Raw genomic sequence first — 72089 nt, 5'->3', positions numbered from 1 at the left:
AGTGAACTTTTCACAAAATTGAATTCATGAATTTTTTGTTGAGCGGAGAAAATTACGGCGATCTGTTTTCAATTACTTTCTTAAATTTTGGTTTGTTTCTTCATATAACAAAACAAATGTTGACTGTGTCTTCGCGTCGGGCTATATTTCGTCCCTCGGGAGCTAATATAATCAATGTTGCCCTCAACCCCAGTCAATATTTGTATAATATAAAACGTTTCATAAACTATAAAATTCTTCTTCCGTTAACGAGTTATTCCCCTTAAAAAATATTTTAGGGCGTTTGATTTCCAGTCAAAGGCTCTGAAACTATAATGACAAGGAATAGGAATCCAAAAATGTTTTTTAAAAAACCCAGAAGCATTGATACTGTGCATATCGGTTTTTGTTTTTGGATTATGTTTCATTATTTAGGAAAGGGTAGAAGTCAAAACAGGATTCAAAAAGTGCGCATATATAAATATATATATATATATATGCGTACATTAATAATTAAATCTGGTTGTAACGCGCTTTCTGATTGGCTGAAAAATTATTTTATATCGTGTGATGAATGTTGCCTACGTCATAGTAAGACTAACGTCAAAAACGTATCAATCCGTCGGACATAACGTTTGAATTTTGTTGATTTCATTTTAAAAGTGAAATGACCGTTTTTATCTAGAATAAAAAAAAAATTAAAAAAAAAAAATTATAAGCGATAAATTCAGTATTCATTAGTTTTATACGATAAAAATGGTTTATAACAGTTTATGCATTTATATAACCCGCTTCGCGGTTTATAAAGCGTAAACTGCCGCAAACCATTTTATATCGTATAAAACTTATAACTATTGAATTCATTCCTTAATTATAATAATCCGATTTTTTAATGGGATTCTGTGATATAATAAATGGGGGTTTTCGGTAATTTAGTGGGGTTTCTCAAAAAAAAAAATTAAAGATTTTTTAATTCTTGTAAATAAATCATCTTTACAATATACATTTACGCGGTTTAAATGGGTTGTTTTTTTTTTCCAGAAGAATCGTTATTATATTCTGCTTTGTTTGTGTGGTGTGTATAGTATCAAGTACCCACGGCGAACAGATTAAAACTAAGGTATTGGTTTTAAAATTGATCGATTAAACTTGCAGTTATAAAATATATATTTTAAGATATAAAAACTATCAAATCCGAAATAAAATACATCAATTATATTTATAGATTGTACAAAGAAAATCCCAGGATGATACATATCATATTTTACATATGATTGCAAATCTTCAAAGAGAAATGAAAGATGTCCAAAGAACGATGAAAGAGCGACAAAGTAAGATATCTTCACTACTTTGTTTATTGGGTTCTTTCTTTCTTGTTTCTTTTTCTTTTCTTTTTTCCTTTTTTCCCCTTTTTTCTTTTTTAATTGAATAGAGTTAATAAATTGTATCAAAGCTGTAATCTTATTCCAAAGTGTTGTTTTAAAGAAGACACTTAATTATAACAAGTAAGATGATTTTGATTCATTTGATATACAAATGATTACAAGTACTTATTTTTTGTGATTTTTTGCGAAAGAAGATAGTGGGTAAGACGTATGAAATGCCTATACAAGGACAGATATGATACTGAAAAATATAAATGTCAACAAATATAATAATTTTTTTAAAAATCATTCAAAACAATATATTTAACATATCATCGATTTGGAACCAATATATATGTACAATACTTGGATTGTGTTGATTTTAACTGGCTTATACGTATCAAAACCTCAAAAAAGTAATTTTTTTACTTCAATGCCTTTTTTCATAGAGCGGTTCTGTGCTCCATATTTTTCCCCATATTCTAATAAAGTCTAATAGAAAACAACCCGATTTCAATCAACAAAAAAGTGGAGAGATGACCCACTATACATTAAAAATATGTTGTATATCAACAATTGAACGTTTTAAAAAAAAGTCCGTAAATTTGTTGCCAAAGTCATAGATAGCATTTAAATAGCGAACTTTCTTGTGACTGAAATGACTCAATGGTTAGAGCACCAGACAAAAGATAACCTTATATAACTAGGATTTTTATGTTGTGAGTTCGACATCACCAAAACTATAGTCAATATTACATTATTATTGTTAAAACAATCCGATTTCTATCAACAAAAAAGTGGAGAGATGACCCACTATACATTAAAAATATGTTGTTTATCAACAATTGAACGTTTTAATATTTTTTCTTTACCGTTTGTTAAAATATTAAAAACTGAATATAAAAAGAAATTGTACTTTTGCAAACTAATATTATAACATTATGATATAGATTAAATTGGGGAAAAAAAATTAAAATTGTTTTATACGAAAAAACCAAATGGGCATTTGCGCTACCTTACCCCCCTCCCTCCCCTATTTTCTTCATTGTTGAATTGAATGGAACATTATACAATTATAACCTTTTGATGAGGTCAAAACATGGTTTTATCGACCTGATGAAAGTATATCCAAGGAGAAGGCCGAAGTTGATATACTCTCATCATTATCAGGTCTATCAAACTCTGTATTGACCGATGTCAGAAGGCTAAAATTGTTCTTTTATAATAAATCAAAAAATAATTCTCTTCAAATGTATAACAGTAACAGTAAGATATTTGCATCAAAATGTAAAGGCGTTGATTTCGCTATTGTAACGTCACAATGTTGCACATGTCAAAACAATTATTGTGTCATGAAAATCTATTTCTAATATTCTGAGGTTTATAAGTTTTCTATTTTTAATTTAGTTAGATGTGACAGAATTTTATAGCACGGTCATGTGACAGCAATCGACCAATCATATGCTTCGAAAAATACGTTATTATAATTCATTCAATTATTGAGAATGAATATGTCAAAAGGATTGGACGAAAGTTTTAATCACTTATATTGTCCTCTCACTATTACATTCATCATTAAATTCTAGTTTTATACTAACTGCCATAAAATTACAATTTTGCTGACAGTATATATATACAATGTGCTTGGTAATCATGTATTTCAGGAGACAGGCTATTTTAATCTAAATTTGCAAACCGCTTTTTTCTGCTTTCACAGAACATATAGCGTTCACTGCCTTACAAGATGAAACTGGTCAACGAATAACACATCCGTCACAGGTCGTGAAATACAACCAGGTCCTGTTAAACATTGGCGGTGGGTACCAAAAGCACAGCGGTCACTTTGTTGCTCCCGTCGATGGAACATACGTGTTCTTTCTTTCTTTGCTACCAACTCCAGGAACGTCGGCCTCGTTTTTTATCTTTGTTAACAGCCGGTCGACGGTAGAAGCGTTAAACGTGAGCAGTAACATGGCCATTGTATCCCTCAGCAAAGGAGACCACGTGTGGGTCATGTCTCATCCAGGCGGGAGAGTTGATCCACGACAACGTTTACAGTACGCGGGAAACACCTTCTCTGGATTTCTTGTTTATCAGAAATAATTTCGTTGTTTGAGAATGTGCATAATAAACAATTTTTGCATTTAACAATTATTGGTTGGCTTTTATTTTTTATTGATATTTAGACTCAACATAAATTAAGGACAACACGACTAAATGTAGAGATGAAGTACTAAAGATGCAGCTATTTTGATGTGTAACTGTGCACAGTGTGAAGTAATAAGACTCTCTCTCCTTCTTTCTCTCTCTCCTTCTCTCTCTCTACTCTCTCTCTCTTTCTCTCTGGGTTTATTTAAGTTGACAGCATTTCAAAAAAATTTCTAATGAATGATATACAATAAATTGTAATACATCAATTGTCGGGGTTGTTGAGGTGTACATTGGAAGTCGGCAAAACGCCAGAGAGCGACTGAATTTTTTGAGCGTCTCTGTATGAGTGTTTGAAACTCGGTCTCGGGGAAGATCGATTCTTAGTAAGATTATTAAGATTATTAAGGCTTACTAATACAATATTTCAAATGGGTGATGAAATTTAAGATAAATATATATATATATATATATATATATATATATATATATATATATATATATATATATATATATATATATATATATATATATATACACGATAATTACCGTGTTACCGTGTTACCGGTCTTCATCAGTCGGTGTTAATTGTCTATAGACAGTGTTTTATAAGTTTTTTTATTATTCATTGAAAAAGAGACTTTGGATATATATATATATATATATATATATATATATATATATATATATATATATATATATATATATATATATTAAGGCATGCATATTACTGAATGTATAAACATGTAATCGGTAATACGAAAATGAATAAAGATCTTTGATGAATCAAAGAAGACATTAGTATGAATATACATGTAACAGACATTCACAATACAACTTGCACATTATATTTGTTAATATTTTTATTTTTTAGAAAGGAAATTAAGTCAATATGTGATTTATTTTAATATATGATATGTCCAAGATACCTTCGGTTTACATATCTGAAGAAATGTCTTAGAGTGGTCATAAGATACAGTAACGATCAGACGCAACCTAACGCCAGAGTAAACCCGAAGTAAACCATGGGTTTACTTTCTGGGATTACTTGGGGTTTATTGTGGGATTTTTTTCTGAGAATTTGCGTCCACTGGGGGTTTACTTTGGGTTTACTCGGGGTTTACTTTGGGTTTACTCGGGGATTAGTTTTTGGGTCCACTCTGCGCGCTGAAGCGTGAAGCTGGCCCGTCTTTTATCTTACCGCCTGTAAGCTCCGCCCCTGTATGTTCGAAATACACATGTTCTTTGTAATTCTGTCATCAACCGGGTTTTCCGCAGGAAAAATCCGGTTATTAAAATGGTGAAAATGGCTGGCGGGCGGGTGGTCGGGCCGCTGCCAAAAGGGTACCCTCATTGTACGGATAACTCCTCCTACAGTTTTCAAGATAGGAAGTTGTTCTTTTGCAGATCAATTGTACATATATCAGAGGTGTGCATATTGCTAGGATTTTGGTTTCCGATAATTTATGAAAAAAAATACCAGCTTTTGAACTTAGTCATTTTTTGGCAAAATATTGCATATAGGGTACCCTCATTGTACGGATAATTCCTCTTACAGATTTCAAGAAAGGAAGTTGTTCTTTTGCAGATCAATTGTGCATAGGGTATATCAGAGGTGTGCATATTGCTAGGATTTTGATTTCCGATAATTTATGAAAAAAATACCAGCTTTTGAACTTAGTCATTTTTAGCTCACCTGAGCCAAAGGCTCAAGAGAGCTTTTCTGATTACAATTTGTCCGTTGTCTGTCGTTGTCGTTGTCGTTGTCGTCGTCGTTGTCGTTAACTTTTCACATTTTCATCTTCTTCTCAAGAACCACTGGGCAGATTTCAACCAAATTTGGCACAAAGCACCACTAGGTCAAGGGGATTCAAGTTTATTCAAATGAAGGGCCACGCCCTCTTTAAAGGGGAGATAATTGAGAATTATTAAAAATTTGTTGGTATTTTTCAAAAATCTTCTTCTCAAAAAGTATTCGGCCTGAAAAGCTTAAACTTGTGTGGAAGCATCCTCAGGTAGTGTAGATTTAAGTTTGTTCAAATCATGGTCCCCGGGGGTAGGGTGGGGCCACAATAGGGGGATCAAGTTTTACATAGGAATATATAGAGAAAATCTTTAAAAATCTTCTTCTCAAAAACTATTAGGCCAGAAAAGCTCAAATTAAAATGGAAGCATCCTCAGATAGTGTAGATTGAAGTTTGTTCAAATTATGGTCCCCGGGGGTAGGGTGTGGCCACAATAGGGGGATCTAGTTTTACATAGGAATATATAGGGAAAATCTTTAAAAATCTTCTTCTAAAAAACTATTAGGCCAGAAAAGCTCAAATTAAAATGGAAGCATCCTCAGGTAGTGTAGATTTAAGTTTGTTCAAATCATGGTCCCCGGGGGTAGGGTGGGGCCACAATAGGGGGATCAAGTTTTACATAGGAATATATGGAGAAAATCTTTAAAAAATTTTCTTCTCAAAAACTATTAGGCCAGAAAAGCTCAAATTGAAATGGAAGCATCCTCAGATAGTGTAGATTCAAGTTTGTTCAAATCAGTCCCTGGGGGTAGGGTGGGGCCACAATAGGGGGATCGAGTTTTACATAGGAATATATAGAGAAAATCTTTAAAAATCCTCTTCTCAAAAACTGTTAGGCCAGGAAAGCTCAAATTTGAGTGGAAGCATCCTCAGATAGTGTAGATTCAAGTTTGCTCAAATCATGGTCCCCGGGGGGTTGGGTGGGGCCACAATTGGGGGATAAATTTTTATACAGGAATATATTAAGAAAATCTATAAAAAAAATTCTTTTAAAAATTATTTGGCGAAGAAAGCTCAAATTGGCATGTAACTATCCTCAGATAATTTAGATTCAAGTTTGTTCAAATCATGGTTACTGGGGGTAGGGCGGGGCCACAATGAGGGATAAATTTTTATATATAGAGAAAATCTTTAAAAGTCTTCTTCTCAAAACTATAAGGCCAGGAAAGCCCAAATTTGAGTGGAAGCATCCCCAGATCGTATAGATTCAAGTTTGTTCAAATAATGGTCCAGGGGTAGGATGAGGCCACAATGGGGGATGAATTTTTACATAAGAATATATAGAGAAAAATCTTTAAAGATCTTCTTTTTAAAGACTATTTGGCCAGAAAAGCTTAAACTTGTGTAGAGGCATCCTCGGGTAGTGTAAATTCAAGTTTGAAAAATCACAGTCCCTAGTGGTTGGGCAGGGCTGTGATGGCGGTTTGAATTTTTACATAGAAATATATAGAAAAAATCTTTAAAAATATTCTGGGAAAGTTTTTGGTCCAAAACTCAGTACTTAGTGTGAAAGCACAGGTTATGCAGATTTAAGTTTGATGAAACCATGATTCCCTAGAGAAAAGTGGGACCTTGAAATGGAGAGGGGGGGGGGGGTATATAGGAATAGAGAAAAATCTTCTTACAGGTACAACAACAAAAGGGGCTTTGTATTTACCCCAAAAAAAGAGGAGTAATAAATTGGCAGATTTTCAATTTTTTTGCAAGATCTACTGTACTCAGTTGTCAAGATATTTAGATACTGTAATGCTAATTTGATCAGAATTAATGCAATTGTTGCTCAGGTGAGCGATGTGGCCCCTGGGCCTCTTGTTTGTCATAATATTGCATATTGGGTACCCTTATTGTACGGATAACTCCTCTTACAGATTTCAAGAAAGGAAGTTGTTCTTTTGCAGATCAATTGTACATAGGGTATATCAGAGGTGTGTATGTTGCTAGGATTTTGATTTCCGATAATTTATGAAAAAAAATACCAGCTTTTGAACTTAGTCATTTTTTGGCAAAATATTGCATATAGGGTACCCTCATTGTACGGATAACTCCTCTTACAGATTTCAAGAAAGGAAGTTGTTCTTTTGCGGATCAATTGTACATAGGGTATATCAGAGGTGTGCATATTGCTAGGATTTTGATTTCCGATAATTTATGAAAAAAATACCAGCTTTTGAACTTAGTCATTTTTTGGCAAAATATTGCATATTGGGTACCCTCATTGTATGGATAACTCCTCTTACAGATTTCAAGAAAGGAAGTTGTTCTTTTGCAGATCAGTTGTACATAGGGTATATCAGAGGTGTGCATATTGCTAGGATTTTGATTTCCGATAATTTATGAAAAAAATACCAGCTTTTGAACTTAGTCATTTTTTGGCAAAATATTGCATATTGGGTACCCTCATTGTACGGATTATTCCTCTTACAGATTTCAAGAAAGGAAGTTGTTCTTTTGCAGATCAGTTGTACATAGGGTATATCAGAGGTGTGCATATTGCTAGGATTTTAATTTCCGATAATTTATGAAAAAAAACTAGCTTTTGAAATTAGTCATTTTTTGGCAAAATATTGCATATAGGGTACCCTTTCACCTTATCCATTTCACTGGATACGGGTTGACATGGATTATGGATACAGTTCACATAAAAGAAAACCCGGTTTGCTATCGCATTGAAGCTTTTCACTTGTTTAAGTTTATTGAATAAACGAGGAAAGTATGTAGTCAGTAATAGTATCGTGCATTACTTGGACCATTCCTTTTATTGTTTCTAACAAACAAACAAGTTCTGTAAAATAGTGTCAAGCATTGTGTTGTAAATTTAATCGACAGGGTGTTTTGTATTTTTACAATCGGGTTCGTTATCGGGTTGGTCTGTTGATTCGGCGTGTATTGTTTTCACAAATTTTTACAAACCGGTAGGGGACGTGTATTGCTTAAGCAATACTCTCAGAATGCTTGTTGAGTTATAGACAGCTTGTCTTACACACGGTTATCCCCCCGGTACAACACTATAAACTCTTCTTTCTTAAAAATCAGTTGTAAATTTTAGTAAATTTATCATAATAACGAGACAAGTATCTGATTTATGATTGGTTTCTTTTCACTTTTGTGATGAAAAATATGACCAACCAATTTATTGTGTCAATAAAAAAACGCTCAACGAATATCAACAATGTTGGTTTTCTAATCTTCACACAAAAACTTTCTGTTCTTATTGTTAAGTGGGGTATTAAATTACTAATGAACACATTTTTATCCTATGTCTGTAAACGAATGCAGCACTGTTCGTATATTTCTGACGATGCTTAAAGTAATAATGTATTATTAATTAAAAAATGAACGTAGAGAAACATTTTGTATGGTTTGAACATGTTTTATTTGAAATCGACTTGGCACACGCAAAACTATCGCCTCTTTCCTACATATATTGATAATGAACAAATGTCGCATGTAAAATGGCGTGCCATAGAAATAATATTACAATATATGTTCATGTAATATAATATATAGTTTTCGAGTAAAATTAAATGAGCTATCAAAATCTATAATAATTTGAAACACTACAGGAAATGGTTCAAAGTCATTTGAACGATTGGGCTTCACATCAATATTCTATAGTATTCAAACGTGCCAGGTGTTTTATTTTGTCAATTATAGCTTTTATATAATTTTTTCAACATTTGGCATCCACATATGCAGGGATGGGAGAAGTATCCATGTGCAATGGTATATAAGTTATCGTCCTTTGCTGAACTGGAACACTGAAATTGTTAGACTTTACTGCATAACAATGATGGAAACGCATGGGTAAGTATGGCTGTTTAGTCATCACTGCTTTATAATGATAAAATGATACTGAGTAAATATAAATGTTGAGAACTCATTGTTATTAAGGTCTTTCGTTTCACGGAGGACCTACTTCTTATTCTGCAGGTTAAGATTATTTTTTTTTCCTAGAGGCGAACTTTGAGGCTTCATATCTTGCTCATTTTTAAACGGTTTTTGCTCAAATTTCTAGGTGTAATAGACTTTACAAAACACTCTTAAACGTTTAATAAACTATAAAATTGTTCTTCTGTTAACAAATTATTCCCCTTCGAAAATATTCTAGGGCCTTTGATTTCCAGTCGAAGGCTCCGAAACTATAATAGCAGAGACTGGGAATCCAAATAATTTTAAAAAAACAGAAGCATTGATGTTGTGCATATCGGTTTTTGTTTTTGGATTACGTTTTTTTTTATTAAGGAAAGGGTAGAGGTCAACACACGATTAAAAAAAGTGCGACAATTTATACATATTTGCCTTTTAAACAAAAAAAAATGTTAAAACATGTAGAATAAACATTGTGCAGAATATAATGGGCTTTCATTTGATACCATTAAAAAGGACTGACCATCTTAAATTAGGGGTCAAGAGCCCTTGAAAGCGTTTGCTTTATAACTAAAAAATGGTTAGGATTTCGATATGGCTGTCGCGGGGAAAGTTGGTTATAAGGATCTTATCAATATCGTTATAATATTATTTTTTTTTGGGGGGGGGGGGTTGCGTAAAAAAGCTTCATTTGTAAACATGTGCCTGTTTTGATTTGGAAAGTAAACGAAAGTGTTTGTGATTACAACTGACAAAAAGGTTTATACGGGATGCTTTAATTCATTCATTAAAGTATAAATGCTTTTATGTGAGGACTATACATAAGTCATTTTTCTTAAGTTCTTGTAGTGAACAATCTTTAGTCATTATACTACATGCATTTGAAATCTCTCTTTCTCTCTCTCTCTCTCACTCTCTCTCTCTCTCTCTCTCTGTGTGCCATGTTACCCATCCCTCGCCCGCGGCAGAGGAGATTGATCGGGGCTGAACTACCTAGCGGTCAGCGGTAATCTACTACACAAGATTCGCGTCTTACATAAATGGGTTTTTTTAGCCGCAAACACAAACAACTTGTTTTAATTTTTATTGCATATAAAAGTTTAGTCATTTTAGATTGGTTTATATGAATGATAGAGTGTTAGTTAAGATTTTTTGTTGAAACTTATTAAATAAAATCAATATTACATTCCCAATCTAAACTATTGTCAGACACATATATCAAAAGTGGATTTTGAAGTCTTAAATGTTCTAAAATCTGTACACATAATGTTTGAGATTAAAACAAAAGAAGATTAAATCTTTAAATAGTGAAATAATATGTTTTAGGTTCATATTAATAAAACGGTAGATATTTCAGTAGGGCTGTCATTGAAAAAAGTGTTCTTTGTGCTCTTGTCAATGTCAGTTAATAGTTAACTATTGTTTAAATAAAAATTTAGCTATTAAAGTGCAAACATTTTAAGCCAAACACGGCCACTTAGCTTTGTGTAGACATTAACGTAACTCATCTCCTGCACGTGGCCGAAATCCCGCGCGAGTGGACATGCAATAATACACATGCTTCGTATCTTTCTACCTTATCACACATGCGCATTGATCCTTTTTACGAACATAACATAACTACAGTATTAATTTTATTTTCATATATTGGCTTAATAAAGGACACATTCATCTTACATGACAGATATACCGTTGATTTAGCATTGATTTAAACGATAGTGCGTTAAATGATAAAGAAACCTGATCATCAATGAAATTAAAATAACCTATTACTCCGAAGCTAAAATCATCGTAAGATATGCAAGGCCAGTTGTAGATTTAAAAGATTAAATACAACGCTTGAGGCCGAATTTTTAATCAGTCTATGTACTGATGTTAAAAAAAAGATAACTAGCGCTTCAGCTTAAGATCAATTTTCTGTTAACAACTACTGTTACTTTAAAGTATTTACAGGAAAGACTTTAACACATTTAAATAATGTTCACACCTTGCCAGATCAACCCGTCTTATGAAAATTAATTCGGCTAGCAAAATATAAGTGAAGAGAGTATTTGGAGTCTTCAATGTTACAATGTTACACCTATGTGGTAGGTGCTAGCACGATAAAGAAATCCCTCGCTGTCTGGAATTGAAGAATCCAGTGAAATTTTGAAGAAGATTCAGAACGTAGAACAGTAACGGTCATAGGATCGCTTTTGTAGTTTTTATGGAAACCAACCTCGTCTATATGGTCGTTTGATTCATTGTAAAAGCAAACTCGTTGCTGCTTTTTATTTCTTTTATTAGGTCTTTCCACCTTTCAGGTGAAAGACCTCTTGTTTTCTTTATGTTTTTTATTCTTCTTCTTTTTTTCTATTTAGCTCGGGGTGACTTTTTTATTATTAGAGTTACCCAAACAATTTAAACTTTATGTAATTGCTCATTAAAAGATATGGTACCAATTGACCCTGTGTCAAAGAACTCCCAGAACTTACAGAGTAATTGCCCTTTGAGAAGGAAATGCTTGTTATCGCTACTCCTCTGAAACCATAAGAGATAGAGATTTGGAACATTTACCAATGTCTTCATTACACTTAGAGGGTTCTTCAATCTATTCATACCAAAAGGATCTGAGGCCCCCTTGTAGTAGTTATTGCCCCTGAAAGTATTTAAATTTCCATAAAATCACATCCAACTTTTTTATTATTTATCATAGAGACTTTGGACCACTTGGGATGGAAGCGTCTACCTTGGCCAAACAAAATGACATGAAGGTCAAAGGTCAAGGTCATTTGAGAAGCTGTTAATTAATGAGTTTTTATATCTCTTTTGTTTAGGGTGGTAGAGAAAAACTTTTTTATGGATATAGTAGGACATCTTAAGCCATTTTCAAATATAGCCCCTTGGCTCATACTTTTGAACAATTACAGAGTTATAGCCCCTTTTGTACGAAATGCTTGTTATCGCTACTTCTCTTAAACCATAAGAGATAGAAATATGGAACTTTTACCATTGTCTTCAGTACACTTAGAGGGTTCTTCAATCTATTCATACCGAAAGGATCTGAGGCCCCCTTATAGCAGTTATTGCCCCTGAAAGTATTGAAACTTCCATAAAATCATTTCCAACTTTTTTACTATCTATCATAGAGAGTTTGGACCACTTGGAATAGAAGCGTCTACCTTGGCCCAACAAAATGACATAAAGGTCAAAGGTCAATGTCATTTGGAAGTCGGTTAATTAATTATTTTTCATATCATTTGAAGTACAGAATTATAGTAAGGGTTTCAATAGCTTGCTGGATTGCGCAATAAGGTATTCAATTGGGTCAGCCAGGTATCACATCAAGTCCTGTGGTTACTCAAGTGGAACTTGTTTCTACAGTCAACCTATTCATTTTGTACAGACAGCTGGCCTCCAGAACACTCTCTTCTATTGTTAGGTTGACTGTTTATATTCAAAACAAAAGAGGCCATGCTTATGTGAATGCGGTGCAGAACCCAACTATTCACCTACAGGAATGGGTATGATAATTATTTTTTATCATTTAAATATGAATGTTTTTTATATAATATCTTAATACAATTTCCAATTATAGCGTGCATGCTCAATGATCTATGTTGATATAAATTAGCATGACGACACATGAAGTTTGCTTATGGTATATGTTACTGTGAGGACAATGTTTCTAATTAAAAAGAATTTTTTAATCTTACACATAAACATAAAGAGGTTATAAAGATGAAATCGATTTATGTATAAAAATATTATTTGCGGAGTAAAATCTATCCATGTCGCAACAAGGTTTGGGATTTGCTTAAAGATAGGTAGGATCACAGTTATATGATATATTAATGAAGATCTCCTTTAAAAAAATACGCATATTAAGCAAACAATGTGATTTTTTTAGCAGTATTTTGAAAGGTAATATCGATTGCATGATTGCTCCAACAACGGAATATGGATCAAACGTTGCGCACTCAACCGTTAAATATGAAGAAAACAGAAGAACATTTCATGTTTTTGACAGTTGGCCGGAAATGACCATTTACATAACGTTATAGACGAACAAAGAAAGAATGATGTTGTAAAAATTTCTAAATTTCTTTAACTTACATGTTTCTTTCAATTTTTGTTGAAAGTTTTGTATTGATTTTGTCATTTGTAAAAATAGAAAGCAGAATTAGGCTAATATCAAATAAAGTCCAATGGTGACAACACATAGTCACCAATTTCCTTTATCCTGTATAATTTGAGGTTTCTAGGTAGAACGTATTTTGAAAATGAAATGCCAGTTTTCGAAGTAAAGAGAGAAAATTCTGAATACTGAGTAAATATGTTCTAGCTGTGTTTATGGAAACTAACAACAAAACTTCAACTTTATATGTACTTCTTCACGATAAAGCAACACAGCAAGTAAAAAATCAATGCAGAAAGCCATAGAATAAAAGGCCTGGAAAAGAATTTTGGAGAAATATTGATATTGAGATTTAGAATAACGAAATATATCTTTAACTTAAGCTCAGCTTTGAAAAAAATAATGTTTTTACATTAACACAAAGAAAATAAGGGGAAAAAATGTGAGTTGAAAATCGTATAGAAAATGTATTGTGCACATTTGATGTTGTCAAAGTTAAGATTTAGTGCAAATTATAACAGAGAAAAAGAATAAACTTTGACATTTTTTTTATAACCAATTGCCATTCTTTTCTTTTTATTCTAATATAAGCTCAGCTAAGCTAAAAATGTTATCTACAGTGAGTTAGACTTTTATTTATAAGTTAACGATATTAATTAATAAATGTAAGCCTAGGGTGATCAACGTTAAAATCCTCTTTCGTAACAATATGTTGTGTCCATGATATATTTAAAAACTGCTTTATAACTGAGTGTTTATAATTTAATGTAGTACACTAGAAGAATGCACGATTTTTCTTTCATTCAATTTTTTTCTAAATTTAATGTATGTTCTATTGCATTGTTTCATTTGAAATAATCTGACCACAATTTATTGTCTCAAATCAATAATTTCAATCTCTATTTCGCTGAGTAGAAAAACGATACATTTTTAACTGGAATTTGCAACACCAAAAATTATTTTCCAAGAGTTTACAAATGTTTGTGTTGCTATTAATACCAAAAACAATCTTTGCTACTTTTTCACACCGAACTCTTAATACCTAACCCGAGATTTTGAGATAATGTATGATGAACAATTGTGAATCATCTTTTGGACTACAATTTTTGATACTTAACAGTCTATGAAACAAAAAGAAATTCAAAATAAAATAAAAATAGATGTAATAATATTTGGTTGTTATGACCTTGTTTTTCTAATAGATGTAGATGCAATAAAAATTGACAGTTAAGGTTTAAAATTTGATAAATAACTTAACGAGGCCGAGTGTACAGAACGAGTACGCACGCTTTCGCGCAGCGTTTCATTTGTATTGTGACGTCTTTTTGCTTTGTTGACGCCATGGTGTGATAGTTTCAACTGCAGATATTCAGCGAAATTTGTTGAAAATAGCTCGATTGATGCGTAAAAGTTTCGAAAACGTGAAGAGGGTTCAGCAAGCCTAGCCCCCTGTCACGTTTTCTTAACCCGCCTAAATATAGCTTAATTTGTATATTTCAAGACAGTAACCATGCATTTTATATTAATAACCCTTAATATGCGATGTTATATATTTATTTATTACTTAAATGTGTCTGAATGTTTTAATAATACTATACAGATCACCATTTCCGTCTTTGTCAAATAAAAGATAGCCATTATCTGGCAAACTGGGAAATTGGGCATACAGAAAGCAACTTTGATAAGACCCCTGGATCAAACCAGGAGGTAAAAGGTTTTTTTTTATTTGACCATTTGATGCCTTTAAGCAATAACTTTAATATGTAGAACGGAAAAAGAAATCCCTAGGGCAGAAGTTTAAAACAAATGTAAAAAATGTGCAAAATTGATACATTTCAAGCAAAATCCCACAGGGTCCTATGTTAAAGATAAACAAACTTTGAGATGACCCCTTAAACAAACGGTGTGGTAAATGTCTGATTTTTTCCCCCTTAAAATAATAATTATATCAGTAGAAATTCAAGTAAAACATTTCATCAAAAAAAATCTAGGGCAGAAAAAAATAGACCCGGCCTCGTTAAGAGACGTCATAATATCTGATATTTGATATTTTGATAACATAGGTGAAAGATGTTGTGTATAATGTAGGTTTAAAATTTATCAAAGTACGCCTTTACCTCATTATATTTTTTTCTACTTAAAGTAGATAAAGTGTATGCTTTCTTTTTTTTGAAGTTAATGAATGAAAATTGACTCTAAATATGTCTATAATACAAATCTGCAAAATTTACCTGGATGATTGCTAAGGGTCATACACCTCTAGGTGTTAACTTTCAAATTTTTATCCAGGGAATAGTTCGGTATGGTATGGATTCATTGATATCATATTCACGTCACCTTATCCAATAGATGAAACGCAAGAACAAACGGCTACATCAACCGTTGAAGATATACCAGCAATAGCAACAGCTGGGGAAGTGATAGAGGAAGAGAAAATTATTGATTATTCAGATGAAGAGAATGGTTGAAAGAAATGATTGATTTCTTTCAGTGTTGAACCTATATTTTATGTCTTTAGTCTATTCAGCACAAACAGCGTTGCGGTTATTACGAATATGCTTTGTAGCGAGACTTATACTTCAATTAATTAAAACAATACTAGACGATATCCCGTGCAAGCCCGGAAATTTACACATTATTATCATATTTTGTTCATTTTAGTAAATATACTTTGTCCGATTTTTTCCTAATCTTATTCTTTAAAAGACCAAACCAAACTGCATTCTTGGATATTTAGAGGAGCGGGCAGTGATGAAGAATTTAAACTTAAAATTTTTCCTAATCCGGGCTTGTTTATCGACAAACATTTTTCCTATGTATTTCTATCTTAAATTTTGAACCCCGCATGGGGCCTTAGATTTGGTTTGAGGGTCACGATTTTTACAATTTAGAATATACACTAAAATAAACAATATTTGGTATAAATATTGGTATTTCTGGTGCAGTGATTCTTGAGAAAAAGATTTTAAAACATTTCTTCTACGTTTTTCTATGTTAAAATTTAAACCCTGCCCATGGCCCCAGTTTTGGTCTGAGAGTCACGAGTTTTACAATTAAGAATGTTCACTGTAAAAACAAGCTTTTATATAAATATTGGCATTTCTGATGCAGTGGTTCTCGAGAAAAAGATTTTGAAACATTTTTTGTACGTATTTCAATGTTAAAACTTTAAACCTTGCCTGGGGCCCCAGTTTTGGTCAGAGGGTCATTAACTTTACAATTTGTAATCTTCCCTGTAAAACAAGATTTGGTGTAAATATTGACATTTCTGTTGCAGTGGTTCTCGGGAAGAATATTTTTAAACAATTTTCTTATGTTTTTCTATGTTAAACTTTGAGCCCCGTCTTGAGACCCAGTTTAGGTCCGAGAGTCACAATTTTTACAATTTAAAATTTTCACTTTAGAAACTAGCTTTGGTGTAAATATTGGCTTTTCTGGTGCAGTGGTTCTCGAAATGAAGATTTTTTAATATTTCCTTCCTATTTCTATGTTTAACTTTGAACCCCACTTTTGGCCCCAGGTCTAGTCCAAGGGTCACGATTTTTACAATTTAGAAATTTCACTATATAAGCAAGCTTGTGTGTGAATATTGTCGTTTCTGGTGCAGTTGTTCTTGAGAAGAACATTTTTAAAGAGACACATCCTATACTCACTATTTCGCGATTATCTTCGTTTTAAAGAAGATTTTGAATCCCCTTTCCATAAGGATGCTTTGTACCTGGTTTGGTTATAATTGGCTTAGTGGTTTTAGAGGAAAAATAAAAAAATGTGAAAAATTTACAGACGGACGGACAAACGCCTGATACATATAGCAGATGCTCAGAAAAGCTCACTTGAATCTTCGGTTTAGGTGAGCTACAAAGCTCTGCATCTTCAGAAAAATTTTCATCTATGCTTGGCTTTGGTTGGGGAAGTTAAGGGGAGTTGATGCATGTGTTTGCTGTTGGAAAAAAACGAATGAATCAACTATCATTCGTTCTTTTATCAAACTCTATTAATGAAATAAAAAAAAAGAAATCTATTGATGACACGAAATCCTTTATCAATTGTAGTTACAAGCTTTTAATCTCCTTGGACCCACTAAGCCAAGTATTTAGTATATGGTATCATTTAAATAATATACTTTATATTTTTCACCTTTTAGAGTCAAATTATGTAAAGTTAAGGTCCTATAATTTTACGTCCTGTTAGCACCAAGCGATACACAATATGCAATATGTGCAGTTCTATTTGACCGATTTATAATGGAATTGCAACAAGTTAGCTATTATCGGGTATTCATTGTATGATAATTCGCAGTGAGTACATGGAAAGCTCAACATTTAAATCTAAGCGTTGAATTGTGCAAACTAACAGAAATACAATTGAATTCAGTACATATACTTCATAATATAAACTTTATACCAAATGATTTGCCTAATGCACTCTTCGCAATGGACCAATAACAAAACGGTGTAGTGTATTGACTAATTACTGTATCTTCTTCACCTTTTTAAATAAAAACTGATTCATTTGATTTATCGTAATCTCCATTTATGTTTTTTCCAAACAAAATGAAATTAGCTGCACACCAACCGATATTAAACATATCTTTTGGATCGTGTAACCAACCATTTATTAAATAACCTTTACTCACTAAGAAGAAGTGGCAACCATTTAACATACTGTACTGACCAACTGATATAGGTAAACACCATACGGATCAAAGAGTGACCAAAAAGTTGTACAATTAGACTTTTTTTTAACGTTTAATATAAGTTGAGCACCAATTATGTCATTATTTTCACCATTTAACGGGCTTCTGCAATCATGTGAAAATAGCTGTTAACAGGTAAATATATCTGAGACACTTTTAAATATGTACTACCCACCATACCTTATAGGAGTATCGCCCTATAACATAGAGTAATGACCTACAGAAACGAACCTTACTATGTATAATGACCAACCATACCTTAAGGCAGCCATGACGTTCAACATTTTGTAGATTTGGTTTTCCACCAGTAGATAATTTGGCAGGAATCTATTTATAAGGCGAATGTAAATTGCAGAAATAAAAGGCCAGTTTGTATTTTATAAAAATGGTTTTTAAAAATCTTCTTATCAAGAATTATTGAGTCAATTTAAGGTAATTTTAATATAAATCATCCATATTGAAACAAAAAATTTCATTGCAAAAAAATGATTTCAAATTTGAGTTAAAACGAAAATAATAATAAGGGAAATAAATGGTTCAATCAGTTTAAAACTTCGGATAAGGTATTTGTATTTCAAAAACAAAGTTTGTTATTTAAAGCAGCCATGTTGGAGTATGATAAACGGGTCGGTCTGACAAAGATGAATTTATTGTTGTACAAAAATTCGCGTGCGAATGGAATCTTTGAAACATGCAAGATACATTGGTGCCCATTTTGTGAAGTAAATTGATGTTATATATTTCAATGCGTTGACATTTTAAATTTTTGACGGTGATGTTAGCTTGTTGTGATTTTCGTTTCATTTTCATAAATTATGCTTTGTAACTTGGGTAACTATTGCCTGTATTTAGTGATTTTTACTTATCAAATCAAACATAGACTTCGGTAAATCAGACAGTTGACTGTTTATCTGTGCAAAATAAGCTAAATCTGATCCATAACCAACATACCAAATATACAATTCATTCTGTAATTTGGTGTAATTTAATTCTGCTTGTAACGCTTCCTTCAATTGGCTGATACAGATGGATATTGTAGAGCATACCTTGCTATTGAGACACACCACTCTTGACAACATTTATCCGGATATACTTTTTTTTTTACATGTAAACCATACATGTACATTTGCATGCATGTTTATACCAAAATAAACTGTAGATATTTATTTTAAATTGAAAAACGGTTCTGTTTCAATTTTTGCTAATAATATTTCCAAAAAAATGTCTCAGAGATGGAACTGAAATCGATCTTTAAAACTGCCATGCCATTGTATCACTTGACAGTTTAAAAAAAATCACTTTTTTACCTTTACAAAAAATCAAAAAGTGTAACACTACCCCGAAGTTCATTTGTATGTTTGATAAAATAATTTAATTTGGAATAAGATCATGTTTATTACTATTACTGCTAAAATCCTATTGTTTATCGCATTAAATGGATATTGTCATTATTTATCAGAAACCCCTTAACGTCATAAATTTTATTGAAAATACTACGTATTTTTTTAATTACAACAACAAATCAAAGGATTCTATAGTAGCACTTTTCAAGTATTTTAGATGATATGCTTGTGATATTTGCCAGATTCGTCTTTCATAATATTTAGGGTACACTTTTGCTTTTTTATACACACTGACACAGGAAAGGCAGGTCATACTATATCAATGTCTATCTGCTTACCTTATAACACTCGCTGATAAAACAAAGTATACATGCCTGTATTATCCTGACTATATCCTAACTAACAATCACCTAAATCTTGGGTTTCTGTATTAAATAAGTCTTTTTTCGGCATTGTTTACACTTCATTTGGTTAATTTGTCTCCCGACATTGATCCTTTGAACATGTATACATGTATAAAGTCATTGTTGCTCAGATGAGCGATGCAGCTCAATGGGTCTCTTTGGATTAAAAATTACTTGCTTTCTGCAGTCTTTTTTCAAGGAAGTATACACATCATTGGTGCGTTGTTTTGTATCATTTTATTCTGCAAGTTATCCAGCGTCTGTTTGTAACAAAAAAACAGTCTCATGCACCGTTATTGTCATGGAAACGGCCGAGTAAATCAACGCGACTTTTACTACATGTACCTATTATATTTCAGGTAATTTAAAAGCTTTCTCAGTCAAGCGCGAATTCTTTTCGTATATAAAACACTTATGGACGAGGTTTTATGAAATAAAATGCATGTATTTCATTTTTTAAAGTAAAACACTTACATTTATATTTGTTCTATGATTATCTATTACTACTGAATTCAAAATCCACTGATATTCCCAAAAATTGACTGACATTGTCTGTCATCTACTGTATAACAAATGTACCCTTCTGTAAATCCACTGTACACCCACTGTACAGAGCTACTGTACCACACTGTATCCCACTGTACAGAGCCACTGTACTCCACTGTACTCCACTGGACAGCACAGTACCTACCCACTGACCAGCACTGTACCTCACTATACACCACTATACGGGGCACTGACCAGCACTGTACACCACTGTACAAGTTACTGACAAATACTGTACACCACTGTAACCCACTGTACCTAGTATGTTTTTATAAGTTATTATGTTTAAACAATGAATTGAATATTTACTTTATTTGAGACCAAAATCTGGATTTGTTTTTATTCTTTCCTATTGCTTACAAGAGAGAAAATTGGCTTCTATTTCTTTAAGTTCATATATAATTACATGCGCGGTCAGAATTCTTTCCAGGGAAAAGGCAGGGATACTTGTTTTCTGGGGGAGCTTAGACATATTTTGGATAGTTGTACTATGTACGTTTTAAAAAAATTAAATCCTCGGATCCACGCATGTATTTATCTAAAAACTCGGAATCCAATTATCATACAAAATATAGCAACTTATTCAATAAAAAGGGGAATATATTTTTATATATTTCAAAATTAATGTTTTAGTAACTAAATATCTAGTTGATTTTTTTTTACAATGAATTTCATTTAATCAATATTGTCAAATAAATATTGGTATAAATGTTACCTTAAAGTTTTAAAATTAAGAAATTTAAACTATGAATTACAATTTATAGATAGTTTTAAATTATCTGAATTTTAAAACTTTAATGTAACATATATGTGGAGGAGGGACAACTTTTTTAACGATAAAAAAAATTCCACCATATTGCTCAACATACTGACTTTTTTTTTCAAAAGAGAGAAGATAACTGCTCTGGACTTTAAAATGTCTTTGAAGTTTTACTTCACAGGAAGATCAGCGAGTCAGTATCTGTATATAGTATACATAATTTCAGTAGATCAAAAGGTGTGAATGTCCCAATATTCAACCTTGTAAATTGTCAGTCTGACACCTTGTTTAAGATATTATGTAATTCCCTTATAAGGGTATTTGTGGTCTTTAGATTATTAAATCCATTTGAATTTTTTTTAAAAACATAACATGTATGAATAAACGTAATACTCTTTATAATAATCATTTTATATGCGGTTTTTTTATTATTTAAATCAAGTCAGATATTAAACATGTTAAACATTTATAAATCCTCACCCCCCCCCCCCCCCAACAGTCGCTGATATCAAAATAAGTATTGTGTTAAATTAAAAATGAAATATGGTGATAACGAACAGTGTTCAAATAATATTTAACCCTATTACGGTACTTTTAATTATATACTTCTGAATTTGAACACTGTTCATAATCAACACATGTAATACATCCACATGTATCTTTTCTTGCACAGCTAAGAATGTTGCTATGATATACATGTAGTAACAGTTTTAATTAGAAAAAATATACCCCGTCCTTTCCTCCCTCCTCTCTCTCTCTCTCTCTCATGTTGTAACTATTCTCCAATGTCAGGAAGGCATACATTACCCCCCCCCCCCCTCCCCGCACGCGCAATATATTTTCTGCATCACAATTTAATTTTAGCATCTCTTCAATTATAAGCGACACCTTAATTAATAGGCAAACATGTTTATTTTCTCTTTCCGTAATAAGTGAATTGTGTGAGGGTCGGATAAATGAGAAAAATAGTTTTATTATTCAGCGATTGAAAATACGCAATTTATTTTTGAATCATGTTGAATGTATATGACCTAATAAATTTCACGACGATGAATGAGCATGCAGCCCAAAACATGCATACAAAATTTTCTTTTTTGAAACAAACTTAAGAGCTATTAAAGCTGTATTTACTGATTATACACTCAATTGGAACTTGTTGCACGAAAACGTCACTCCATGGAAAACGAACTCCATTAGTTGTCATCGTATAATGGCTGCCTTTACATTCAAATGAATATTTTTACTGATCGTATGGTTTTCCTATACAATTATATTTGTTAAAATTAACGTCTTAAACAATGTCAAATGCAAAACACATTGAACTGAGTCAAATCTTTAAAGCAGAATTAGTTTACTGAATTTTTTTAATTGTGCTTTACACATGTGCTTGGACGACATTTCCGTATAAAATCGCTTCGTATACTACTATATTGAAATAATAGACTCGATTTTATAAGCTTTAATATCGAGAAATCGGATGATTACTGTCTTTTGTTTTATATATTTTAAACATCATTGGTGCTTGGAGATTACCAATTTGTTTTTATTTTTTCCCAATCAAGCTTCGTTAATTAATAATCAAAGAACATTCCTATAAAAATCCGGAAATCATCTGATTTTTTTTATATTTTACAATCTTGCGCATGCGCATTACATTCACGCTAAATCACAGGAGGCTCTTTAGTTTATGTTTCCAAAATATGACATTTGTATGGATAAACTCAGAAACGAATACGTGTAAATTTTCATTGAAAATTTTTCATATATTTATCAAAGGAAATACGGGAGATAACTCTAACTCAGTGCATTTAATATAAAAAAATCCCTAGAGTTCCGAATGTCAACATGGTGTGTACATTCAAAGCGAGGAAAACAGTTGGTGAAAAATGTTGAATTCTTCATTAGTATGAATTAAATTTTTAGATGAAAGATATTTACAGCATCACAATGGATTTTTTTTTATAAATTTGACTGTTATTTACAATGCAGCTTTATTAATTTTCTCCAAAATCGTTTCGGAGCGATTCTGCAATTTTTTGCTACATCAATACAGGTGTACATATCGGAGGCGTTTTCACTGTGGTGAAGGCCCGTCCCGAGCTTTTTCAGTTAGATATTTCTATAACTAAGCAGAGTGAAGTGAAATTAAATACATAACTGTAGGCTTAAAGCTTTGTTATGTAAATGTCAACAATACGGTGTGTCGATGTATCTATTTCGTAACTGGCCGATATCATATGTTATATGCCAACCCGTGCACGCATGGGCCAAAGTCTAGTTGTGTAAATACAAACCTATATTTTTTTTTCTTTATAAAGGTATCATTTTGTGTAGAGTCACATAGCGTTACGTTATGACGTTTCTTTATTTGTGGATGCTAATATATGAACATTTGTAATTTATGAATAAAATTACAATAGGTAAAATAATGCTTATTTGATATTATTATTTGTAGTAACTAGTAATGATGATAATGAAAAAAAGGGGAAAATACAAATCAAAAAGCTATATACACAAGTTTAGGTTATGTGCTATAAGACAATACGTAGGACTAGATGGATTATTTATATTGAGTTGAACTGAAAAAAGGTTATGGCAGGATTCTATATTTTAGGTTGGTTAATTTCTTTAATCATAATATTTTTGACATTCAATTAGAAATGAGAAAATGTTTTATAATTCTTTTCTACTCGCGTCAAAACTTGGTTAGTCACTTAAAAATGATTGCATAAATCAGCACTCGAATTAATAGCTGATCTTTAGTTACGAAGTTGACAGTGTATCATATTTTCCTTTCGAACACCCATATCTAAGTTTATTTGGGGTTTTGAGCAATTCATATTTTAAGGCATGTGCAAATGGGGAGAATGATGGACGACTTCATATATTAAAATAGTTCATTCGAGAGTAACTCTTCCTGTAATGTAAAGCTGTCCTGATTCCTTTGAGGATAAACATTTGAGGTAATAAATATTGTTATAGCAGGTCAACTAAAGTCAACTAAATACTGAGCTACTTATTCATAAAATATTTTATAAAATAACCAACGCTTGTGTATTTTATTTTGAATTTGGAGTGTACCTCATCAAAATTTATCATAAAGCAAAAATTAAGAAGAATTTGACATTCATTTTAATATAAGTCCAGCTGATACAACTCTATCGGAACAATTATCCCATACAATGTCAGATTAATCTGGACAAAATGAATTTTTATCAATCCTCTTTAAGAATGTGTTTTAACATTCTAAAGATAGTTAAAGGAGTGACACTGCAATTCACAGACAGGAGACAATATACATGTAATTTTATAACTGTATAATAGTTGTCGCTCTTTCCTTTATATTTAGATTATGTTAGAAAAAAGAACAAGTAATGCATATCATAACTGAATACATTGTTGAAAAAGGGCACTGCAAAGCGGAGCATCCCCTCACGAAATGAAAATATTGTGCGGGGAATGCATTATTCAGAAATAAACATGTAGATGAAGAGACCAACTTTTTTCTTCTCTTTTTTTTAAAATCATACCTTTTCATTAATATTGATATGACAAATTCGTGTAGATGACCAGTTTGTAATTATATTCATTTGGTATTAAAAATATGTAACTGTTTTGTTTACTTCAATAGGTCTATGAACGGTAACGCTGTCGTTTATTAATGAACTGGATGATATCTCGCTCAAGTGTGGGAAATAACACCTTTCTCATAAATGATCTTTCTTATACTCTTCAAAAAACATATTTTTTAAAATATGTTCTTTAATGTTGATAACAACTACTGCCTTTATATTTAGCTGAGCAATTAAGAATGAACATCTTCACGTAAAACACTTAAATAATATGAAAAACACTTGTACTACCAATTTGTACGTGGAATAAAGGTAACATGTAATCTATAAACGCTTGAGAACATGCATACTTGTTTGTATATTTATACGATGCCCTACACTTTCTGACAGGATGTAATAGCCCCCCCCCCCCTCCCGTTCTTGGTTACCCCCCTCTGGTTTATCAAAAATGAAAGGTTTTTCATTAATTTCAATAATTACACTCTACCTATCTGGTATAAGTCAATTATAGTTTACAAACATCATGCAATATGATACACATTGTTGTGTAGATTTATTATTTTGTTTTTCAAATCATGATTCTTAGGGTAGGTTTCGTCTCAATTGTGGTCAAAATAATTTAGTTGAAAATTTTAAAACTCATAGGACTAAAATAAAGTAAATCTCAAACACTTACATGATAAAAACGTATGGTAAAACCACTATTGAAATAAATTATTTCAATAGTGGTTGGGAATGTATTTCATTAGAAAAATCACCTTGCAACCACTATTGAAATAAAACCACTATTGACATAAATTATTTCAATAGTGGTTGGGGACGTGTTTCATTAGAAAAATCACTTTGCAACCACTATTGAAATACAACCACTATTGAAGTAATGATTCAATAGAGGTTAGGGATGTATTTCATGATAAGAACTATTTTACAGACACCATTAAAGTTCAACTACTATTAAATTTATTTTTTTTTAAGTGTAGATGGGAATGAATTACTTATAACTATAACTATGTAATCACTATTATGTAATGCATTTGGAAAGAAAGAAGTGTTATTATATTTGCAAACTATTTTGAAATGCAAGAAATCTAACGAATAATATCAAATACACAATTATGGTACAATTTTCTCTGCTGTGTAGAAGTAAATAACCAATTCTCGCAGTTAAACATGCATATACATTTGTTTTTATTTAACAAACATTCAAATACACAATTAAAGTACTAAAGATTTGCATATTTTATGGTAATAGTAATCAAGACTATGATGTAAATGTACTTATTTTAGGATTTTCACTGTTGTGCAGAAATAACCAATCCTCGCAGATTAACATATGAAATTGTTTTCATATTTATCTTTACCTGTCTCTTTCTATAGATATATCATGTTTTATGGAAATTGTAAAAAAAAAAATTGTACTAGAAGAGAACGTTGTAAATTGCCAGAACTTCTATTCAAAACCCCTGCATATTAAAAAATAATTTATAGCTTATATATCATTATAGATTTATGTAATAATGAATATCACTATTAAGATAAATAATTTCAACGATGGTTGGGGATGTACTTCATTAAGACCAATATTGAATGAAATATAAATTATTTCAATAATGGTTGGGTATGCGTTTCATTATAACCACTATTGAAATAAATTATTTCAATAGTGGTTAGGTATGCATTTCATTACAACCGCTATTGAAATAATTTATTTCAATTGTGGTTAAGGATGCGGTTCATTACAACCATTATTGAAATAAAATATTTTAATAGTGGTAGGATGTTATTTCTAATGCCTATTATTCCGACTGTGCATAACACTTTCGGTTCCAGATGACAGGTGGAATGGGAAACATGACTATATAGAGGTAAATCAAAGAACATCATAATCAAAAAGGAATTCACCATCTCATAAGACATACTTCTTTTCTTAAGAAACTTAGCAGAGAAAAAAGTGTTACAAACAGACATAATAATAGACATAAAACTAAAATGCATCATCAACCACTATTGAAATACTTTATTTCAATAGTGGTTGAAATGAAAGGTATCCCCAACCACTATTGAAATAAATTATTTCAATAGTGGTTGAAATGAATCGCATCCTTAACCACTATTGAAATAATATATTTCAATAGTGTTTGTAGTGAAGTAACCCCCAACCCCTATTGAAATAATATATATTAATTGTGATATTTATAATAATATTTATCAATATATAGTTATTCAATATACAGGGGGTTTGAATAGAAGCTCTGTCAATTTACAAGATGTACACAATTGTGCAAATAATATACAATGTCATAGGACATATGTTTGTAGAAAGAGAAATGTAAAGAAAAAAAATGTAAATTTTCAAAGAAAAATTAATGAAGAAATTCATTCTAAGCTACAATTGAAAAAAAATGTTTTAATTGTAGTTGTACTTCAACAGTGTCTGTAAATTGATTTTCAAAATGGAATACTTCCCGGAATACTATTTAAATATTTTATTTTAGTAGTGGTTGTATTTCAGTACTGGTTGTACAGTAATTCTTCAGATGAAATACATTCCCAACCAGTATTGAAATAATTTATTTCAATAGTGGTTTTATTTCAATAGTGGTTGCAAAGTGATTTTTCTAATGAAATGCATTCCCAACCACTATTGAAATAAATTATTTCAATAGTGGTTTTATTTCAATAGTGGTTGCAACAATGGTATTACTAATATGCAAGCATTTTGGCATATTGTTGATCTTGTTTGTATATTTAAAAAAAAGGTATTTGCACGATGCCCTACACTTTCTGACGGGATGTTTAAGTCCCCCCCCCCCCCCCCCGCTCTGGTTTATCAAATATGAAAGGTTTTTCACTAATGTCAATAATTACACTCTACCTATTGGGAATCAGGATTCTTAGGGTAGGTTTCATCTCAATGGTTGTCAAAACTTTTACATACGAATGCACAGAGCATACTATAGTTGAACATTTTAAAACTCATAGGACTAAAATAAAGTAAATCTCAAACACTTACATGATAAAAACATATGGTATTACTAAATGCAAGCATTTTGGCATATTGTTGATTCTCAATGATAAAATTTTAAAGCGGCCGGGGCTTGAACTAATGACCACAAGGTTCTTTTCGTCATCACATTCAAGATTTTTGTCTTGCCTTTATGGCCGAGTTGTTAGCGCTTTTGCCGCTCATTGTTAAAAGAGTGGGTTCCAGAGTTTAAGTCTCGGCCGGGGCGGAGGTGGAGCTCCAATGTATTTTTATTTTCTTGTGCTTTATAAGAAATCTTATTCATTTTACATTATTTAAAAAAAAAGTGTTTCCTTAATTTCTACTTTTAACTTTCAGATCTAGAGGATTCACCGAAAATGATAACAGAAGTAAAAAAAAGTGCTTCCTGACGAATTGCTTCAACAGGCATTGGCTCAGACTATTGTATTCTCATGGATTCAGAGAAAAAGGCACCCAACGAGGTCAAATCACATGGTGCCGAACATTGTTATTTCCCCTAAACAGTTCAAAATTATGATGTATGACGCAGAAAAGGATGTTTTTCTGGTCAGCACTTTTATTGACTTATTCACTGATGAAAAATACACTAAGCTTAGTAGCAACGCCGTTATTGTTCTATGGATGGTCTTGCACAACAGGACGTTTTGCACAGGATTTGATTCAGGGGTCGACTCGACACAACTTGAAAAGTTGAAGTCAGATTTTATTACGATTGTAGATGACAAATTAGGAACATATCCAGATTCACTGGAATATTTTGTCTCTAAATTCAACCTAGAGAAAAAACCATCGTTGAATGATTCTCTCAACAGTGGTCATGAGATAGATTTGTATAGAAGATTGGAAAATGTACAGCTTGACGATACGACAGCGGATGCATAATCAGTCTAATCGGGACTCTGTTTTCTATTTTAAAACACAATTGAATAAAATCACAAGTTGTCCGACATTATTTTTTTCCCTTAAAATATAAAGATTTAATGATTTCTTTTCTTTTTTTCTAGAACAAAAAGTGGTCAAAACTTACTACTGGGAATGTTTTATTAATATTGGCAGTAAGAATAGCATGACGTAACTTTGAAAGTATATACATAGGTAGCTATATAACAGTGGGATGGACAACTCCGAAATGGACATTTATCCAGTCGTTGCGCACCAGTTCCATTCACACTATCGACCAAAGTTTGGTACCAAGTGGTGGGGATTTTAATCTAAAAAATCTAAAAAAAAAATTAAACCATTTTTAGATATATATATTTTTTTTTAGATATCTGAACTTTAAAGATCCAACCCCATGGATTTTAGCTTGGAAAAAATACCCAACAGAAAGCCTTATGGGTTTTTGCAATAGACCATATGGGGCAGAAAACACCATGGAAATAATGTGGGGGTTTAAAAACCTACTTTTTTCTTAAATAACAGTTTAGGGTTTTTAATCCCATAATGGGAGTCATGGGATTTATTATCCCAGATATGCATGGGGTATATACTTATTTTATCCCATTTGTTTAAAATATAAAATTACTTTAATATTTTACCTATCTATTAAAATACCAGTACTCACAGTGCAGACAGTATGAGGTGATGTTTACTAAACAGTCCAAGCACATAAATCAGATTCCCAATAATAAGTTACTCGAGACTGACCATTAATGTTTGCATTAGTTTAATGGCATTAGATTTTCTTTTGCATTGAATAATAATTCACAAATGTTCGTTTAGTCTTTCAAAAATATATAGTTTTCCAAAAATATATTTTTCTTTCAAATGACAAGTGTCAGCATCAGAGGTATGCTATGTCATTCATTAATGTGCCTAAATATGTTATTGCCCTTCTTATTGTAAAACTCTCTAAAATCTGACAGTTTGTAAATATTTATCAATACTAAACTGTATAAAAAAACAACAGTTATAATATTATTGTATATTTTTGAGAAACTAAAAATTAAATTATAACGCGGATTAGATGTATATTTTCCTGACTGGTTTGCTATCAATGATAGGGGCAAAGAAGAACGTGTCAATGTAAAAAAATCAATCATTTCAATTCGTTACATGTATCGGACGGGATTTGATTTATTGATTATTATCTATCAAGTAGTTTGTTAGCTGTATAATTATCTGATACAAGTTCCAAGCTACAGACGGAATAAAGTGAACCATCTTGTGTTATATTGAAAGATAGAATTAACGCCTTCAAAATCGACGACACATAATGTATCAGAATTCGAAATAGTATTGTACCCAAGCAATACTGAAAGCTAAATATTGATTTTCTGAAAATGCTTTATTTTTTAAAAAAAAATCTTTTCAAACACCATGTGGCCATAAATGCTGCAACTTGTTTAGAAAACCCTCAGGTAGTGTAGATTCAATTACTTTAAATCATGGGTCCAAAAAGTAGGGTTACATGTAGACCACATATAGGGGACGGGTTGTCGAATTCTTTTTTACATAGGAATATATATAGAGAACATTGAATTGTCTTCACCCCCTCTTTGCAAGAAAATATAACATGTGTAGAAGCATCCACATGTGCAATGTAGTGTCGATTCTAATTTTTTCTAACATGATCCCTTGAGATAGAGTTGCGCCACAAAAGACTAAGGGAAATCAAACTCTTTCCTTTCCTAAGACCAATCAGCCAATAACAATTTTTATAAAAAACAAACTCATATAGTATAGATCTAGCGATATCAATATTATTACCAAGGATATATATTTTTTTTTGGGGGGGGGGGGGGGTGGGGCTACATAAGATATTTAAATATAGAGAATCATTTTTAAAGCTATACACGCTATAATTTACGTCAATTTTGAATGACAGTGAAAACGCATGTGTTTGTCTACATATAAAAGTTATCCTTAATCTGTAAATTACAATGGTGAATTCCATCTCGTTACAAAGATATAGATTTTTAATTGTTTATTTTCCTGCCAGGAAAATATACTTTTTCATGAATATTGATGAAGGAAGAGCAAACCGACATCATTGCGCATGTCCGCGGAGAACTAGGTGGTCGTTATTGTTTGCCTTATTAAATATCCAGTTTGATTTTCAATATGCTTAACAGTTGTTAATTTGCAATACATACATGCATAATGAGTAAAATACGTTTGTCATTCACGATACCCTTACTTCTGCATTAACACTTATAGGATCTATAAATAGCACATAGGGAAAAACACAGGTCTACGTCATTTTTTTAAAGGAAGTATTTATATCTACTCACAGGCTTGTATTTTTTTCTTTTGTTTGTACTCGTATATCGGACAAATTTATGCTTTACTGAAAATATCCTTTTCTTTGTGAAACTATCACAATTATGAAGATGTTGACCCTTCACCAGTTTTGGTATGATAGGCTAAATTTAGCTGTCGATATCACGTGATAGATTGATATTCACGAGGAGGCATTACTTTCCTGGCAGGAAAATAAATATCTTTTATCGTTTAATATTTGATATATTTGTTACGTGATCGAATTGAGCATTATAATTAACAGCATAAAGGTAACTTTTATTAGTAATCAATCACATACATTTTCCCCTTTATTCAAAATTGACGCAAATTATAGCGTGTATAGCTTTAAAATTCTCAACAAAATAACATACATGTAGACCTTGAACTCCCAACGCTTTAAATGCAATGACATAATCACCGAGAACTTGGTTAACAACCATAAGAAGGAAGCACGCACTAAAAACATTGTAGTGTAACAAAGAATATCCGGTAGTTACAGCATAAATGACCTACTTTGATAACTACATATGGATAATATAGCAGGCGAACAATTGAACAATCAGCGGGCTTTTTTTAAATCAGGAAACTCTGCCTCATCAGGGGTGCATACTCTGATGAAGTATCTATTGTTGAAGTTTTTATCTGGTTTTTATGTCGTCTACATTCGGAGGGATGTTAAGGAAGCATATGGGTAATTTAGCGTCTTATTTTGACTGTTATATTGAAAATCGTGAAATTAAATAATCATTTTGAATAAGATCAAAAACTTAGTATTATCCTCTAAAATAAATGTCAGTGCAATGAAATCGGGTAGTACATTACTGCCACATTGGTGCATTATCACGTGACAACTATAAATAGCTTACGTATATTCCTTAACATAACATGAAATAGAACAACACTACCCCCGCGGTTTCCAAAATAAAATAATCATAGCAAGTGAAAGCAAAACATCTCAGTTTATTCAAAACTGCTGCTAAAATCCTGTTTTTCCTTATTAAAAAGTTATTCATCCGGTTCTCGTAAAACCTTCCCAACTTTTATATAGTTTGCACGGAAAACAGCAAATTGCATCAGAACAACACACAACATGGGATTCTAGCAGACCATTTCAATTTAAGCATCGATCAAACTAACGATGCGTATAAAATTTCAAGTTCAATATTTACGGGGTAGTGTTGATCTAGTCAGATTTTTTTATCGTAAACAACGACAGAGGAAAGCCTGGCTGAGAAATAAAAGCAAATTTACATACCTTTTAGCGAATGATTGATAAAACTAACATGTGTTGTGAATACATGTATATATATCACAATTTCATGTTTATTTCTAATATGGACATAGATGTTAATGCTTACTTTCATGTTTAATAAGTTTGTTTAATCTCCTAGTAATATTAATGTAAGTCCGCTTTTGTCAGGTCAAGGTTGTTTGTTAATGTTTAATCCATTTTCCATTTTTGACCGTGTGTTTACTTTTTGTCCATATTGAACGAGAGGAAGTAAGTGAAGCAGAAGACAGTTGGCGAGTGAACGAGAGCAGAAGAGAGAGATGAGAGAATAAAGGGTTTGAACAACCTATTTGAAAGGACTTTGTACCAGGTACAGAAATCTTATAGAGACAGAAATTAAAAAGGCTGATAAACTTGTGTCGATAGATGTATCAGAGGAAGATCCGACAGCTCTACTTAGAAATGTTGAAACATCAGTGAGACGGATAAAGGAGTTAGCGCCAAACTTGAAGAAACGATGGAGAAGTGGTCAATGGTGATAGAGGGCCAAGAGACTAAACAAGGTGAACAAGAGAAATTCAGTGAAATCAGTGGAAAGGTGTTCCTTTTATTGAATGAGGCAAATGATCGCTCTGAGCAGCTCATCATTCTTGAGAAAACACTACAAGAAAAACTTACAACTCTGAAGAAACCTCCCGATATGTCAGACCCAAGACTAAATCACCTTATTCATTTACAAGCAAAGATGCAGGAACAAATTATTCATTTTCAAGAGCTGTCACTCCAACAACACAATTACCCAGTGGCAGACTCAGTGGCAGTTAAACTTCCAAAGTTAGAACTACCTTCCTACAATGGAGATAAAATTAAGTTCAAGGAATTCTGGGATGCCTTTGAAGCTACTGTTCACAGGAACCATAAGCTCTCCAACATTGAGAAATTTAACTACAGTCGGTTCAAGCATATCTTTTACAACATACACAATAGCATAGCATAGCATTGAAATCTCATAGCATAGCATTGAAATCTCATAGCATAGCAATGGAATCTCATACCATAGCATACAATCTCATAGAATGGCATTCGTCATATCATACTATAGCATACCATAGCATAGCATACAACATTATTTTAAACTGGTTTTAAATGTTTTTATTTGAAAAAATGAATATTCACATAAAAGATTTGTGGTAAACTTTGACTTCTTGTTATTTTACTTCGAAAGTGGAACTCTTCTGCGAATGGAGGCGTTTTTTTCAAATCTCATAGCATACCATAGCATAGCATACCATATCATTAAGCCCTTTAATTTCCATTTCTCATAGCATAGCATACATAGCATATAATTAAAATCGCATACCATAAAATTGTAAAAGATATGCATGAAATGACTGTATCTCAGAAGCAAACTTACAGAAACAGCTCGACTAGCCATATCTGGACGTTCTCTTTCAAATGAAAACTATGATGTAGCTATTTCTATTCTGAAGACGTGCAATCAGTTATCAACAAACATTATGTTGAACTCATTAATACTCAGTCAGCTACCAATGACACATCAAGTCTGCGTAAGTTACATGATGACATTGAGAGACACATGTGCAGCTTGGAAGCTTTACATCAGGATGTCGACCAGGATGTGTTCATCTCCATGATTACCTCGAAACTACCCAAAGAAACCCTACTGCAGCTTGAAATACAAAAAGGCTCACAGGAAAAGTGGACGGTGCAGAAACTGAGAGATTTAATGAAAAGTTACACAGTGAAAGAATCATCAGAACTTCAAACTTCTAGTGTTGTAAGACATGAAGAGAGGCACACCACAGCTGAAGCCTTAGTGATCTCAACTATAAGGAGTCAGCAATACGACGAAACAGACCAACGAGAGTTCCAGTGAAACCTACAGTGTGCACCTTTTGCGAGGGTTCTCATTGGACTGATGAATGTAGAAAATACAGAACCATAGAAGATAGAAAACAGAGACTCAGGGGGGAGTGTTTTGTCTGCTTGAAGCCTGGTCACAGAAGTAAAGAATGCAGAGTTGAGAAGACATGTTATCATTGTAATCAGCATAGCCACCATAGAAGCTTATGTCCCAAGAAAATACCTTTCCGTCAAAGAGAAAGTTCACACCTGACTGAAGAAATAAGCACAATAGAAGAGACTTCGAAGTTTCAAAGGGATTCAGAGAATAGTTTATTATCATCAGTTGAAATTGTTTTGATGCAGACAGCAAAAACAGAGGTTTCAAACCAATATAAAGAAAATTCAGAACCAGCTAGACTTCTTATGGACTCAGGATCTCAGAGAACATACATAACAGAGAACTTAGCTGACAGATTACAGTTGAAAAGCCAAGCAACAGAAAAGATATCCTTGATAACCTTTGTTGCAGAAAGACCTAAAATAGTGAAAACACCTAAAGTATCCTTGAAACTGAAACTCAAGGATGGACATTATTTAAGTATTGATGCAAATTTTGTACCCATAATAACAGGAACAGTCCAGAGAAAACCGGTTCCCAAAGACATTCAAGACAGATGTCAAACCCTGTGGAAAAATCTACAGTTAGCAGGTACTCTACCAGTGAAGTTTAAAAACTCGACAGTTGACATCCTGAAAGGTAATGACTATTACCTGGATTTGATACTACCAGACAGAATAGAAATCCAAAAGGGATTTTACCTACTTGCTTCTAAACTTGGATGGATTCTCACTGGAAGGACCCAAAAACCATATTGCGAAGATGAGGAGCAAGTTATGATGATTACCAATGGGAATTTATCTCTCACAGAATATTTCCTCCATTCCAGAGTGGATGAGTGCCTATCAGTGAAACCTTCCATTGATGATTTTTAGAATCTGGAGACAATTGAAATTCAAGATTCTCCTTACACTTCAGACGACGACGGAAAAGCCCTGAGAAATTTCAATAGTACATTGAAGATAGAAAACAACAGATACCAGGTCACATGGCCTTGGAAGGAAGAATTTCAAGATCTTCCAGAAAATAGAGAACTAGCATATGGGAGACTCAAGTCACTAGTCCAGAAGCTGCAGAGTAACTCTAAGTTATTACATAAGTATGATGAGATAATTCAGGACCAGTGTAAAAAGGGGATTATAGAGAAAGTTCAGCGCAGCAACGGAGAGACGGGAATTAAGCACTACATTCCTCATCATGCAGTAGTAGACTTAACGAAACCCACTACCAAAGTAAGAATTGTGTATGATGCATCAGCGAAGTCGAAGCCTAAACACCCCAGCTTGAATGAGTGCTTACACAGAGGACCAGTGATGCTGCATGACATTTGTGGACTTTTACTGCGCTTTAGACTAAAGAAGATAGCAATAGTCGCTGATATTGAGAAGGCATTTCTGCAGGTTGGTCTACAGGAAAAAGATCGTGATGCCACAAGATTTTTTCTGGTTAAAGAATGTAAACAATCCCACGGTAGACAACAACGTACAAGTGTAAAGATTTTGCAGAGTTCCCTTTGGGGTGATCTCCAGCCCATTTCTACTGGCAGCAACTGTAGATCATCATCTCAGTACTTATGAAAGCAAGACAGCAGAAAACATCCGGAGTAATATTTATGTTGACAATGTTATTACAGGAGTTTATACAATTGAGGAAGGAGAAACTCTGTACAAGGAGGCCAAGGAAATCTTCAATAGCATGTCTATGAACTTGAGAGACTGGGCATCAAACGTTAAGGAGTTCTCCAGACTTGTTCCTCCTGAAGATCAATCAACAAGAGAGAAGATGAAGATACTTGGAGTGACATGGAGTCTTACAGAAGATGTTCTCTCAGTCCCAGTTGGGGATTATGAAAACACACCAGTACCAGTGACCAAACGTGAAGTACTACAAAGAGTTGCATCAATATTTGATCCTTTTGGATTTTTCACTCCAGGTACTTTGAAAGCAAAACTATTTCTTCAAGCGTTGTGGGAGAAAAATCTTGAATGGGATGAACAACTTGGAGAAGAAGATATCCAGCAGTGGAAAGAGATACTTGCAGATTTAAGAGAAATTCCACAATGCCAGATTCCAAGATACTGTGGGCTCCCAGGAGAAGTTTCCTACAGACTTTTGTGATTTTGTGATGCGTCAGCGAAAGCATTTGCCACGGCAGTTTACCTGCAGATGACCACTGACACTGTAACCTAGTATTTTTCAAGACTCGTTTAGCACCCAAAAAGAAAATTTCCATGCCTCGTCTTGAACTTCTGGCTGTTCTCATTGGTGTGCGAAGCATAAATTTTGTAGAAAATCAACTGAAACTGGCAATATCTGAGAAAATACTATGGACAGATTCGCAATGTGTTTTACACTGGATTAAGACTAAAAAGCCTTTAACAACATTTGTAGAAAACAGAGTTAAACAAATTCAGAGTTGCAGTGACATTGAATTTCAATACGTTATTTCAAGTGATAATCCAGCAGATATTGCAAGCAGAGGTACGACAGTTGACACTTTAAGGGAAAATACCTGTTGGTGGAATGGCCCAGCATGGTTGAAAAAGAACAAAGATGAGTGGCCTTCATGGAAGCCCCCTACCAGTGAAAAAGACTTTGACAGTATAATTGGGACTGAGTACAAGAAACCGTGAGTAATGTATGAGACAAAACTATTAGCTGGGGAAGGTCCTCACGGATTCACAGAGACTGTTAGTGCTGAATATAAGAATCCATTTTGCATGGACGACAAGCGTTTCTCATCCTTCATGAAGCTAATAAGAGTATCAGCATGGATTCTGAGATTCATTAAGAGACTAAAGAGAGTGAAGTCATCCTCTGGTCCTTTGACTGAGACAGAGTTGAGCATGGCAAAGACACTTTGGATAAAGAGTATCCAAACCCAGAGCTACAGTGATGTAAAACTTGCGTTAACAGAAAAGAAGAGACATAATTTGATTAACCAGTTAGGATTAACATTAGATCAAGATGGAATTATTAGATGTGTTGGCAGACTAGGATCTGCACACTTGACTGAGGGAGCTAGGACACCAATTTTATTTCCTAAGAAAAGTCATGTAACAGATTTACTGATAGAAAGTTACCAGAGAAAATCCATGCATCTTGGAGTATCTCAGACCCTGTCTATGGTTCGTCAGACATACTGGATTCCACAAGGACGTTCGGAAGTGAAAAGAATTCTGCGGAGATGTACAATCTGCAAGAGACATGAAGGAGGACCATACAGAATGCCTATTATGCCGCCCTTACCTAGAAAGAGAGTAAATGAGTCCTTTCCATTTACCTACACTGGAGTAGACTATTTTGGTCCAATATATTTGAAAACAGATGGCGTCACCAAGAAAGTATTGGTGTGCTTGTTTACCTGTTCAGTGGTTAGAGCCACCCATTTAGAGCTTATGCAAGATATGTCCACAGAAGAGTTCCTTCATGGATTGAGACGATTCATAGCTCGATTGGGAAAGCCGAAGCAACTCATTTCAGATAATGCTTCACAATTCAAGCTGGCCAGTAATATCTTAGAAGAAACCTGGGCCTCAACAGTCAGAGATCCAGGTGTTCAGAGCTATATCGCAAATGAAGATATCAAGTGGCAATTCATAGTAGAGCTTTTACCATGGATGGGTGGTTTCTATGAGCGTCTTATTGGAATGGTAAAGAGATGCCTTCGGAAAACAATTGGGAAGCTGAGTCTTACCAACGAACAATTAAGAACTCTTTTAGCAGAGACAGAAGCAGTGGTAAATTCAAGACCATTGGTTTATGTAGGAGATGACATCAACTCCAACATAATTCTTACCCCTGCTCACTTCCTGACACTGAATCCTAAAACTGGTATCCCAGATAGTAATGAAGAAGATACAGAGGATCCCGAGTATTTACCCAACATCAGCAGTGCCGAGAAGTTATTGCAGACATGGAAGAAAGGACAGAAACATTTAGATGCTTTTTGGAAAACTTGGCGCGATGAATATCTGCTAGGTTTACGAGAAAGAACAAAATACAAACTAAAAGAATGAAGAGTCAAGCATAGCGAGGAACCACAGATTGGTGATGTGGTGTTAGTTAAAGATGACCTTCCTCGTGGAAGCTGGAAAATAGGACCCCTTTGTGAACCTACAGTAAGCCGAAATGGAGAGATTCGTTCCTGAAAGGTTTTGCTACCTAGCAAGAAGACTCTCAATAGACCGTTGAACCTACTCTATCCGATCGAGTGTTCCAAAGATACAGAGACCAAAAACAGTGAGAACCCAGTGGAAAATCAAAGTACCGCAAGTAACAAGAGTATGACCTATGAAGATCAATCAGTGACCGAATCCAAAAATGAGCCTGATGTCAGAGAGCCGCCGCAAATTAGACCCAAACGAAAAACCGCGCAAAAGGCGAGGAAGAAGATCAAAGACTGGTTAAATTCGTGTCGACATTGTTGGTCGTGGGAGTGTTGTGAATACAGTAAAACACGGTTATAGCGAACACGCTTATAATGAATTGACGCTTACAGCGAAGTGAATTTCATTCCCCAAGTCTCTATTTCATGTTGTTAACTTGACGGTTATAACGAATTACGCTTATAACGAAGTTAAATTGCCCGTCCCTTGGACTTCGTTATAAGCGTGTTTTACTGTACATGTATATATATATCACAATTTCATGTTTATTTCTAATATGGACATAGATGTTAATGCTTACTTTCATGTTTTAATAAGTTTGTTTAATCTCCTAGTAATATTAATGTAGGTCCGTTTTTGTCAGGTCAAGGTTGTTTGTTAATGTTTAATCCATTTTCCATTTTTGTCCGTGTGTTTACTTTTTATCAATATTGAACGAGAGGAAGTAAGTGAAGCAGAAGACGGTTGGCGAGTGAACGAGAGCAGAAGAGAGAGATGAGAGTATAAAGGGTTTGAAGGGGTTAAATAGAGATAGCGTATAGTACAGGGAATAAAGAGTAGTATTGTAAGGGTTGGGAAATAGGTAATATATTAATGGGTGGCTTTTAGATAGTGTAAGAAGAGAGAGTGTGTTTTGGTGTCAGATTGTGTAAAGTGTGAGCAGAGGTGTATGTATATGAATGTGATGTGTGTTAGTATCTTTAACAATGTGGTAGATCTAGGTTATTCATGTGTATTGTTTTCAGTCTAATATTGTGTTGTATTGTTGATTTATTTATTGTGTTTATTAAATGTAACAAAAAGGAAAAGGGAGTTTTTATTCCAAGACTTCAAGAATAGCTCACCACAACATCTCCGCCAGTATTCTTATGTTCAATATAATTCTCAATAAATCACACCACAATACTTTATTAGAGTTCTTAGATTAGTTATATTTTGAATATGTTTAAAATGCTTTACGATCAAATTCACACAACATTCAACTTTAGTCATGACGTCATCAATGTGTAAATCTACGTAATGCAAACTAATTTCTGGAAAAAATTGTCTTCAGTATATTTTAATTGTTTTTTATCTACGTTTCGTTGCTTAGATATTTGAATATGTACATAATAACTAAGATTTGTGATTTCACGGAATTACATGTAACTCAGATTCCATATGCTTCCTTAACACCCCCGCGTTGTTATGATTGCTATAAGCGACAATTTGAATAAATTTCTGCAGATCCGGTCTGTAATCATTTTGTTCCAATATTTTAGAATGCACTTTCTCAAACCATAGAGACTTTGGTTATATACATGTATTTGGTAACCATGGCATTTGGTTGGTAATGTTTTTGTTTGTTTGATTTATGCACCAGCAACTCCCTCTTTGTGTTGGTTTTTTGCGTCATTACGGGGTCTATTTCAATGGCAGAGTTACTTCTCTTTGACAAATGTGTCTTAAAATTTCCAAGGATTTCCTCATGTTCGTAAGGATCATTTGAATTTCTCGCATGACGTATGCACTCTCCTTTGATAAACGCTTTGAACACTCCTGGTTGTGTGCACTATCTCTGTGGATATACTGAAAATTATTGGTGTACGATTAAGGTCAAGCTCTTTTTAGCAAGAGTCTTTTGCCTTTTAAAACCAGTGTGGCCAGAAGAGTCACATAGTTATAAGCCATTTCGAAAGCAAAGGACTATGTGCGGTATGGTCAAATATCTGCCCCCGATTTCAACCAATTTTGAAATAGTATCGTAGAAAAATAAAATCTTCACAAATCATTGTATAGAGGATGCCTATAACTTTAATATTGATTTTAGTCATCATTGCTCATTCGCTGTTTATCTATGACGTCACCTAAATGACCTAATTCCCGCAAATTTGCAAACAATTAAAAATATTCTCATTTTTGCACTATATTTTGCATTTGAAAGTATAGAGCGCAGGTCTGCTCAAGTGCGATTTTAACGTATGTTTTTCTTCAGATAGTTATACACGTTATACTAACAAAATGGTAGTTGAGCAAGCCTGCGCTCGATTTTTCCCAGTCGAAAAACCATCGTAAAAAACACCAATTTATCAAAACAATGCAATCTTCTTGACGTAATTCCTACATTATGACGTCACTGTGGTGATAACCTTTTACACCTTTACTTCCAATATGATTTTAACTATATTTCACTTTAATTTCAAAGCTCTTTCTAAAACTTTGATTTTGGGGGCAAAAAATGCATAAAACCGCACATATTTAAAACATCTTTAAATTTGCCTATGTCAAAACATTCCATAATCTCATTTTTATTGTGTATATACAATAAAGCCGTCATCTCTAAAAAGCTGTAATAAAGAATGTTCTTGGTGTGCTTGAATTTTCGACACATTAACTTGTTTGATCTGATACATCCTAATCTTCGATAGTTCCGGTAGGGACACTGCTCCCATAATACAGCCAAACATTTGTTTATAATATACTTATTTTATCATTTGTATGGGTTTACATCATATGCCTTTTTTAGCCTGAATTCAAAACCTTATCCCAGGGGGACATGCAATTAACAATTTCGGTAGAGGACTTTCTGGTCTACATAAGTATGAATTCAGTTCTCCTAACAGATGTGTGGGAGTAGCAAGGTTAAACGAATATTTTTTAGGGTAAATTTTATAACATATTTTTAATTTATCAAGATGAAGTTACATTTTTTAGTGTAAACTGATGACAAACAGCAATTTTGTATCCTAAATAAAAATAGATATTAATTAAATGCTCATATATATCACCCCCTCCCCTGTAAAAAGCCTCAACATCGGCCCTCAATAGCTAAGGACAATGAATTTCATCAATAATCATTATGACATTATGAACAAAATAACGGTGCTTCGAATTACAGAAATAAAATATTCAATTCATACATTTTTACTCTGTGGCCATATGGGTCCAGCCTTAGGGCCTGAATCCCCGACCCAGGAATTATGAATTTCACAATTCATGTAGAAGAGACTTCATGAACATCGTAACGATGCATTTAGTTTTTTCTCAAATGTACATATATTCATGTATGTGAGTAGATAAGAAGATTTTTTTTTAATATTTAATATAATATTATTTTATACGGTCTCATCCTAGGGCCTGCGCCCTTGGCAAAGGGGTCATAAATTTCTCAAAGATTACCTCCTATTGATACCTATCTGATCTTGACAAGGAGAAATAGACTGGTCTTATTAAGTCTGATTGACAATCCTTTCTTGACTTGAAGCTGTAACGGAGGCCTCCTTGTTGCTTGTAACGAGCTCAGCTCTAGTTTTGTTTATATTTTTGTCACTCTGTTTCTTCCTACATGATTGGCCTTAGTTATTTTCCGTTCCTGTGTTCCCTAAATTAACAACAATCAATCGATTTTTTTTACCCCATTTTGTTCAAAATAAAAGGAGAATATGCAATAGTACGTTGTTTACATAAAAGTCAAGGTCGCCTTCTAACATCTTAAACTAGCTCGTTGCGACAAGACTTTGACGTCGCGGCTTTATTTCTTATTCAACGGCATCCGGCCACATTGTTAACAAACAGCACTTATTTCTCGTGATCAAAAATTATGTCGTGTCAACCAGTCATGAAACGTATACCCATACACCGTGCACCCTAATCAAATATATCGTTTATTTGATAAACACGGTGGATCTAAACCATGCGGGTGTGCATTGCATTGCATCACACTACATTCATTCAATTGACAGTCTATATAACTGTGAGCGCATACCTGTTAAAAGTAGCGAATGAATAGCTATTGAATAGGCAAACTTAAAGATCTGGGATTCGAAATCCATTATGGATGTTCTATTTAAATTTATTTTATCTTAGATCAGATTGCTATTTACAAGTTTTAGTGCAAATTAACTAAATCCTCGGTTGTACATCTTTCTGTGCTCTCTGTTAACTGAATGACTATGGGGTTTATCAAACACTGATATATAATGTTATAACTACAATATGTTGACCGTTATTGATATAAGAAAAAAAAGATGTTCGTTTATAAACAGTATATTTTTTAATGCTCAAGATTATAAACATTTGAAGTAAATGTACAAACAAACTTGCTTTTATATTTATAAATGACAATTAAAACGTGAATGACTAAAAATAATTAATACATGTAATTACACTAACAATTTACACAGAGTGATACATTGCGGTTTAAAAATACGCAATTTAACTCCGTAATTACCCTTTTTTCAAACTAAAAGTTAAAATTATTGTTATATAAATTATTTGTAATAAAATAAATATATTGTTCGATATTGCGAAAGATATAAAATTGCTAGCTATAGGTTTATAGCTCCGGTCTTAAAAAAAGGACGGAACTACAATTCTATACGTGATTAGACGCAAATTTACGCGTAAAAATAAGCTTAAACAGTCAAAATTAGCGTGATTTAAAGTACGTCTAATTGCAAAATTTAAACACAAAAGTAGTTCAAATGTCGTTCATTACACATTTTGCAGACAGGAAGCTACATACCTTACCAGCTATAAAATCGGCAGACACAAAATTTAACAATCTTAAAATTACACCAGTCTTAATGTAGAACAAAAACGAATTTATTTGATTTCGGAAATCACAATAGCAAGAAATTACATCAAATTGTAAAGGAAGAATGGTTTACCATGCGATTCCACTTGTGGACACGACCTAGGATTGCTTATGTGTGGTTCTTTGCCATGATTACAACATTTTCTTAATCGGGAGAGAAGTCTTAAGACAGGAGGTGAAAACATGAAATATATCAAAGGATTCAAACAACTATTAACAAGCAATGAAAAAGAAAACATATTTTGAACAAAATCTAATCTTCTATTCAGAAGTGACCTTTCTTTTAACACTGCATAGTCAATTACGTAGAATAAAGGATATATTGTGCTAAGGAGATAAATCACGATAATAATCCAAAACATCAACGACATCGAATTGGCTATTCTGGTTCGTCGAACAGAAGCTGTTTGGTTATACAGATAATACAGCTTTCGAACATTAAAAATAATTACAATAATAAATGGTATTCCACTAACATACAAACCAAACCCAATCTCAGCTAAAACTGCTGTTTCGAAAGATATTATGTTCATTAAATCGAGCACTTTAAATGCTCCGTATCCGATGGAAACGACAACAGAGCTTATCCAAATGGCAAAAGACATCCACAAAATTCGTTTACAAGTCAGATTCAAACTGTGGAGAGGATTGGCTATGAAAACAAAACGAACATATGATACTAAAACCATATGGAAAAATGCCGAATTAATAAATAAAAAGGTGAATATCTCATATATATATAGATGATAATACTCATAAAAAAGAGATTCATAAAATATCTGAACATATCGCGTCACGGAGGCGAGTACGTCAGACACTGCTAGGCATCCAATCAGGACGTATGTTGGAGTGTGCAGCCGTTTGGATACAGCAACAAAACACACGGTGATAGAATTTCCAATTAATCCAATGCAGAACAAAATCGATGCAGCAATAACAATATACGTATTTGCCATTGTACTGCGTGTTTTCCCGAGGCACAATTTTACTAAAAGGAGTATCAATATTTTCCTGCAATTCTGCTATTGTTGGTAAATAAGTTGCCCATATCGTCTGTAAATTAAAATTGTAAAATACAATTGTATTCATCAACACATACCTGTAATACATGTTAATATAAATAAGATTAACAAGCATTCTGAGAGTATTGCATAAGCAATACACATCCTCTACCAGTTTCTAGAAGTTTGTGAAAACAATGCACTGTTATGCAGAATATCGTTTCTTACCGTCTCAACAGACCAATCCGATAACGAACCCGATTGTAATAATACATAAAACCCTGTCGATTAAATTTACAACACAATGCTTGACACTATTTTACAGAACTTATTTGTTTGTTAGAAAGAGTTAAAGGAATGGTCCAAAGAATGCACGATATTATTACTGACAACATACTTTTCTCGTGTATTTGATACACACCGAGCCCGATAACGAACCCAAACATTAAAGAATTGGAATATAAAAAATTAATTTTCTCAAAAATATGTCAACCAGACGCTACAAAAGTGTAAACTTAATCTGTAGTTTGACATTTTGAAGCTGTTCAGCAAATTTCATATTATTCCTCAAACGCATAAAGAAAAAAAAGTGTGGAAAACTGAAGTGGGACAGACAGACGGACGGACAGAAGACAGACAGACAGACAGACGGACGGACATGCAGACAGACAGACTGACGGACGCAGAGGAAAGCTATAGTCCCCTCCGGTGAAAACCGGTAGGGGATTAATAACTGAAAGAAAATAACATTTCATTTATTTGAAGATTGAGAAAAAAATTACACCTTCAGCATTTGTTTTAAACTGAGATGTTATGAAAAAATGAATATCCCTACTCACGTTTACATTGTGCTAAAAAAAAATTCTTTAATTCGCATAACCAGGACCCAACGTCATTAAAATTGTCTTGCCACTCAACCCAATTTTTACGAAGAATCTTTAAAGAGAAGTGTATTAATATGAGGTTAATGCCCGGACGTAAGGCTATGCACTGCTAACTGAGGTGGGGTGGTAACAATAGGGTAAGTATTCATCTAAAGGAAACATCTTTATCTTCGTCCGGTTTGCAGTTAACATGTATGTCACGTGACATGGTTGAAGACAACATAATATTACCTTTTTGTGTAATAATTACAGAGAAAAACTTGTGTACGTATACATGTATATAATGCTTACATTGTCTAACATCCTATCACAAGAAGATTCCCTAAATACTACATACAAGGTCAACCTATATGTTACTAGGTATAAAAAGGATTGTTTATTCTATGCAAAAAAAAAAAAATTAAAAAAATAAAATGATTTCTTTATTTCTATATATAAAATATGTAACAACGCAGTTTAGATAGTGAATAACGTTGCAGTGGTTTTTTTTAAGTAAATGCGGATTGTTATACATATAAACCTTATATATTGCATCAGCCATTCAATATTTTTACCTATAATGAAAATTTTCATCTGTTAGTCAGACTGTTAGTCAGTAAAATTATAAATAATTTCTATTGGTTTTTTTTATCTCTGTTATTATGTTACATAATCGTATGGTACGCAGTTCATGTAAATTTGATTAAGATATTTCAAGACAACATGTCTCAAAAAAACAAAAATAGTTTTACGGGTTAAGGATGATCATCATAAGAAACAAGATATTCAAAGTGAAAAATAATAACTAACAAATGTGTGTATTTACTTAACTCCGCTTTGATCGAATGTACTCTTATGGTATTATGAAACATGGTCAGACGGGCTATAAATTCCATCCATTGCATTCAATTAATCAAAATACTGAAAGTACTTGAAGAAAGTTAGAAGTGTGTTAGAAAAGTTTTGCAGTTGATTACACATGTATTACTTGAGTACAGTCAGTAGAGAGAACTTTTAATAACTTTTGCAGCATGGCTCTAAATTAGTTCATGATTAATTGTTCGGTATCAACATAAAAGTGAATATGATATGAATGAAACACATCTGGGTCAGAAAAAGTTCATTTCTTTTGACAAAGCGACTTTGACTAGGGATATTACAACACCGCTACTTGATTGCATTTTGGTTCACACTTAAGTTTTCGAAGCATTCAGATGCTATAATTGCAAGATCGGTCTGGTCAACTTCCCAAAAGACTTTTCCTTACAGAAAATGATATATAAAGATAACCAACAGTGTTCAAAATCAAACGTCTTAATAAAAAAAACAACAACAAAAAACAGGAGCAGAGCAAACACGAACCTCAAAAAAATAAGAGGTACAATCAGGCGCTATAGAATAGTGAGCAAAACCAAAAACCAAACAGCGTCAAAGTAAAAGCGTCCGCTATACCAAATAGTTACACAAAGAGCAACATTTGTCAAAAGGGTTGGAATTGTGTATCTTTTTTTTCAATTTCTAGAATTGTCTATCTTTTTTGGTTTTCTTATCAATAACGTGTTTTAAAAACAAGACTGTTGGTTTTTTTGTTTACTTTTAAGGTTGTGCTATTTATAGTAACATTGGCGATTTGCCTGCCCAGAGCCAGTACTCTGCTTTCAGCAGAGCCCGGCTAAAAACACAGTAGAACTTCTGTTGTTTTTATATTGTTATCAAACGAGATGCCTTGAAAGTGTGCTAATTTGTTATGACTAGCATGATAAAAAAAACCTGTTTGTAAATCAAACTTTGTACAACCGATTGTAAAACGAGGATTTATCTATTTCAAATTAATGAGATTGAAGCTTTAATAATTCAAATATGGATTTTCAGTTCACTGATCATGTGGATTGCATTTACGTGTAACTTCTAATCTGGTATTCAACAAATGGGAAATTTGATTTAAAGTAGACAATACTGCTACAATTGTAACAATCACAAGTGCATTTAATTTAGCTGCACAGCCCTTTGAATTTTGCAATTAAATGTGATCGGTAGTTAGTGGTTATTATCTGTAGTGACGTGAATTTTAGAGACGTATTTAATAATAAAATAATTTCCAAGGTGCACGTTCGTTTAGCAAGACAGGATTCTTGCGGCATCATGTTTGATGCTATTTAGCTGCATTTAATGTCATTACATGATCAAGGAAAGCAGACCTGGGTATGTGATGTATTTTTTTGGTTATGTATTTATGTTATTTTCATTGGCTGGCTTCATCCTAAGTATAACTTAACGAGGCCGGGTCTAATTTTTTCTGCCCTAGATTTTTGAATGAAATTTTTTACATTAATTTCTACTGATATAATTATTATTTTAAGATAAAAAAATAAGACATTTACCACACCGTTTGTTTAAGGGGTCATCTCAAAGTCTGTTAATTTTTAACAAAGGACCTTATGGGATTTTGCTTGAAATGTATCAATTTTGCACATTTTTTTTAACTTCTGCCCTAGGGATTTCCTTTTCTGTTCTATATATTAAAGTTATTGCTAAAAGGCATCAAATGGTCAAATAAAAAAACCCTTTTACCTCCAGTTTTGTTCCAGGGGTCTCATCAAATTTGTTTTTGTATGCCCAATTTGTTAGATAATGGCTATTTTTTATTTGACAAAGACGGAAATGATGATCTTTATAGTATTATTATAACATCCAGACATATTTAAGTAATAAATAAATATATAACATCACATATTAATAAGGGTCATTAATATAAAATACATGGTTACTGTCTTGAAATATATAAATTAAGTTATATTTAGGCGGGTTAAGAAAACGTGAGAGGGCTAGGCTTGCTGAACCATCTTCCCGTTTTCGACACGAGCCCAAATATAGCTTATACTTTGAGATACTTATGTTTATTCTACAATATAAAATCAATTTTACGCATCAAACAAGCTATTTTCAACAAATTTCGCTGAATATCTGCAGTTGAAACAATCACGCCATGGCGTCAACAAAGCAAAAAGATGATGTCACAATACAAATGAAACGCTGCGCGAAAGCGTGCGTACTCGTTCTGTACTCGGCCTCGTTAAGTCAGCTTTTACCTTACTCGATGGCAACTGAAGTGTTACCGTTTAAATACCATCATTTTTATTTCTTTTAAATGATAATTCTGATAGTACTTTGTATCATGTTTTTGTTTTGTTTTTTGTACTAAATTTTGGTGGCAGTGGTCGTTGATAACCTGTTTTCAAGATAGCCGAGATAAATCAATCAATGAAGGCTTGTCAATGGTAAATAAGTTTAAATATAACTTAAATTATTAGTTTATTATGTTGTTAGTCAAATATTGTCTATCCACAGGTTTATGTTTCAACCATGGTTCACCCCTATGTTCTTTAGAGGTGAGAATCTAAGATGAAGATAATATACAATTATTTAATGCTTGGGCAGTTGATAAACCCGAATATGTTTCCCTTGGTGCAGGGAACAGCTCAGTCTGATCTATTGCCCGAGGCTGTTGGATGTCTATTGACTGTTCAGACATTAAATATTTGTTTTATTACCTAATTCCGTTTTAAGTATTTTGTGTTCATAAATTACAGTAAGTTTTCATACCATGAAGATACATTTTAAGAAAAAAAAGTTTAAAAAACGGTAATAGAGTTATCTTTTAATATTGTGGCAAATTTACTTTTTCTAAAATATGTTCCCGGATACGTTGTAAGAGATTGCAATCTATTGACCGGCGGTCCAATAGAACACAGTCTATTGACCAGCGGTCCAATAGATCACAGTCTATTGACGACAGTCTAATAGATCGCAGTCTATTGACCGGCAGTTCAATAGATCACTTTCAAATCTGAATCCACATACAAAATAGACGAAAATGTTTAATTTGTAATAACACAACAAAATCCCTTTGATTAAGTAATAAATGCAATTATAGTATGTAGATGCTGACTGCTGATATTCTTTAGGTAGACGTGTTCTCTTAAGTATTTATAGCCATGTCTACTATTGATGAGATTGATAACTTTGGAACTAGGGACCAATTTAGGACCGATTTAATATCGTTTTACACTGTACCTGGTATTTCTTATGTGTCGAACACAAAAAGTGGGTTGATTTCAGTTAGTTAACATATCAACTCCTTCTCACTGGCCTATAAAGAGACTGAATTATGAAACACTCGTATGCTGACTGACGTTTTTCATACTTATTGTCAGATTATAATTCATCACCTAATTGTCTACGGACTTTTCCGTTTTTCCCGATTACGACAAAGAGCACGCGGCGGGGATGATCGGTCAGCAGAGGATGCTCACTACTCTATAGCGCCTGATTGTACCTCTTATTTTTTTTTTGAGGTTCGTGTTTGGTCTGCTCCTGTGTTTTGTTGTTGTTTTTTTTATTAAGACGTTTGATTTTGAATACTGTTGGTTATCACCATACATGTGTATGTCATTTTCTGTAAGGAAAAGTCTTTTGGGATGTTGACCAGACCGATCTTGCAATTATAGCAACTGAATGCTTCGAAAACTTAAGTGTGAACCAAAATACAATCAAGTAGCGGTGTTATAATATCCCTAGTCAAAGTCGCTATGTCAAAAGAAATGAACTTTTTCTGACCCAGATGTGTTTCCTTCATATCATATTCACTTTTTTGTTGATACCGAACAACCAAACATGAACTAATTTAGAGCCATGCTGCAAAAGTTATTAAAAGTTCTCCTTACTGACTGTACCCAAGTAATACATGTGTAATCAACTGCAAAACTTTTCTAACAAACTTTCTAATTTTCTACAAGCACTTGTTGAAGGTTTGTGTTATTGATGAAAAATGAACGTGTTCTTAATTTAACTAAGATGCTCACGCATTTTGTTGTGTTTTTTGGGGGCGGAAAACTTTTCTTTATTACTAAACAAAGAAAATCCAAATTAATGTTTAACTTAATATAAATTGTGCCAGTTTGGGAGGGTAACAGTTGAAATTGACATCCCGAGAAAACCATTGTCAACCGACGCGAAGTGGAGGTTGACAATGGTTTTAGAGGGGTGTCAATTTCAACTGTTATGCTCCCAAACAGGTACTATTTATTTTGTTATACTGAATGTCTTAATTTTAAAGAAAACATTTCTGCTTTTAGATAGGAATAACGTGAATTCTAAGGCGAACCGTACGCACATGATTTTCGCGCATGTAACAATTCGTAATGTAACCCGTTGCTAAGTGCGTTGCTAACGCTGAGGGTAATAGAACAGATTATGAACTGCGTTTAAACCAATCAGATTTCAGTATTTAAAATGAAAGTATAACAATAGAATTTATTGCCCTTTTGAATAAAGATTTTTTAATTTACACCTTCATGCAGATTTTTGAATTTAAATCGTTGAATTAATAATTGATTCCTTGGTTTTGAAAACATCATTCATTCGAAACGAAAATTTCAAAATATGTTACCACTTCTGTAACTAGATGATCAAGAGAAAAACATGTCAAATGCCAAGGAGAAGACCCAAGACAGAGGTAAGAGCATTAAATATTTCAATGGAAAGCGTACATTTATTTGATATAAATATATCGTTTATTTTTTTTTTGAGAAACTAAACAAATTGTAAAGCCGATTAAATGTATGTTTTCCTGACTGGATTGCTATCAATGATATACGAAGGTTGTCCCAAAATAGCGTAGACAAGTGGCGTTATTCAGTTAATCGAAGACAAAGGAAGATGCAATTTGTGCCACAAAGGGTACAAGAAATTTGCATTCAAATAATGATTTAAAATCGAATATTATTTGAGATTAAATTAGTGAAATGAAAGCATGTTAGATCAGAAATTCGACATGCGGCGCAATGTCAAAAACAAAAAGTTAAAATCAACATAATGAATTGAAAAGTGGGCGAAAAAGTACTTTTCGAATGAAAAAAAATCAAATAAAACATAAACTGATATTTGATAATAGTTCTATTATTCATTCAGAAAATGTTTTGGCTATAACAAAACTTGATAAATCCTAAGCGGCTTTGGAAGTAAATGAAATTAACAAAATCGATGAGAAATGCGTTTTATGAATAAGTAGTAAAACAACATTCAAAATATTTGAACAAGCATGATGACAATAAGTTGAGAAAAAACCCAACGATATAAATGGACGTCAAAATGTTTAACGACACATTTCGGTAAGACGGACGTTAGACAACAAGTAATACAGGACAAGTTTGGAGCCGACAGATCGTTTGTACTTAAAAAATATTAAAAAACAAAACAAAACTAGAAATATATATTGAATGTACATGCTTGGTACATTAAAGATATTATTTTTTCTAAGACATTTTCGGAAATAAAACGTAAATGTTATCGTAAACGATGTGGAGGGTTTAGGAACATCGTAAAACTCGGAATTTTCGACGCCGCCTGACAAAACTTGTTTTTACTAATTATACATTTTCTAGAGAATTTAATAAAGTACAGATTTGAACTTTACAGCATTGTTTGCCAAAGGGTCATTGAAGAAAACATAGAAGTCTAATGAAATTGCAGTGAACAGATTATAAATCATGTGTCTTGTCTACATTGTTTTGGGACAACCCTCGTATGCAATAGAGTACGTGTCAAAGTTAAAAAGCAACCATTTCTGTTAGTTATCTGTAAACGGATCGGAGTTCTGTTCATGGAAATGAGTTTACTCTTGTTCGAGAAGCCTGTACATAAAGACGATTCTAGAGTCTAATGCCAAAGAAAAGGGTCTTCTTGTTCTATCGTGATTTAAAGATAAATAACAATATCAATATGACAGTTAACCGAGCTTTCTTTTGTATAAACATTTCCATTCTTTACAAGGCAATCGTTATTGAAGCCTATTTATTTTCTTTTTCTTCAGAAAATTTTGCATAAAATTTAAGAGATGTGCAAATTGCTGGGATTTTGATTTATGATATTTTTTTTTAAATTCCAGCTGTAGAACTTATTTATTTTTTGGCAAAATGGTGCCTATATGGTAGCTCCAGTGTACGAATAATTCTTTCTCTGTTCACATTGCTAGGATTTTGATTTTTAATAATTTGTGAATTAACACTATCAGCTGTTGAGTTAAGTCATATTTTGGCTATAATTTAAAATTGACTGTACATTTTTATGTACGGTAATTTGCAGAATGTAAGTTGGTGGAACATTTTCATTACGGATTTTCTGAACAAAATGTTTTCTTGCGCCGAGTTTGTAAGCGTTTGACCTGTAAAGTTAGCTTTTGTTGCCATCTTTTTCACATAAGACGCAAGATTTTTTCTCCAATTTCCAATTTAAAAACCATATATCGCTACGGGGGTCATCTACAGAGCTGGTTGATGGTTCTTTTTGATAGCTAAAAGGGGTCTTTAAATGGCAAATAGCCCAGAGGTATTTTTACTGCATATAGTTTGTAAAGATCAACTGGATCTCTTGCATTCCCAATTTGCGGGTGGCTACAGTATTATCCCCTGTTTTTGTTTTTGTCGTCTTTCGTTATATAAGAGGATTTCTGTGCAACTGATTTTTTTAAATCTAATTTGATGTTCATCCTAAATTGTAAGGTTCATTCACTCCTCTTAAACTTAAAAAAACCGATTCTTGTTCAACCAGAGAGTGTACAACAGTGCTTCAGGAGTTTTGCTGCCAAGGATTTTATTTTCGTACAATATGTTAATATCTTCGTCTGTTATAGCGTCCGTTTACACTCGTCAGGGTCTGATAGGAATCGGTAAGAGGTCATCTTAACATGACTTCTACATCTGCATACCATCTAAGTATACCACCAACTTATCACATACATGCCTTTATCTGTTTTATGAGAGATGTAACTCTTCAATACTCCGCATTCGGAGGTTACATAGAAAACAGGCATGGATTTATTTGTCTGTCAAATTTCGACGACTTCCAAATGATTGTCGAAAGCCCTGATTGGTGAGAAGTTAAGGTCGTGTGAAGATGACCTCCTATGAATACCTCTCTAATCTGTCAGAAGGGGATGGTTTTATTAAGACTGATTGACAATCCTTTCCTGACTTAAAGCTGTAACGTAAGACCTCCTCGTTGCTTGCAACGAGCTCAGCACTTGTTTGTTTACATTTAGTGACCACAGTTCTTAATACATGATATGCCTTAATTTATCTTCCGTTCATGGATATTCCCCAAACTTACAACAATCATTCGATTTCCCGCCACATATTGTTTAATGTAAAAGGATAAAGTGCGATAGTAAGTTGTAAGCATAAAAGTCATGGTCGCCTTCTAACATCTTAAATTAGCTGGTTGCGACAATACTTTGACCTCGCGGCTTTTATTCTTAGTCACTGGTATCCGGCCATATTGTTAACAAGCAGCACTTACTTCTCGTGTTAAAAAAATATGCCATGTCAACCAGTCATTTGACGTATACTGATACACCGTGCACCCAATCAATTATATCTTTTTATTGGTAAACACGTTGGATCTAAACCATGTGGGTGTGCATTGTATTGTATCACATCACATTAATTCAATTGACAGTCTATAGAATTTCGAACGCATACTAGTTTAAAGAAGCGAACGGATAGCGTAATGGATAAGCGAGTCTAAAGAATCCAGATTCAAAACCCGTTATAGACGTTGAATTTTATTCTCTTTTATCAAAATTCGACTTTACAAGCTTAAGTGAAAATTACTTATATCCTCGTTTTAAAAATGTTCCTCTTTCTTGGCTCTCTGTTAACTAAATGACAATGGGGTTTATAAAACACTGATATATAATGTTATAACAGCAATAAGCTGACCATTATCGAAATAAAAAAAAGAGTTTGTAACCTTTATTAGAAATTTTTGCAGACATTGAGCTACATACCGTCGGCTTTAAAATTAGCAGACCAACTATTAAACTTTAAAATATCACCTAACTTTTTTTTTTAGAACGTAAACGATTTTATTTGATGACGGAAATCATAATAACCAGAGAGAAGTGACGTCAGATGGTTAAGGAAAAAATAGTTCACCAACCTATTCCACCTGAGGACATGATTTAGGATTGCTTATGCGACGATCTGTGCCATTATTAAAACATTTTCTTAAACGGGATAGAAATCTTAAAACAGGGGGTGAAAACATGAAATATATCAACGGATTCAAACTATTAAGAAGCAATGAAACAAAAAACATTTTATTAAGTAAGTCTAAGCTACTATCTAGAAGTGAACCGTTAAACAATGCATAGTTAATGGTGTAAATTAAAGGATAGATTGTACTAAGGAGATAAATCACAATGATAATCCAAAACATCAACGACACTGAGTTTGCTATTCTGGCTCGTCGAACAGAAGCTGTTTGGTTATACAGGTAATACAGCTTTCGAACATTGAAAACAATTACAATAATAAATGGTAATCCAGAAACATACAAAGGAAATCCAACTTCAGCTAAAACTGCTGTTTCGATAGATACTATGTCCATTAAAGAAAGCTTTATATTTATTCCGTATCCGATGAAAACGACAAAAGAGCCTATCCAAACGGCAAAAGACATGAACAGAATATTTTTTACAAGTCAGTATCAAACTGTGCAGAGGATTTGTTATGAAAACAAAACGTATATATGATACTAACACCATATGGAAAAATGCCGAGTGAATGAATAAAAAGGTAAATATCCCATATATAAATATACGTGTGAATAGTCCTTGAATAGAGATTTGACAAATATTTGAACATATCGCGTCATAGAGGCGAATACGTCAGACACTGCTAGGCATCCAATCAGGACGTATGTTGGAGTGTGCAGCCGTTTGGATACAGCAACAAAACACACAGTGATAGAATTTCCAATTAATCCAATGCAGAACAAAACGGATGCAGCAATAATTAAAATGAATATCAAACATTTCCTGCAATACGGCTATTATTTGTATATAAGTTGCCTATGTCGTCTGTAAATAAGAATTGAAGAATAACTAGACAACATTGAGATGATGACTATCTCAAAGGGCCCGCTTAAATAATGAACGAAAGGGTGAAAAGCATTTAAGAGAACTTTGCTTTGACCTTGATCTGTAACTTACACATTTTCCAGCTGGCATAACACTTTTAATTCAATCAATCTCGTAACCCCTGACATGCAGGCATTTTTGTTCAACTTGAGCAATATTAGGCAAGTTGGATATAATCTACGATCTAAAACTGATTATCAAGAGATCCGCTAAGACTTTCACATTGACTTTGTTCAATTAATAAAATCAATGCAAACCATCAACCCAAAAGCTCTGTTAATGTGAAGTAGGAGCCAAACAGGGCCAAGTGGAGAGTATATTTATGTATATGTATATGCTCTGAAAAGAATTCTGCGTGATCAAATAAGACCTTGACACTTGACCTACAAACATTAGTCCAGGTTACTGCACACCCTTGATCGTAGGCACACTGTGAGTGAGGTATGAGCCAGATTGGACCAACGGGAGAAAAGATATACACCTTACAAGGATTTTTCATGTAATTCTGCTATGACCTTCACATTTGGCCTTGAAACTTGGTTCAAGGTCACTGCACAGCCTTTAATCAAATCTCTGTTTATGTGAAGTATGTGCCAAATAGGGCTAAGTGGAGAGTATATTTATGCTCTGAAAAAAAGAGTGTTTGCCTGACCAAATAAGACATTGACCATTAATCTACGATCTTTATTTATAATCACTGCAACTCCTTTGACCATAGGCACTCAGTGAGTGAAGTTTGAGCCAGATTGGACCAAGGGGAGAGAAGATATGCTCCGGATAAGGATTTTTCATATACTTCTGCTAAGACCTTCAGCTTTGACCTAGAGACATGGTTTAAGGTCATAGCACACCCTTTCGCCAAAGGCAGTTTGTTGGTGATTCAGGATGAATGACCATCTTTACGTTCCCCTTAATAATAGATTAAAGGTAGCTTTATGACGATTTTAAAGCCACCTTTAAGCTATATATGCTGCTTAAAGGTGGCTTTAAGAAAGCGTAAAGATGGTTAAAGGCAGCTTAACGACTATCTTTAAGCGACCTTGAAGGACAACTTATTGGTCTTTAATGTCCAAACCTCTTTAAGCTACCATTAAGCCACCTTTAAGCTATTTAAAAAAAAATCAGTCTTTATTTAATGTTCTGCTTACTTTACAAACAAAATGTATTAACTTTATGAAAATTTAATCAATTGTGATTAATAGACAAATATATTTAACCTTTATGCGAAGTATTTAAAAAAAAAACATAGCCGTGCGTCTGGAATAAGACACACCTATTGTGTATATCGTGTATATTTTGTGTTAGTTCCAGAGTTTTTCTGAGGTTTGACATGCAATAGACCTACGTCGGCGTCTGTATCCAATACAAAAACGATGTAGAAAAGCCGGTTAGCTCTCCGGACACGTTCCCGCACGTAATAAGTTTTAGAATATTGATTTAAGGAATGAATTCAATATTTTTTAGTTTTATACGATATAAAATGGTTTGGGGCAGTTTACGCTTTATAAACCGCGAAGCGGTTTATAAAAAAGCGTAAACTGTTCCAAACCATTTTATATCGTATAAAACTAATAAATATTGAATTCATTCCTTATAATTTAATTTATTTGCTATCAATTATTGATAAAAACGGTCATTTGATCTATAAAATGACATCAAATTGTACAAAATTCAAACGTAACGTCAGGCGGATTGATACGTTTTTGACGTTTGTCTTACTATGACGTAGGCAACATTCTTTATACGATATAAAATAAATTTTTCAACCAATCAGAAAGCGTGTTACAACCAGAATTAAATTATTATTATATATTTACAACGTATCTAGAATAACAAATTAAATTATAAATGTTTAAATGTTTACACATGTATTTTTTACATGATTTTTAAACTATCAATTCTTTAACAGACAATATAAACAATTACCGCTATTGTATTTAATGCATGTGACAATTCCAAATAATGTATGCATGGACTGCATATGATGTATACTGGGCCTGGCATGTGACATATTCTATTGTTATATTCAGTAGTATATTCTCACTATATAACTCTATATAGACAAATAGTCAATAACTGTAATATTAGCTCGTCCGAAAAATATTGACCGGTCAATATTTTTTTGATATTGACTGGCTAGGAATAATATCTAGAGAACATTCCCTCTATTTCAAATAATCGCCTCTGATTTGTTGATTCGTAAACGATGACGTAAATAACTCTTCGCGACTCCACCACAAGGTGACGTCATAATAGACAGTCAGTCAAGGCAAGTAAACAAGGAACGCGCAATGCGACGGTTTGCTATCATAACGGATATAAGGATTTGCGAATTACTGTGAAGTAAAATCAGGTAGAACATCTGTATTTTAAATCTTCCGGTCGGCAGAATATCACCAGTGACCGTTTTATGCTGAGGATATTTTGGAAATGAACTTTGCACAAAATTGAATTCGTGAATTTTTTGTTGAGCTGAGAAAATTTTGTCGATCTGTTTTCAATTACTTTCTTAAATTTTGGTTTGTTTCTTCATATAACAAAACAAATGTTGACTGTGTTTTCGGGCAACATTGATTATATTAGCCCCCTTGGGACGAAAATATTGCCCTCCGCTTCGCGTCGGGCAATATTTCGTCCCTCGGGGGCTAATATAATCAATGTTGCCCTCAACCCCAGTCAATATTTGTATATTATCTATTATAAATATTTAATAATTACCCCCCCCCCCCCATTACTGTAATTAGTCAGTCTGTAGATTTTACTCTTACATACATCTTTAATTTTTGGACGTAATATTTTTAAAACTCAAGTTAAGTAAATAATATTTGACAATGAATTAAAAATGTAAATAAGACGTTAATTAAATAGACTTATCGTATACACGTACATACTAAGATTTCAACAACTTTCGGAACCCTGACGTGCACCTGGGCAAAAGACACACATGTTGTGTATATATCTTTTATATTCTGTGTTAGTTCCAGGGGTTTTCTCAAGTTGAAAAAACAATATACTTTCATTAGATATACACAAACTAATAAAACCATGTCTATACAAACAAAGCAGCAATATCCCGCCCAAAATAACAAAGGCAGTTGAGAGTCTTTCCATCTTTAACATGTATCTAGCATATCTAGAAATAATTAAAATTGAAAAAAGGGAATAAAAATCTTAAACTGATTATTAAAGTAGATAATGCATTATTCATTCAAATTTTATTTTGTTTAATAACTGAATAAGCTTGAAAAAGAAAAGAACTAAACCCATTCGGCATTGTCGTATTTAATTTGTGTGAATGTGTTTTCTTTTACGAAAACAAATTCTAAATAAAAACGAATTGATGTAGATTTGTATTAATAAAATGTGAATCCAGTTCAATGAACATAATTAATTTAACATGATGTGCCAACAGTCAAGCAATGATGGATTTCGACTAAGTATTATTTAGTCAAATTTTGAAAGTCAATTAATAATGAGAGAGAGAGAGAAAGAGAGTTCACCAAATTAGTTTATAATGGGAAACACATATACTTTAATTTAAACTCATGCTCAGTTTAAAGACAGGCAACCGCGCTCGCCGCTACAGAAATGTTGAAACAAAAACAAAATTTTATAACGACGAGCTGTGTTCATTGGAGCGGTGTTGGTATTGATGATCTGTGTTCAAGGGAACGACAAAAGTGTTTACACAAGCAAAACTTGAGTGTACATACCTGTTTTTGCATGCGTTGACAATTAAAACTGTCTGGAATACACCCCCCCCCCCTTGAAAACAATATCATTCTTCAGATCATATACCGCATGCGCGGATCTAGAGGGGGGGTCGGGGGGCCCCGACCCCCCCTGGAAAATAAAAATTTATTAAATTTACATAGTAAAATTATCGCGAAAATATGCCTCGGACCCCCCCTGGCAAACACAATTATCCTTCGGACCCCCCCCCCCCCTTGGAAAAATTTTCTGGATCCGCGCATGTACCGAAGACACTCTAGCTAAATTCTACAGCGCCAAGCAAAAGAATACAGAGGATTGTGCAACTTGAAGTATTAGGCTAAAAGGCCTCCTAAACAGAGCGATCACCAGTGGTTGGGTTAGTGCGATTGAAGCAAAACAGATGTTTCATACTGTAACGTGCAAAGAACGTAGACATCTTAAAAATAGCATAAAACAACTTTCCCCAAATCTAAATATAGTGACATTTACAAAAGACAGCAGTCTTACATATTTAATATATTAAATATATAACAAAATAAACAAACGATAAAAAGAATACAGAATCGATCAATCATAATAAAGTTCCACATATACTCAGCTGATTAAATGCCGACGGAATTGACAGGGCAGTGTAATTTATGGTAAGGTACGTACCGTTTACAGACGGATCACGGTTCCAGAAAAGTAAAAATACAGTCCAACAGTCACAGCTCGATTCAACAAAGCATAGCCGATTTACCGAGGATTCTTAAAACTACATGTCCTTCCTATCTGAGACCTTGGCGTCTCTTTCTCCTCGCAGACGACACTACCAATCCTGTCGCGCATTTTGACGTCACATACATGAATAAAACATAAACACACTAAACACCTGATAATCATAATAATATCATGTTCTAAAAAGGTAACAAGATTTACGAGACATATAAGGACATCTTTTTCCGCATCATTATCGACTTTATCCAGTTGTACGTTGATCAACGCATGTTGTAATTAGAACATAAGTCATTCAAATCAAGACAGGCGACAATGAAAACATTGTGGTTTCTGATGATTAGCTGGACACAATGCAAGTTCATTTTAGTTTAAACAGTATTTATTTGGTGAATTTCATCGTACATATTAATATAATAACAGTACGCAGAAGATTGAGAAACAAGCCAAAAGGCTTATGTTAATCTCGCTCTCGTCATTTTACAAATGAGAGGTGGGTAAAATTTTCAATTACTATAACATTGCACATAAACATTGATTAGGAAAAATGTAGGAGAAAGAAAAAAGAAAATGAATGGGGAGAAAAGAATAGCTTGAATTGAGTAATGGGACAATTGTATCAAACCAATAGATAATGTCTATACTAATAGACTAAGGTTAATTAAACATGTATTAATATTGAACCATAATATTGCTTAGTAGCTCTAAAAAAGCGTTATATATCTGTGAACATACAGTTACATACAACTATGGTATTTAATGTAATACAGTAGTTATAGTAAAACAATAGGTTAACTCAGAACCTTTTACAGGTACATACAAATATGGTATTAAATGTAATACAGTAGTTATAGTAAAACAACAGGTTAACTCAGAACCTTTTACTTTCAACAAGAAATTTCTGGACAAGGTAAAAAATATTGTTGTTTTCACTTTCAGATAAAAATAAAAAGTTCATCTTAATCAGCTATCTAACCAAGAGGCAGTGAAGAATTAACATATTTTATGTATCAAGCACCAAGGGTATATCCCAAGACAGGGTTACCAGAGAAGCAGGGGAGTTCCAAGAGGGAGAGGATTCTAGATTTGTTAACAAATTTTAAACATAGTTTTTTACATTGAAATTTGGCTAAATTTACTGGGAAAATTACTACAATGTCTATTATTATACATAAACTTAGCATAACAATCGTCTAAAAAGGTGCACAACATCTGATATAAAATCGGACCAAGCAGCTTTCGGAAAAATAATTGTTTACCAAAATCGTGAGCATGCCCGCCCCTTTAATTGTAAAATATAACAATTTTTTATGAAAGTTGAAAACAAAATGGTAATGGAACTAGAGACGAGCTCGTTGCAAGCAACGATTAGGTCTTCCGTCGTAGCTGCGTCATACTTGTGACGTAATATAAAAATTGATACCTGACCATGGTGCAATATTAGATGTATAAACACTGTGTAAAAGAAACAAAGTACATGTATATAAGCAAATACAGATCTTTAAAAGTTGTCTGAAGTTTGATTCGCCGCATGTTGTTTTTTTGCATGTGCATTTTATTTTGAGAAACTTATCGAATCATCATAATTGACTCAATATACACAGAATATGGACGACGATTATAATCACACAGTGGGTATGCCCGGTATGAACGTAAAAAGACCAAACATTTTACTCGCATTTTTTATCGAAAGCAAGGGCCAATGAATCTTTTAGAATGTATGCGGAGATCCTGGAAATTTTACAGGGGGTTCTGAAGAATAATTTTGTTTTTTGAGGGGGGGGGAGGAGGGGGCATGCGCAGATAAGAAAAATTTACCTGGGGTGGGGGTTGAGTGTCTGACGGTTATTTGAGTTTGCCTGGGGATGTCCGAGGCATATTTTTGTAATTTTATATTGTACATGTAATGGAAAGAAATTTTGCGGGGGTTGGGGTGGGGTCTGGAACCCTCACCCTACTCTTCTTGATTCGCGCATGGGGAAGGCCGATGCCGGTAATTTGACGGTAATTTTAACCATTTTTATTTAATTAATCATTTTCAAAATTATCGGAATTCCAATATTACCTTTAAACGCAGTTAAAACTTAAAATACGAACCATTTAGTCTTGGTGAGTATTCGGCCAACATGCGTCCGCGTACGAAAGAAATGGCAATATTCAAGAAATTTGGATGGACGATCTGGGTCCTAGGTCGTCCATCCGATTCTTTTTCAGACTAAGAGCTACAGAACTGCACTTAGAGAATATCAAACTGATTATGTTTATTTATTTTGTCTCAAAGAATCAGTTTTTTAAATAAAGTTTTATCTTAAAAAAAAAGAAATCGGGCACAATTTTCAATGTTAGCATTTTACAATTTAAAGGTCTAATCAAATTTTGAATGAAGTTTCAAGATACTACTCTTCGTTGTTTTATACGAAATATTGCGTGGAAAAAAGATTTACATCGCATATATATTATAGAACTAATTTCTTCTCTTTTTTATTTACATCAAAATAAATCCAAGAAAAAATCTAAATATTTTTTTTTCCTTTATATGTGTTAATGAAAACGTTGATCAGCAAGGGCCGGTTCTATGTCGTGCAAGCACCTACTTAATAGATTGTTACACGGATCTACCACGATGACAAATATCGAAAAGGCAATATTGTGGGTGAAGGATGAAAGTGTAGTTTGTTTTTTAGGTTTATTTTTGATAATTTACTTATCTGGATCAATTTGGTCTGTTGGTTTGTTTTGTTTATTGAAAAGGGGAATAAAGAAAATGAGTAATTTCCGATATGAAGTCAAGCATATATTTTCATATTATCATTGACTTAAAACATGTTGGAAAAAAGAAATATTGCATCAAGCAGTTAGTTATTATGCGCAGATTCCTCTATGGTTTTCACAATTGCATGTATCAGTTACTACACGTATTTGCTTACGGAGAAATAAATCTCCAAAGAGATGATATAGTTATCAGTTAAGTTCCAGATTGTCTTCTGCACATGCAAGCACGTGTGTAATCCTGATTTAAAAATAGGTATAATGTCCGGGGAGGGGGGGGGGGTCATCGCAACAAAACTGTGTATAAGCGTACTAGAGTGTACATTGTTAATTAATAATTGATGTTGAATTGTTATTAACAAACAAAATCATAAATTTATAATAACAAACACTAAAATGCCAGGGAGTTCTGCTGGACGCGATTTCATTTGTCTTCAATTAATAGGGTGTAGGGATGCCCGCCTACTTAATACATATGCTCACGCGTCAACAGATTAAAAATGACTGTATTTTGGATTTATAAATCGCTCTAAAACATTCGATCTGATATATCGTTGTTAACAATTCAAAACTTTGAACGATTAAATTTGTTTTTATACCTAGTACCCCGACCCTCACGGAAAAATCCATTCAGATCAATGGAAATTTCATTTACAAGACTCCGCGCCAGAATCAGGATGTCTCATTCATTAATTTTTTCGTAGTTATAGTGGACGAGTCCAAAATAGGAATTTTGAGACACATCATACAATGTGAACATATGCCATGAATGCAGTTTACTTTGCGTCTATTTTCTTATTTTGAGAGTCCTTTTTATCATGTTTATCATGGCTTGAAAATGACGGAAGGCCCTTGAATGTTGTTATCTTTATGCAGGCACGTAGCATCCTTTTTGAAAGTGTGGGGGGGGGGGGGGGGGGGGGCAGACTCATCCAAAAAATCTTGACAAGCAAAAAAAAAAAAAACTCCCAATTTCAATCCTAATTTCCTTATTTTTATATAAATTTTTTACATCCTTGATAATTCAATTTTTTATAAGCAAATTTTAAAAAAATTAGTTGCTGTGAGAAAAAGTGGGGGGTGGGACCCACAAGCTTGAATTAATAATTGCCTGAGGGTGCATCTTTAATGTGTCAACATTTATATTCATAATTGATGAAAACGTTATATGGGATGTAATAAGCACAATGAGCAAGAGTGTTCAATTAAAAGGGCATTTCACATTGCACGTGTGTAATCCTGATTTAAAAATAGATTGCCATATTTGAAAGGTCAAAAAAAAAAGAGGGAGGTGTCATCGCAAGATGATACACATTGTCTAAGTAGTACAATGTAAGTAATAGTTGGTGTTGGATTATCATCATTAACAAAGAATCATCAGTTTGGATTAATTAAAACAAATATAAATTCATAAAATTGGAATATTTACTGGAGGGGCTACGTACAAGTAATTCGCCGAAGTGGGGTACGTGTGACCCGATTTTCGATCAATTGGGCGATTTCATTCATCTGGAAAAGGGTTTCACTCGCGTGTACAAATGTAAATGTACATCTAACAATTGCTAGTCAATTAAGTGTGTATGTTAATTCGATAGATTTCTTCTAAAACATTCAATCCAAAGTATAATATATGTAGTTATTAGTTGACACCCTCCCAGTGGATCTATGCCGATGGATCTATCTGAGATCTCAGCTGTTGCGTGAATGGTAAAGAAAGACTTCGCGCCATAATACGTCTCATTCATAATTTTGGCTCGCCGATTAGTGGGCGAGTCCAAGTTAGGCCAGAGCACATGATGTGTAGATGGTCTTACCCACTCTATTTTCTTAACTGGTCATATAATAAATAGAGATATCATGGATTTTTCACTTTTGTCGGAGCATGTAATAAATGGAACCAAAAAATAAAGTAATTCTAATTGAATTAAATTGAAGTTAAAATGTAAATACCCCCTCCCACCTACGGATTAGGATTTTCAAAATTCCCCATTTTTTAAATTTCCTTGTCAAGATTTTCTTTTGATGAAGCTGCCCACCTAAACCCCCCCCCCCCACACACACACACACACACTTTCAAATAACGATGCTACATGTACGTGTTTGAATATCCTTTCCTATATGGTTAGAAATAACAAAATGTCTTTGATTTTGCATCTAATATATAATAAATTCAATTTTCAATTTGGCTGTTTGAGATTATTCGATACATGTACATTCCTAAAATGATTTAAAATAATGAAATGATTTAATTTCCAGTGATATACAGGTACATGCACTCGATCGAAGAAAAAGATTGAAATTGCCTCTAAACTCTGCACGTTCAGTTTAAAAATTTATGATCCGCAGCGAAAATTAAATTTCATTTCTTATAAGATAGTCTAATTGATACATGCATGCTTCCATTGAATAAATTTGGGTAGTCAGGCAAGCTTTTTGGAAAGCTATTGCTATGACAAATTTCGGATGGTACTCAATTTTTCCAGAAGGAGAGCTACATATATGCAGCTAAGGTAACTAATAATGCTTCCGATGAAATACTTTGTTTAGTAATGCAAGGTTTTAAGAGAGCAATACTTATTTGTTTAAAAAATAACACCCTAATACTTCGCATTTCATTCGCTGTTTGTAGAACAAGCAGAACCAGTATCAGTTCGATCCCTATCGTATGTACATTGTTCGAATTTAATAGCCCTTGCATTGGATTGCTTTGCATGTAGAAAATATCTTTTAAAAATTCAACACTGAAAGTGTTTATCTATATGGCTATTAATCTATATGTACATGTACACATAGCGTACACATGTGATTCAAAATACCCCAAACGGAAAAATTAACTTATTGAGTCTACATTTTATAGAATTTGCAAAAAATACATTGCGGGTCTGAATGTTTGTTAATGTGTCAATCTATCAATATAAAGTTTGTTAATTATTTTCGATTGCTAAGGCTACATCGTTTTTGATGAACATTGAACAACATTTTTTCCATGCCATTATTTCCACGGAAGATAGCGAGTACAATTATAAAGCACAATTTATTTAATTATCTCTTTAATATTGTGTACTAGTATGTAATAAATTATTTATAAATTGCTGCCGAAGGTTGTTTGGTATTTTCGTTTGTAGATGCATTGCAAGTAAAAAACGTGAAACGCGGGGCAAGTCATAATTAATACATGTATCCCTAATAACCGTTACTTAAAAATAGCGGCTTTGGATTCAAATATTATCGTATACGAATATTAAGTTCACTTTTTAAAATCATCTCCACGATGATAATATTATATCCATCGGAAATCAGTATTTTGTTTTGCTTTAAAAGAAATGTTCTATCGGGAGCAATCCCGCGTTCGTTTAAATTGCCAGCGTACATTTGTCATGTCAGTAATACACATTGTGCTTTATATGACGGCCGTGTATACGTACTGTAGAAAAGTTGAGTTTAATTACCATGCATTCGAACCATTTAATTAACACATCTCCCAGTACTGAAACAATTCAAAATGTCTCTGTTACAGTAACACAGTGGGGCGTTAAACATGTGTACGTCCAGCTCTACAAGCATATGCACTGTCGTCAAGGCGACGGCCTGAATACAGCTAGCGACTCTTCTATCGATCGGTTACCTGAGTCTCGTAATGCATCTAAATATAGAAAGGGGCACAGTTATGAAACAAACAACAAAAATAAGGTCAAAGACGTTCATCTTTATGAAATGAATATGTACATATGAATAAAAACATTTGGGAATTTTATGTAGAATTATTTTTGCGCGCTGCATGTATCAGTTAGTGCATTACAAAAAGCCCTTTCATAACCTCCTAAACGTGCGCACCCCCACAAAAATGGACCGAACTGACAACAATTGTTTCTGCAAATACTGGCTATAAATTACGAAAACATTAAATTGAATACCACGGAAGGATTCAAAATTAATTTCTTTACAACTTTGCTTCAATAATGCATTAGAAATTTTTATTCCTTTACAAGTTATTGACAAGAAACTTTTGACGCATCTAACTCCTTAATTATAGGGGCCAGCCCCTTTTTCTGTATACAGAATGAAAGGTCTTGGTAAGACCAAGATCTTTTAAAATACATGTTATAACAAATTTTTATCAGGTAGGAAACTAACACGGAAAATACGCGATTTTTTTTGAATTTTTTTCTTGCCTTTGTTTCAACATCTATACCACCCCTTTTATTTGCATTTAATAATAAATGAAATATATCTCGCACAAATTCAATGTATTAGCTTCCAAACCAGCCCATCTTTGAGACTCTGCCAGCCATCGTTATAGCTAAACCCCCCTGGACAAAAGAAGTCGTTAAATTTTACTAAAAGGGGAATAACTCAAAACCGAATGGGGATTTTCCTCAACTAAAATATGCAACGACAACATCACGCGGCATGTTATCAGTCCTGAAAATTTCAAAACAATCGGTGAACAAACGAGCGAGATATTAAGGATCAAAGTTGGCATCTAGAAGAAAAAAAAAATAATAAGAAATTTGAAATTTTTTCAGAATAATAGTAAGGTCTTCCGTTGGAAACGGAAGACCTTAATTACCACATATGATTTGCTAGTACTGTATTGCCAAGTAAATGTCACAGGCAGTATACAGATATATTATGGTTTAACGCCAAGCATTTATTTGTACATATACACACTACCCAAGCTGTCAATCTGCATAGGAAGATACTTACATTCATCAAAAATATCCTCCTTTCTAAATCCTTGCTCTTCGTATAATGACGTGGGTTTTCAAAATTCCGACCTATTTAGATAACAAATCGCGCGGAAACTGCATAGCTAAGATTAGCTGCTTTCATTCTGGCTGTGGTATTTGCTGTGGCATTGAATTTACTCGCAGTAAACACATTGAAAAGGAAATTTAAAAAAACTCCCCTGCACTTTTAGTATTTTCATGTATTTACAACAGTTAGATGTTCGGTTAAACTGCATGTTTAAAATATTATGCTATGTCTTTTTAATATTTGTTCAAACAATTCTAACAAACAATATACATATAAACATTAATTGATCTGGGTTACGTATTTTCTAATAATGATATCGAAATATACTATAACATGATTATTGTTGGTTTTTTTGTCCGTAACTGAAATATGTCAATCCTAAGCATTTCCAAGATAGAAACATTGACGGGCTCTATTTCCATCACGCTGCCATAACATTTTTTTTCTGTATGATAATCAGTTTTCCGACGATCAAAATATATTCATTTAAAATATTAACAGGACAAGCATTCTGAGAGTATTTCATAAGCAATACACGTCCCCTACCGTATGTATTATTCTATGAAATCTTCGAAGCATACATTTATTTCAAAACTATTATAAACGAGATGTTAATATGCTTTAATCAGAGATACAAGAACAGAAGAAATTCAAACTACATCGTTGATATGGGACTGACATAAAAATGGGTGAAATTGTCTTTATTTTATCTCCTGTAATTTCGCCAAGTCCATTAAGTATTTGCTGGTAGAAATTTGTGAACACAATGCATTGGTGTGCAGAATATCATTTCTTACCGTCTTCTGAACCCGAATAAACAGACCAACCCGATAATGAACCCGACTGTAATAATACACAAAAAAACCCATGTCGATTAAATTTACAACACAATGCTTGACACTATTTTACATAACTTATTTGTTTGTTAGAAATAATAAAAGAATGGTACAAGTAATTCACGATATTATTACCGACTACATACTTTTCTCGTTTATTAAACACATAACGAACCCGAACATTAAAAAATTGGAAAATAAAAAAAAAAAATTCTCGAAAATATGTCTACCAAACGCCACAAAAGTGTAAACTTGATCTGACATTTTGAAGCTGTTCAGCAAATTTCATATTATTCCTTAATCGCGTAAAAAAAGTGTGGAAAACTGAAGTGGGACATACAGACGGACGGACAGACAGACGTACTGACGGACGCAGACGAAAGCTATAGTCCCCTCCGGTGAAACCGGTAGGGGACTAATAAAAGCATTTTAGTCGGACATTTCTTATTGATTTCGTTATAAAAATCACCAATTTTACATTTTAGTAATGTTTTATGCTAAATAAAAAAAATATTTTTCGTTGGGATTTTACATCATTGTCAAAACTAAAAGAAAATGCTACGATTTTTTTGACGCTTAACCAGTCCTTGTTTACCTCCTTCGGATGTCTTGGTAGAAAAGTCGCCCATACCTTTGTAGAACGTCCTTCATCGAATCATTGTTTTTTTTAAATTGTAGTGAAGTGGACGAGTGAATTTTCACAAACTGCACGTACGATTTAGCATAAAATTCTAAATGTCATAATTCTAGAACGTTAATGATCAGTGTGACATTTAGAAGAGGCTCAATGGAATTACTGAAGGTTTTGGAATCATTTCCTCTTTATTTTGCAGCCATGTTGCTGAATTATGTATCGACATCCCCCTGTGCATATCCTACAATCAATACGGAAAAATGCACCAGACAATACATATTCTTTTCAATCTTCTTAATCAAATCATCGATAAATGCAACAAAACAATGATTATATTCAAGCAATTGTTTACTATATCCTATCAAACGAAGACATTTTGTCAATTAACTAGGGAAGTATCTCCTTACCTCGTTGGTATTTCAAATTTCTGCGTGATAACTAATTATTGTACAATTAATTAAAAACTAACATTTTCGATAAACCAGCACGAAAAAGCACAAATGAAAGTAATGTGGTAGAAACGCTTTTGAGGATCTAAGTCAGTGGTAGATAGCATAAATATTATTAACTTGCAATAGAATAATGAAGAGATTAGGCAAACCAACATGTTTGCCCAGGTGTACGTGTAGAACGAAAAATGTTCATTACATCATCAGGTTTTATAATGACGAATTTCTACACGTATATATATACGAATGAAAAAAGGTGTAGATTGCAAAGTACACGAAAGGTCAAGCTTGAGCTTTAACGAATGAAAACGGTATTTATATAATACAGGTAATAATAAATTGAAAGATAAAGTTGATTTAAACCACGGTACTCAAATCCAACTTATCTGGACAGAAAATATACATCCGTCTTTTAGTCAAATGAACATTGATTGACAAGCATCTTTGCACTTTTTTTTTTGGTTCTCACTCTTTGTTCTTATGTAAGATACCGTTCTTTAAATTACGCTAATTTCCAAAACCTTCATATGTTAGAAATAAGAAAAAAATTACCTTGAATAGCCAACGATATATAGGTTTTAAATATCTGGTTATATGAGTTCCCTGGAGGCAATGACAAAGAGCATCTTCGCTAGGCAAAGGTTATCGGTCCACTTTGCTTCCTATAAACCTTTGGCGGATTTCATACCAAAAACTCGGCGACAAGCTCCGTTTTATGATTGACTGCAGCTGCAAGTAGCTGATCAAAATGCAGTGCTTGCAAATATAAACTTTAAAGAAAACACAAGTGTGATCTTTGGTAAAACAATCGGTGCTTCTAACACGTTAAGACACAAATTCTCGAGTACAGTGCCTCCCAAACGATGGTCTAACCAGATCGCTTTAAAAACATTTATATTTTACTGGGATTGAACATACAAACTTGTCAAGGCTCGCGTGATAGCATGGAAAGTAAGCATGGCGAATGTAGAATTTGCATATCCCGCTAGTATATACGTTCCAGCTTATGGTTGTTGCTTTTAAAGGTCTAATGAGCTCTGTTTTATTTAATTTCTTTGGTCCGCTATATTCACGACAACGATACCTGGTTTTATGGCATGAAAGCTTTCATATAAATCGGCGAGTTTTTTTTACTCCCGGTACAGGTCCTTACAAAAACACTATGAATAGAAACACTCCGTGCTTTCCCTAGGTTATAGCTTAATTCGTATTTAATAGCATCGTTAATTATATTCCGATATTCGGTAGTCAACATGTTTTCAAGTTGTATTAATGCCGTAGTGCAGTGTGTATATAACCCGTTGTTTAAATCGATTAAAATGTTAATATGCAAGGGGCGTAACTCAAGTTGCTCGCTAGATAGCGTCACCACATCAACGAGTTTTTGTAATGAAATCCGCCAAGGGTTTATGGGGAGCAAAGTGGACCGAAAACCCTTTGAGAGCGAATATAGACAGAAAGTGGATTCCAGTAACCCAATGGTCATATTTGATTTAAAAACGTTAATGATTAGCTATATAATTTATTTATCAAGTGCGATGATGGTATATGCATATTTGTTCTAAAATTTTATTACTTCTAGTACTATGCTCGATCTGATAGACAGGGGTAGAATAGTGTATGCACATAAAGAATCAATTTGTTTTGTTACAATCGTTGCTTCTTCTGTCGAAACATGCTTTCATCTCTTTGTGTATATCTATGGCCAATAAAATCATATTGTGCATCAGTGCACAAAGCTGATATAGCTATATTATTTACGTTTTGATTAGCCACTCTCTGAATTTGGTCGAGTCGAGTGTATGTATAGTGCGTTCTGGTTATCGATTGCTTTGTTCAAATGCTGATCTTTTGAACAAATCCATAGCTTCTTGAGAAGTTGGTGAATTTCATAGTTGAGCATTGGGGGCCGTTGTCCGAAATCATCAAATCAGGAATACCATATTTGAAAATAAGCTTTTCAAATAGATCACGGTGATTAAACATGACAAGTTTTCAAGTTCAGTAAACTCGAGTCACTTAAAAAGTTATCAACACAAAGGAGATAGTGCCCTTTTCTGTATTCAACCTGGTAAGTAGACAAAATGAACTATGGTCTGTCTGCAGCCTCACTGATAATCATTGAATTGTGTTTCTGTTTCCAGACACCTGAAATAAGTGAGAACGTCAAAAAGCAGTGCACCACCTATCTTTTTAGGGGAGATAACCGACAGATATCGGCAACTATTTCCAAATTAAACTGACTTTATTGCCAAGTCAGATTTATTATTGTCTCACATTTTTTTTAGTATCTTGTAAACGAGACATTTCGCGGGCATATTAAGGCTTCCCGATGGATTTTACAGCGATATATAGAAAGTCACTTGTCTGTACTTCATACGATATGACGTCATAATTGACTTTGACGTCACAATCTGCATTCCTGTCGATAGTTCTTAGGGAATGTATCTTAACGCTGAAAGTGAATTATATCAAACCAGTATAATTAAGGGTGTTGTTTACTCAGGGTTTGAGTTCTCGAATTCGGATTGTTATAAAGTTCAATGTCATGAGTAAAATTTGTTCTAAACACAAAAAGTATCTGTGAAATGAATTATTATTGACATAACATTCGATATTTTTACTATATTATGGAATTATGCTAAAACAGAAATAGACTTTTAGCCAAACAGAGGAAATTCGGACTAAATTTTGCAGATTTTGTTTTCTGCTAAAACATTTTTGGAAGTACTCTAATATTAAATGTTAAGGTTTTATATTTTAGTCTATATAATTTTGCATATTTTCTGGTAGTTTTACCTCATTTATTCATTAAAATAACCGTATGGCATGAATTTAAAAGATATTGAAGTATGCTTAAAAACGAGAAAAGACACCATATCTCAAAATTTTGATCATTGACCTCATATATATTATATGCCAACAGAATAAGATCAATATTAGTAGTTTAATACTATAAATGTTTTTGTTTTATCATCATTCAATTTTTTGTAAAATTGGATCAAAAATGGGTAGGAATTTGAAAAGTGATAGAGGAAATTCGGACTGGAATATTTATAAAAATTGTGAAGGAAAACTTAATGCTTTGTATGTATTTAGTGTCACTGCCATTTATAAATTGTATTTCATTTTCAAAAGTGTTGAGCAATTTGTATTATTTTCACAATTAAGAAAATCTCAATCATAGTGTAAAATTTTAAGTGATTTTCCTTTAATTTTCCAAAAATATACAATGGCCATTAACTCAAAAAGTAGGTCATTGGCCTACTTTTTTGAAAATGAAAAATAACACTACAATAAAAGGTCTATAAAACACAATAGTTCGTTTTTCATTATCATCAG

At 33.2% G+C, this 72089-nt stretch overlaps 3 protein-coding genes across 4 annotated transcripts in view; 2 read left to right on the top strand and 1 right to left on the bottom strand.

Annotated features, from left to right (window-relative positions):
* The window catches only part of LOC128170639 (cerebellin-3-like), a 4200-nt gene extending 754 nt beyond the window's left edge, over positions 1–3446 (top strand). The window contains exons 2-4 of one of the 2 annotated variants that reach the window (XM_052836413.1): positions 1021–1099; positions 1205–1310; positions 3061–3446. In XM_052836413.1, the coding sequence (XP_052692373.1) occupies positions 1021–1099; positions 1205–1310; positions 3061–3446 (571 nt within the window). The remainder of the gene's footprint in view (positions 1–1020; positions 1100–1204; positions 1311–3060) is intronic. The other variant, XM_052836414.1, reaches the window with a different exon arrangement.
* Positions 3447–36702: 33256 nt separating this feature from the next.
* On the top strand, positions 36703–38085 carry LOC128174288 (uncharacterized). The gene has a single exon (XM_052839873.1). It carries the CDS (start codon positions 36703–36705, stop codon positions 38083–38085), a length of 1383 nt encoding a protein of 460 aa, XP_052695833.1.
* Positions 38086–42265: 4180 nt separating this feature from the next.
* Positions 42266–44073, bottom strand: LOC128170626 (melanocyte-stimulating hormone receptor-like). Its single transcript, XM_052836401.1, has one exon. The coding sequence runs from the start codon at positions 43984–43986 to the stop codon at positions 43072–43074; it is 915 nt and encodes a 304-aa protein (XP_052692361.1). The 5' UTR covers positions 43987–44073; the 3' UTR covers positions 42266–43071.
* Between the last annotated feature and the right edge of the window lie 28016 nt (positions 44074–72089).

The sequence above is a fragment of the Crassostrea angulata genome, chromosome 2 (genome assembly GCF_025612915.1).
Source record: "Crassostrea angulata isolate pt1a10 chromosome 2, ASM2561291v2, whole genome shotgun sequence".
NCBI classification, from domain to species: domain Eukaryota; kingdom Metazoa; phylum Mollusca; class Bivalvia; order Ostreida; family Ostreidae; genus Magallana; species Magallana angulata.
This window is presented reverse-complemented; position numbering and strand designations above follow the sequence as displayed.

Coding starts and splice junctions, on each gene's coding strand:
- LOC128174288 (XM_052839873.1), top strand. CDS start 36,703: ATGTATGAGACAAAACTATTAGCTGGGGAAGGTCCTCACGGATTCACA.
- LOC128170626 (XM_052836401.1), bottom strand. CDS start 43,986: ATGGCAAATACGTATATTGTTATTGCTGCATCGATTTTGTTCTGCATT.